Source organism: Haliaeetus leucocephalus, unplaced genomic scaffold, assembly GCF_000737465.1.
Source record: "Haliaeetus leucocephalus isolate CR32 unplaced genomic scaffold, Haliaeetus_leucocephalus-4.0 Scaffold229, whole genome shotgun sequence".
Taxonomy (NCBI): domain Eukaryota; kingdom Metazoa; phylum Chordata; class Aves; order Accipitriformes; family Accipitridae; genus Haliaeetus; species Haliaeetus leucocephalus.
Window position 1 is genome coordinate 6,512,949 of NW_010972665.1, and position 72,089 is coordinate 6,585,037.

General features: G+C 38.4%; 1 protein-coding gene across 1 annotated transcript; it reads left to right on the forward strand.

Annotated features, from left to right (window-relative positions):
- The first annotated feature begins 13,784 nt into the window (after window positions 1–13,784).
- Window positions 13,785–55,397, forward strand: RET (ret proto-oncogene). The gene is made up of 20 exons (XM_010567927.1): window positions 13,785–13,794; window positions 14,572–14,694; window positions 17,886–18,137; window positions 19,832–20,125; window positions 20,597–20,838; window positions 22,557–22,758; window positions 23,227–23,426; window positions 27,599–27,857; window positions 29,033–29,158; window positions 30,051–30,161; window positions 33,959–34,078; window positions 35,667–35,923; window positions 37,691–37,838; window positions 41,101–41,208; window positions 42,761–42,975; window positions 43,084–43,206; window positions 46,143–46,213; window positions 50,264–50,401; window positions 52,354–52,453; window positions 54,101–55,397. Exons 1-20 carry the CDS (start codon window positions 13,785–13,787, stop codon window positions 54,278–54,280), a joined length of 3,279 nt encoding a protein of 1,092 aa, XP_010566229.1. The 3' UTR covers window positions 54,281–55,397.
- The last annotated feature ends 16,692 nt before the right edge of the window (window positions 55,398–72,089 follow it).

Below are 72,089 nucleotides of genomic sequence, written 5' to 3' on the forward strand. Positions count from 1 at the left end.
GCGGTGGTGCGGGAGGGGAGAAGCTGAAATGTGGGTGAGAACTGCTTTTGCTGGTGTTGCCAATAACGCAAAGGTCTGCGGAGAGCATACCAGTAACTTCCTTCGCTTCAGGGGAGCCTCTCCTGTGCTTGTATTTAGCCACATGAACCATGTTTCCAGGACTGGAAACTTAGTTGCCGTGCATTATTTTAGGAAACAATCCAGTTTCACTCACTTTTATCTGTCGATAACTAGAAGCCCAGTTCAGATGGAGACAGAAGGATTTCCGTTTGCCTGAGCTCTGGGCCAATCTTGTGACAATTCAAAGAAAACTTGGGAAATAAAGCTGCACAGGAGGTTACGAGGGGTGTGAAACTATAAGAAAAATAAAGCTTCTATGAAGTTAACATTGGAAAAATTAATTATGATTTTATAAGATCCACTGGATGTAGTCATGTATTCAGATATAAAATCTGTACCTACTAACTGAATAAGCTATCTAGAAAAAAGCATATGAGCAGTTATGCTAAACAGTTCTTGACTGCAGCTAAAAGATTAGGGTTCGAAGTCTGTGTGTATCTGTATTACTACTTTTGTTTGATTTTCCCAGATGTGTATTCATGCTTATGAATGAGCATGTACTAGTACGTAGTCTAGTCTGTGGGTAACTAATAAGAATTTTAAGTGTTGAGATGTAAATTGTTTAAATCAGAATACAAATATGAGGAGTATTATTCTTATCTTTGCTTTGTTTCCGTATTTTAAACATTGGACTCGATTGACATGCTGAATGTTAGCTAGCAACTTCACTTACGAGCTTTCCAGGGTAAATTAATTGTTTTAGAAAACAGGGTTTTCTGCATACTTAAGAAGAGACAGATTTCATCCAAATTGCTCCAGAAGAAACATGATTACAGTTAAAGAAGCAATCTAATTTTTTTTTTCTGATTCTAATTAGGATCTATACAGTTCTGTTTGTTTTAGCATATATACTTACGTCTGGATTTTATTTATATATGTTTGCTTTTATAAATACCAAATCCACAGCTGCATTAAAAAGTTGCCACTTTTAATGTTTTAGCATGATGCTACATCTTTGGCAGATGTTTCTCATTTTGTAAAATGAAACATTTCTAGGAAGGTCATCTTTCACTTGCGCATAAATTTTTAAGTTTCTTGAATCAAAGGTAGAATATAGGAAATAACATTGGGACTGTAAATGTCTCTGTGTAATCAAAATGTCTTTTTGGCTAGCATTCTTTTGGGCTCAGCATAAAAGAGGTTACCTTAAATAATAAGGCAAGTGGCTCTAGGTGGCCTTGCTTGAGTAGGGGTGTTGACTAGATGATCTCCAGAGGTCCCTGCCAACCTTAAGCATTCTGTGATTCTGCGATGTGCTGTTTTTTAAAAAAAATCTGTGGCACAAGACAATGATTTCTGAACAAGTGCCATCTGTTTGCGCCTTTCCAATTTTCCTTTAAAACTGGAAAATATATTGCTAACTAGATGGACAAGGTGTCTCAAAAAGGAACCAACCTACCAGGTCTAGGGTAATGCTGAGGAAACAGAAATATATTCTGCAGGTGAGCGAGCCACTTACTCCAGATTCAAGCCATATGGGCATGGAGGTTGCCCATTCTATTCTGGACCTCAGCCTTATGACCATGGAGGTCTGCTCTATAACTCTACTCTCTGTCTCTTGCTTCAGAAGAGAGTTATATTTTACTCATATAGCTGTGTAAGTTGATTTACTCTGCCTTTATTCAGAGAAAAGTGAATTAAACCTGTAATGAATAAATCTAATTTAAAAATTACATTGTTGATCATCACTGCAGCAACATTCAAGATCCTTTCTGAGGTTTGCCAATCAAATGTATGAAGTACAATACAAAATAAAATGTATGCAGCTAGGCATTCCCGTTTTGAGAGTCAAAGCAATGTGATCTTTGTAAAAAGCGGAATTTTGGCAAAATAGGGTCAGCCAAAGAGCTTTGAGTTGAGTAGGTCCACAAAGTCCTTATGGCATCCAATAAAAAATAGTGGGTTTAATGATATGTAGACTGACTGACTCCACTGGGCTTTTTGGTAAAGTAGCATTCATTCAAATGGATGGGGATCATTGAAGAATTACAGTTGATGTATTACATTAATTTTGGTTTAAAAGGAAATATTGTCCAACCTTAAAAACAAAATATTGCTGAATTATACCCACAGAGAAACATATTAAACACATTAAACTCTTCTAAGAGTGCTAATAGTGCAAATACCATTTTGCACCTAAATTCTGGACAAAGTAGTTTTAAACAACATACATCATTACCCAGGGTGTTGTTAGGAACTGAGACTTTCAAATATGTTTTCCTTAGCGTAAGTTCTTAAAACATAGCACTTTCTCATTCTTTTTGACTAAACATTTTTGTGCAACAGTCCCCAAGCATACATCTTTCTCTCCTTAGGTGTAACCCATACTCACGCATTTATGTCATTGTGGATATGCTAAAATTTGTCATCTTACCCTGTCTGCAAGTATTTGCAAAGTGTTGCCTGTAGTCTCAAACCTGGTGAAGTCTCTAGGGTTCTTGACCTCAGCAAGTTTAGATGAGGCCAGCGACTGCATTAAAAATAGATATTTTCGTCAGGTGTGCCTGCACTGCCAGTTGATCTGAGTCTATAGTCTGGTACAGGCTCAGCATTATTCACACAGTAGCATGAACTCACATGCATTTTTAACCTGTGGTCTCTGAGGAGGAGAGCTGAAGTGCTGGACGTCCAGGCTCTCCTTTGTGAAGGCTGGACAGGCTTGGCACAGCAGTGCCAACTGTGATATCTCCCAGCCAGTTAGCCTATACCTTCCACCCAGCTCTTCTCAAACTGTTTCCAATCTAAGAGCCAAGACTGCTGATGAAAAATACCTGATCCTTAAACCTTGAAGCATTTAAGGAAACTTTTGAGCCCACTGTGCATCCTTTAATGAGACATAGTCGTCACTCTGTGGTTTCAAGGTTCTCCTCTTCCAGTGAGACGGGTGAGATGCTGAGCTTGAAAATTACCCCAAAGTGTTGGCAAATAGTAGGTCCACGCCTATGAATCTTACCCTCATATATTGCTACCCGAATTTCCATCCTCAGTTCAGTGCTAACTATAGTCCATGTAACTAAGCATCTGATGCCTATTCGTTGTTTTCCATCTTTCCGAAGCACTCAGTGTTACGTGCAAGTAGATAAGTGTGTGTGGAAGGCCATGCAGTCAGTAAGGGAGGTATATTGTGTTTGCATCACCAGAAATGGGGCTACAGGCTGAGTGCTTCCAGTGCTCTTGACGGTTTTTTTTTAAGTTTTGTTTAATGTAGTGTAAAAATGTTGTATGTGTGATGCTATCCCTAAAAATGTTAGTGAGGAGGACACCTTTGGAGCAGATCAGGTAGCCTTCATCTAAATTGCTTCCCACAACTGTCTCGTCTCTCAGTGGACTGCTGTATTTGCAGCATTAAATGGAACTGGTACGCTGAAGGACTTGGAGGCAGATGTATGCAGAGTACCTCTGGAGGACTGGGCACAGCGGCATGAGGGTGCCAGGCTTCACTGGCAGTGTCTTTGTACCAAAAGCCAAGAGGCTTTTTTTAGCTCTACATTGTGTTCCCAATGCACAAGTCCGTGGGGTTAGCTAGCTGAGCAAAGTCGTCTCCAGTGCATGGAAAAATATGGGAGGTCAGACCCCTTTCTAATAACATCTAAAAACTAGGGAATAGTCACTGGAAACAGCAGTGCCTTTGGACTGATTCATGCAAGCCTAAAGCCAGAATCTTATCTCTTTCCTTGAAATCAATGTTTATTAAATTGGTAATTGCTTTAAAAGGGGAGAAATATGCAATGGACTGACACTTACTTGTTTTCCCTCTGACCGCTTTCATCTTTGCCAGCCGGTGTGTGGGAACTCCCAGCGAGTGCCAGCAGAACTTGTCAATGTTCATTCTAGAGCAGAGCAACAGGAAAGCCACAAAATACTTTTAAGCAGCTCTGCCATCACTTTTCTCACACTGAAGCCTCCTTAGAAAAGTGAGCAGTTGTCCAGTATATTTTGCTGTCCTTCACTCAGAAGAATATTAGCGCATCAGCAAAAGAAATGCGCACCAAATACACATAAAAACTGACACCTGTGGTTGGTTAATGCTCTGGGAAATAGCCTTAGTGCTCATCAGTGAACCTCTGAGACATGAAGATTGATTTATACACTGGACCTTTTATTCTGCAGCCTGAAACTAGGAGAATGTTACTCGAGAATGTTCCTGGGTACCTGGCTTAGTCGATTGTCGTATGCATTTTGCATCATACACGTAGCAGCAGTGTTTACAGTCAGTGCAGATCCACGTTGAAACTGAAACAGAGTTTCTTATTTTCGGTAAGACCCAGGTTACTAAACAGTGCCTTAGGGCACTTTTTTTTTTCCAGAATAATCATCTCTGGAGTTCTGCTCAGGTTTTGAATACAAAGATACACAGATAACATTTGTTATGGATATTTCATTATGTGGCAGAGATCATGTTGTATTTTCTCCTTCTTCCCTTTTTCAATTTTTTTTTTTTTTTAAATTGAAACTGCAAATTGGAACTTTGATCTGAAATTTCCTAATCCAGCATTTTTTGATCCTGTGTAGCATGAGATCTCAGGAGTTTAGTCCAGCAGGTTGTTTTTTTCTATTTCTTTTCTTTCTGTCACACTGACTTCACAAATTCTAGGAAAGTTCAGCTTCAGTCTTGAGCCCTGAGCCTGTCAGCGGAGATTTATGAAAGGAAGAGTATACCCTACTGCCAGCGTTTTATTGTTAGGTGTAGCATAGAAAGAAATCTGAAAGTTATAAAGGTTTGTATGTTGTGGTCTCTCTTTGGCATGAAATGTAACAGCTATCCTTAATGATAAAATGGGAATAAATAAGTGTATGTCTTGAGTTTAGGCTTTGTTAAGTTTTTACAACAAAAAGCAGCAAGCCAGGCAGCTGTTTATTCCTGATCCATGGAAACTCTATTTCATGAAAAAGCATTCATGGAAAAGTCAATGCACTTGAGTCTTAGCCATGACACAAACCCCTGCTTGGTTTGTTGATGCAAATGTGTTTTGGGGCGGGGGGTTTAAGGCACAGGTAAGAGTTTCTGAGCAGAGAGACTAAACCTGCAATTTTGAATTTACATTTCTGTCGTATTCATTTGAAATATGAACTTCTATTTTCATTGTGCATTTTAGTCTTTTAGCCTGTGAATATTGCTGCCTCGAGAAGCAAATAGGGGAAGCAGAAGAAATAAGGCTTTTGATGACACTTAAATTTAAAACATGAGCTCTTGATGAAACGGTGCAGCAAGCACCTTTGCAGAGGAGTTGAAAAATCAAAATGTCTTGATAAAATGTTCATGGAGATACTGTGCTGGAGCAAGACGTGATTACTTCTTTGCCACTGGAAATGCCACTGGAGGTGTTCTCAGCTCATAAACAGAGCAGAAAGCATTGATTTCACGATCTGAGAAAAATGTAAATGTATAAACTTTGGGCTTCAATATTCTTTTTGGGTCGGGTTGCCCAGGGGCTAGTCGGTGAAAGACAACAGCATTTCCTTTGACTCTGGGACTGTCACTTACACTTTGTTTATGCATTAAAAAAAATGTGATCAGAATGACTGCTCTGGTAGTCTTACAGTTCAGAATAAATGTCAATATCAAGGACTATTTGTGTGCATCAGTGCAACCCAAGACTCGGTACAGACCTTAATGTAGAAATTGCTAATAATTAAAGACAGTAAGTGATCAGAAGTTACCCAACAGAAATGCTGCTGCTTTCTGATTAGTGAAACCTTTATCAAAAGTGACTGTGTGAGAGAAATAATGGAATTGCCTTCTCTTCTACTGGCAGTGGAGGATACAAAATGGGACAAAGATTTAACTTTATAGTAAAGACATTTTTAAAGTAAAAAAGGCATTGAAATAGCTATGAAATACGTTAAGCAAATCCAGTCTTTAATACTCCGAGGAGTATTGTTTTCTATCTGATTGTTTGGCAGTGTGTGATTGTTTGGCGTGCCCTGTAGCAAGGAACTGGGCTAGAACCCAGAAGTTCACCTAAAGGAAAATAAAGCTTTTGTAAACTCCTGTAAAGGCCCCTGCTATTCCAGTTTTTATTAGTGCTTTTATTACAGTTTCTTTTAGGCTTCTCTAGTTCATTCCTATAACTTGTCAGGCATACAATGTAGTTCATGTCTGTCTTAAAGCTAGCTGAGAAGAGCTGTCTACAAAAGCCATCAGTGTCAAACGTGTATCATTAGTGTTATGTCAGCCCGTTTCCAAGCCTTGTCAATACAATTTCTGCCCTTTTGCTGACAACATTTATGCTTTAAGACAACAGCATAATGACTAGCTACTGTGTGGTAATGACTAAAAGTCCCCAAAGGAAAAGTTCCTCTGCTTTATTAAACATGACGTTCACAGCTGGGATAGGGGGGTTTCTTGGGTTTGGGGTTTTTTTTTTTGGTTTGGGTTTTTAATGATGGTGGGTGTAATAGGGATTTTCATGAAACTATTTTAAAAGCAGGTCTGTATTGTAAGAGCATTTAAGAAAATGTCTTGTCTGCCAGGGTGTCCTGAGGAATTAAAGGTTCAAATGCAGATGTGTCATACCAGTATTTTAGGTCTTCTCATATATTTTTGTTTGAAGCATATATGTATATTTCTTAGAAGAAGATTATATAAATTAAAAATTAAAAAATAACAAAATGACAAGATCCTACCTTCTGCATTTCATAGATCACCTAAATTATAATAATCTGCACCTAAAATATAATAATCTAAACCAAAATGCTCTGTTAATTCATGACAAAACTTTAAATAAATAAATAAATAAATAAGCTCACAATTACACTGAGATTTCACTTCCTGGATTGAAAAATTGAATTGCAGGCTCATAGCTCCCTTGAGTGTTTGGAAAGAGAATAGCAGCTCTTAATAACAGTGCACTTTCCTGTGAGAGGTGGATGTTCATATCATTACCATTTTTCTGGCAAATTTTCAACCACCAGCAGCAAAAGTTTTCATTGATTGCCTCCTGCTGTAAGGCAGTAATGATACCGCTGTCTCTTTCTTTCATGAACTGTGGGAATTGGAGAAAATGAGGGAAGCTAGAGCTATTAGATATGGATAAAACACAACTCAGGCAGAGCTATTTCCGATGTCACTACATAAGGTCTAGCAGACTAATTCTTACACAGCTGCACTAAATATAGAAAATAGGTTTTCCAATGCAACAGTGGAGAATCCAAAGTAAAAATCGATCAAGATGCTGTAAAGTCAGCCACTCCCTAGAAAATGAGAAGGTGTCGCGTGCACCTTTTCTCTGAAAATCAGATCCCTCTTGCCATGACTAGCGTAGAGGAACCACTGTTGTTGATCAAGAAGAATAAAACATTGTGCAATTATCCCAAACCAATACTGTTACCATTTGGTCAAGGGTTACCATTTTCTTAATTGTTACAATCCAGTGATGGTAAGGGGGAAAAAAGCTATTTGTGAGAAATATTGGTACATATTTCACTTGAGTGTGTTTGCCTTGTGAAGATGGCTTAGGCATAGGAAATAGATGGAGGCGTTTGTGGTTATTAGCATCAGAATTGCACTGAGCTGTCAGAAAGTGATCCCTGATGTCTGACTCTGTCTATTTATAATTGACAGGAAAACTTGCGTTCATTTTGATGATGCAGAATCAAGTGCAGCTGGAGGAAGGGAAATGGGGAAACTTGAGCTAATGTAGTAATGGAATGCAGGAGTTTGTGCATATACAAATCTTTGTCATAAATCTACAGTTAATTGTTTTTCATTCATTTTCATGACTTGGGATTGTGAAAATTTAGTACCTCATTAAGGCAGCAGCACAGTGATCTAAATCTGTATCTTAATGTAGGAAATGCTTCGTAATACTGATGTCCTTTTGACTAAGATACTGAATTTAAGCTTATTTGTCTTTACCATTAAGGAACCTTTCATCTATCAAGTATGATGAACAATTTCCTCAGATGAAAGTGCCTTGTGATTGATTTTTATTTTTTTTGTGAAACAAATATATTTAGTTGTCAGTACCTTGTTCTCCAAATCACTGCTGTAATGTTTACCTTGCATGTGAGCTCAGCGCTGTTGGAGTAAATATATGTGAAAGCTAATTAAAGTATAACAAGAGTTCAGAGCACTTGTGTGTTGCTAAATTATTAATTGAGGATTTTATGGTTTTGAGATTTACAACTAGTGTATCAGTTTTAGCACAAGACAGTGATACATACATCGCTGGTCTTCTCTAGCTTCTCATTATCACAATCTCTGCATATACATAATGCATAAACACATCTAGAAGGCACATAGAGAGCGTGCATAGAGGGTGAATAGAACAACAGGTCTTTATTTAAAAAATTAGAAATAAAACAGCAGACTGAGACCACCTTCTTGTCTTGGCATCTCTCGTCATATAATGCAGAATAATGCCGCTTGCCAGAAATACAAGCAACGTGAATGAACCTTGAATGTGTTGGGTTGTTGGGGTTCATTGAAATTAGTGAAAGCAAAAGAAAATTACTAAAAAAGCAGTGGGAGATTAGGGTGACACAGTGGTTGCAGAGCCTGTCTACAACAGAGCTGGGAGCTGTATAAGGATGGTATTGCAACACTTACACTCAGGTTTGCCTTTCTTCTTGATAATCTCATACCCTTTCTACAAACCTGCATAATGCAGAAAAGACAGGACCATTTAAAATGTAAAATGAACCCTTGATGACTTGAATCTCTTGCTTGTATGTCTTCAGCAGTGCTAGGTTAGCCCCTAGTCCTATCCAGTTCCTGCTGGGGGGGAATACGTTGAGAGAATGCATGCTATGAGCCATTATTATTCCAATTTACCTTTAAAAAATGACAAAGAAGGTACATGGGATTGTACAAGATGTTTCCAGTGATAGGGAAGTACTTAGAGCAATCGCAGTAGAGATGCTTCCTGGTTTCTGATGCTGAAACGGCTGAAACCTTTGTCTATCTCCAAAGATTGAGCTACTATTTTTTAAAATTAATTTCTCTTGGGTTTAGTGTTCCTTTTGCTTTAGGCAGATTCACGCTGAATAAGGTGCTATTTAGTTACAGAAAAGTGATTTGCATTATCTCATGCAAAAATGAAAACCCATTGTTTAAAATATTTCCAATTAACCTTCCATATTGAAGTTGGAAAAGGCTACGTAGTTTATGCATGGGGCACAGTCTGAATCTATCGTTAATCCTGTTTCTTTTATTGTTTGTATAATTATTAGACACTTATATAGATGCTACTTCCGGATCAGGTAATAGAAGAAATAATGTCTTGACATTATGGATTTGTGGATCGATATTTCTCTTATGTTTACAACCATGGGCTTTATGATCCTGCATATGACTGTTGAGCTGAGATGTAGGGAAAGCCTTTCACAGGGACATTGTAGTGTAAGCGTTTCCTTTTGTTTCTGTATAAACAGACTAAGTCACTTCCAGGTAGTCCTGATGGTTGTTCTAGCTGAACTATTTAAAGAAAAGAAATGGTTGAAAATACAGCTCTGTGTGCGTATGCATGTATATTTTCACAAATGCTTAATCCAACTAATGTTTTTTTAGGATCTTATTTTAATCTTGATACATACGTAAATATGTATGTACACACATGCACTCTACCTGCACAAGTTTCAAGTGAAGATTTTTACCTGTCATCTACTGTAAGCAAGCCCAAACAAACCCTCAAGCTTCGCAGCTTTTAGCAAGGGCTCTCTTTGTGAGATCATTTCTCTGATGCTTATAAACTCAGGATTAGTTGTCAAAGCAAAATACAGAGAGGTCATTGGAAATACAAAAGTACGGAATATGATAAATTGCGTCTGTACAGAGCTGAATTGGAGTGGTATAAAAATGAAGCATTATGTCATCTTAATTTTTTTATGCTGCCTTGTAAACACCCTAAATTTGACCCAGATGTAAATAAATTACATTAAATATTTATTAATGTAATTTGTGCTGCATTACAATAGTCAGTCAGTTTCCTTGTCTTGCATTTCAGCTCTGTACTCCTACAAAGAAAAATTATATCCAGTTGCTCTCAAGCAATTAAACCATACTTTAAAACAGGAGTATTTAATCACACAAATAAGGAGGAGTGACAGAATCAGGATCTGAAGAATTTTCAGGAACCCCTGCAGTCTCTTACAGAAACTTTCCATGCACATTCATTACTATGAGGGATGGTTTAAGTTTTAGTAACACTGGTATTTAGAACAATGAAGCATCAAAACCTTGCCTTTTTGCTAAAGTAAACAAACAAACAAACCAAAAACCATAAGCAAGCAAGAGAAAGGAAGCTTCTAGCCTTTTTTGCACTTACAGAAGTTCAAAAGGGAGTTTCTAAAACTTACCTAGAAGTACAGGCTCTGAAAGGAAAGCGTAGGCACAGGTTTGACCTTGGTCTGAACTGGGCATCAGTGAACTAGCAGAAGCATTGTCCCATTCTCTGGTAGATAGTGTGCTGCGCAGATTTTCCGTTCTTGAATAGAGGCAAAAATGAAAATCTTGACAGCTCTCACAAATCTGATTGAAATACTTTCTTTTTGACAAATTTAGGGTTTGTCTTTGATGTTGACATTTTGAAAATTTATGTTCAGTATGCCTGATACAGGAAGCAAACTTTCTTTTTGTCTGATCTATCTTTTGGCTTTACCAGGTCTATCTCATTAGCGTCTTGAAGAATTCATTCTCATTTTCCTTACTAACAGGTTAATACAGATGGTCAACTGAGCTTTTTTATCTAATATTTTATCTACTTAATTTCTATGTTTTCAGTCTAAAATTCAGGGCTGTTTTCAATACGAGCATGGGAATCTGGTGAGGAAAATCACAAGAGAGGCAATTAACTTAAAGCAAACCAGTTTAATAGGTCTGGAATATATTCTAGTTAAGTATTGTTTCTGCTTACCATTACTTTGCAAGGACCTCTTCCCTCTGGAAGTATCATGTTCTGTAAAACACATGTATTTCACTGATACTGCTGCTCTTGAAATTCATTCTATCATTCTTTTAACAATTGTGCTGCATTTAAATGTACGCAACAGGTGAAACTCCGCAATTACCCAGCTCCATAAATTCTGAGCACACTTTCAGAAAATTCTGGTATGAAGCTCTACAGTGATCTTTCCCCAATCCACTCTAACGTAGAGTCCAGATGAGCAGCTTTATAAAGAAGGAATTAATTTCATTTTCACTTTAGCACATTTTCTTATGTTCTCTGGTTCATATCACATCTGTTACAATTTCTGTAATGAGCAGCTTAAAAATAACACACCTAAAAATAAGTAACGTCATGCCGCTGAGCCGCGTTAATGGCTTGCTAGCTAATGAAGTGTATGCCAGTTGCTGTGTGTGTCATTGTTCTAGTGCATTTGAGAGTCACTAGGAGTTATACGTGGGCACTAATGCTGCAGCCTGAACTCAATGAGCCGGTGGCAGAATTTGACTCTAAAAACCCAGGAGGAATCTTTAATAACTGCATTTGTGCAAGAAACGGTCCCCCCTGAGCGGTGGCCGTACCCCTCGGAGGGTCGGGGAGGCTGGCTTACCCTGGCACGGAGAGGGGAGTGTGGCAGACCCGGGGTCCCGCCACCGCCGGGGCCGTGTCCCCGTCCGGCACGGGCTGCCTCGTGCCGTGACGCCGTGGTCAGCCAAGGACCCGCGGTCAGGCGACGGGTGAGCGGTGCTGCGGGGCACGAGCTCTTCCCCGGCCTGCGGTCGCTGACACGGGAACTCTCACCCTGGCTTAGAGAAGGGAACCGTCAGCTTGTGCTCTGCCGGGAGCTGCAGGTGGGAGCCGGGCTCCAGAGCCGGTCCTTGTTGACGGGTCCCTCTCGGAGGTGTTCAAATAGCTTCTCAGGGTGCTTCGTTTAAACCATGGTTATGTTTTGCCCTGGTGAGTATTAGTTCTCCGAGTGGTTATCTCGGGTGATGTGCAGCCAGGTCCACTGGAAATAGTTCTTCTGTGATTACCTTGTAAAGGAGTCCCAGTGCAGTGAGGAGTTCCTCATTTTAAATCCTGCTGCTGAACCGAAGGAAAGGTTGGAGCGATTCCCTATGTGATGTGGAGATTGTTCTCTCTGTTAAACTGTCTCTGACTGAAGGAACATTCATCAAAATGCTGGCAAACCCACTTGTATTCTTACGGGATGGATCAGCCTGTGTTAAATGGTGGATATTGTCTTGAATACCTTGCAGGGTGTCCAATCCCTGTAGCGTTGTTTCCAGCTATGCTGTTTCGTGCTACCTTTCCATTAAGTGACAGTGTTTTTTCTAAATTACTGGCTTTTTGGTTTATGAGGGTGAGTTTATTTCTTAATTCTGTAAGGGCTAGTAAGGGTATTAAGTGGGCAAGCCCTTTAATTAAAATATACAAGTGCATTGCTGCTCTTGTTCTCTGATGAATCGAACACTGAGTATATTAATACTAGTAATGGAACATAATGGCTCCTTTTCAAAAGTAAAGAAAATTATTTCACGAACACAAAACTAACCTTGCTAGATAATTGCTTATTGAAATCTGATGCTGTGCAACAAATGGGGGATTATTAACAGCAGACTCCCATGTTCATCTGTTATATCATTAAATCCTGTATGTTACAATGATAGGGCTATCATTGCATTAAAAGCATACCCCTTTTCTTGGAGATGCATGTAAATTCTTGATTAAGGATTTTGATTGCATTAAATTGTTGTGTTGTCCTCCAAATGCTGGGGACCTCTGTGTAAATTTTGTCAGATGTGGGTTATATAGGTGTGTATTACTTGCTGAATGAAAAACAACCTTTACTCCATTTCCATTTTGCTGATTTTTTTTTTTTTCTTGTGTTTTCTTAAAACCACAAACCAGTCCTTGTGTTTTTAAATGCATGTTCATCCAGCAGGCACCATGAGATCTGTGGAGATTTTAATCTGCTGGAAAAAAGTGTAACTTATAACATGAACTGGTGAAAAGAAGGTGGAAGGTAGCAAACTCTCAGGCTAGAGAGACCATTTTCAGATTACATGAGTAATGAAACCCAAAATAACTTTAAAGAGATATATTAGATTTCAGTCATTTGAAGTCTTTAAATCAAGAGTGAGCCTTTTGTTCAAATACATGGTGTAACTTAAACCAAGCAGCGGTCATTTAAGCTTTGAATTTTCTCTATGAGCTACATAAGACACCTGCTTACTTAGCTTGAGGCATATGGTTTGGCTCAGTGGAGAGCCTTGAATTTGAACAGTGCACTGCTTCACTGCTTTGGCTCTTAGGTTCTCAATCCCAGGTTCAAGAGCAAGCTAGCTGCTGCATTTTACTGACTGGCAGTTCACTGGCTGCTACAACCTGCACCGGCTTCCCTTCAGAAGAGGATGTTTTGGATGGGTCTTCCGCCTTGTGGACCAGGGTGACGGGATGCTCCTGACAACTGGCCCTGCCATGTGCTGGTTGTCCTCTCTTCTCACCATCTCCAGTGTGCTTTGAGATTCTGCAAGTGATCCACACAGACCTGAGATGGTTTTCAGGTTATCTAAGCGTGTCCTTTCCAGAGCAAATCTTGTGGCAAGGATTATTGGCTTCAAAACAGGTTTTCTGAAGTCTGCAATGGTACCTTGTAAGATGGTTACAGACATTGTTTGGGACAATGTCTTACAGTGAAATCTTCCTCTACACTAATAAAAAATTTCATGCCACTTCATTTTGTGACTAAGAAGTTAAATTATGTTTTTCATCATCATGGTTGATGGTAAGAGTTTAACCTTGCTATAGTCAGTTTAACAGTTTTCATCGAGAGTAGTCCACCAACGCTACTCAAGACTATAGTGGCAAGCATAAAAAGCACTAAAAACATGTAAAGATTTCTACAACAAATGTTGTACAAAAAAATCAATTTGTATCAAAAAGGCATTATTTACCTAATCATTCATGACTGAAAAAAGCCACGTGAAAAATTGCCTTATTTCAAAAGGCAATCATGAAGGCTTCAAAGTATATATAATCTCATTTCTCCACTCTCATTTTATCTGCTTTCTCTCCGTGAACTGGAAAACTGCTGTCATAACTGTATCTATTTCCTGTAGGAGCTATTAGTCAGTAGCATTACATCCGCTTAAATGTGATCACTTTTCTGTATGTTACTGATATGCTATTATCATGTAATATTGCTCATCCATCAGAGCTTGCTGTGTTTTCTGTGCTGATTATAGAATAGGGGAGAGCTGAAGTGTCCTCTAAAAAAAAGTTCAGATTCCAAAACATTTCAATAACACTCTCTCTCTCTCTCTTTCATGTTACTCATCTATGTTACAGTGCACAGCCTTCTTGTGGTGTATTTCAAGGTTGTAACATGAAATGTTTCTCTGCTTTTAATTCCTAAGCAATAGCACTTTAACCATCAGTTTTGAGTGTAACCATCTCAATTCTTCTTTATTTAAATGGCAGATTCAATAAAAACTCCATCTGGCTTCCATAGGAGCTTGCACAAGTCCTTGGAAATTGATTTTATTTTATTTTTTTTTTTAAGGACACAAGGAACTGTGGCCAGGATTAGAACCTCTTCCTCCTGCAGAATACTTGCCAGATGGCAAGTTTATTGAATCTGGTTTTAACTTACTAGGGCTTAAAGGAATGAACGCAGCTCGGAGAAGTGGGTGCTACGTTTCTACTTCAAAGGTCTCCTTCAAAATCAACCTCCAAAGATTTATATGCGGAGTGTAGTTGTGACCTGGGCAGTCTGTTGCATACCTCTCATCTCTTTCAGTGCTTGAAATGGAGTTAGAGAGTGACACAAACCACTTTACAAAATCCCAGTAATTTTGTGATCAGCAGCACTGGGTGAATCTTGTTACGTGGCTAAATCAAATTTATATTTTTTTATTTTATTTTATTTTACATTCTAAGTTTCTACAGTGTTGTAAAGTCTCTTCACTTGAAATACTGGTTTTCTAAGTAAAACATGGAAGTATGTCATATCTACTGGTGTCACTTAAAACTATCCTTAGGTGTTGTCCTTAATGCAGAAGTATGCTCTGTACTAAAAACTAACACTTTTTATGGTCAGAATTTAGTTTCATCAGCTTTTCGGTTTGAATCAGGATGAAAAAGATCATGCTTCTACTTAAATTTCTTACAGCGGCTTTTCCTAATTTCTTGAAGTGGCTTTTATATTTGTCAAAAACATCTCGGATTAATTAGTGATGCAAATTCTAAATTATTTTATGAAGGAATCCTCCTCTCTCTTCAAAATACAAAGCATTGGTTTGCATTTCTGTTATCTACAGAGAAATCAAATTTTTATATTACAGGATTTTTTCCCCTTTTTTTCCTGAGAACAGAGACGACTGCTCCTGTCAACTGATGCCAAAGAATTTCAGAGAGTCTGCAGCATAAATACTAACTTTTTCTTTCCAATGCAGAGCAGTCAGGATGCTGACCTCTGCTGAGGTGTAGTTGCATGCAGAGTTTCAGATGTTTAAGTGGCAATGTCTGTCTTAATTATTCATGTGATTTGTTAAACACGACTGCGTACATACTAGCGTGCAGTGTGGGCCCAGATTTGTAGAGCAAAGCATGTAAAGTTTAACATACTTTTTTAAGACAAGGAAATAAATAATTACAACTCAAAGTATCCCATTTTTCCCTTTTCTTTTCCAATTTCACACTTACACATCCATACTGTTTATATATATATTCTACTTTCTCTATGCTCCTTTTACTGGAGGTGATTTCATGTCTCTTGCTGTGGTGCCAGTTCTTGCACTGTGTGATGTGTTTGTGATGCTGAGCACACAGCATCACTTGCGTTAGAACTGCTGACGCCAGTCTTAGAAATAAGGGAAAAAGCAAATATCCCTCTGTCCTGTAGCTAATGTTGTATAAGCCTCATTTGTATACATCAGTGGGTTAAAAGCAATTTTTTAGTCTTGAGCAGTGAATTTTCAGTGTTGAATTTCTTGTGAGGAAGTTTTCATAATTCTAGAACCAAGATTTTATAGAAAATACCTCAAAGATATCTATTTGCTTGCACTGGGACTGGGCTTACTATGTGGGTATCACCTTATCCCTCTTGTTAATGAACTGGTTTGTTAGGCCTTCTAGCAGTGCGTATTCACCAAGTTTTCCTGCACTTCAAAAAAGACAGACAGACTGGAAAAACATTTGAAATTTATTATGAATGTTCAGGAATCTACTTACAAAAAAGATGGTGATAGCACCAGAACCAGAAGTAATAGTCTTCTTCCAGACAAGGGACGTCAGGAGTTAATGATTTTCTCAAACTCTCCAAAAGATTGTTATTGGCTTCCCTTTGAATTAATTACTTTGGAGTGAATTCACCTACCATATTACTACTTTACCACTTTATTCATACATTGCAGAGTATATGTAGGGAAAAAAAAAAGAGCCTCTGTAAATCCAGGGATACTGGTGATGTCAGGAATCATTGCAAGGTACAGTGGTTTCTGTGGTATTTCCAAATGAAATTAGAGGTCTCTTGTTTACAGTTTGTTTGCGGTCCTCTCTGTTCAGTAGAACAGTTTATGGATCCAATAATAATAAAAAATAAATACGTGCTACAGCCTGATACTATTTTGAAGATGTTTTGGCATTATGTCCCTAATTTTACTGCTGTATTACCATCGTTTCCAGTTTTATCTGGCTTGATTTAAGCTAAGATAGTCTTGTATCAGTAACATATGGAAACTGTTATTATTTTCATTTGTTCAGCAGATGTGTGAGCCTTTTATATGCCTTACTCCTTATCAAATCAGATTAAATGATGCAAAATTCTGCAGTATGCAAGTATTCTTTTGTATGGGAGCAAGTATTGACTATGAGTGCAGGTGAAGTACAAGAGTGACAGTTCCAGTGTTTCAGTGCACACAAATGCAATGAGCATCCCTTTGTACCTTCCTTGCTTATCAAGCGTTCCACTGTCATCATATCTGCAAGCAGTAGAATTGGAAGGAAAGCATTGGAAAGGCATAGAGAGGCCATTGCAAGGTGACCTAGTAAGATGAGATCAGCTGAAGAAACAGGTATCAGGGGGCAGTTGAGCCCTACTAAATGTAAATGCCTGCAGTGTCAGAGGGGTGAAAAATCAGAGAAGAACAATGGGCCAGTCACAGTCATGGTATTAAAAATAAATGTACGTTTCCCTCCCCATTTCAGGAAAGTCAGTTCTCAGCTTTCCCATCTGTCATTTTTTAAATACTTGTAAGACTTTCATATCAATTTTATTTAAACAACTCCCATTTTCTGTACCAGAAGTCTCGTGCTGGCCTGTTTAGAAAGGGAGGGAGCCACGAAAGGACTCCTATGTAAGAGAAGCTTTATGTAATCCAAGGAAAAGTGTGCAGGCCATCGATACATTTCTGTGTTTTCTCTCAACAGAGAGCGTGTTTAGGCTTTTAAAGTGTGTGATTTCATCAAAGGTTTTCTCCTTCTTTGAATATCATCTGTGAGAGAATGGAATGACAGCTGAGCGCTCCAGATACGAGCCTAAGTAAAATTTGGCAAGCAAAGCTTCATTAAGTGTTCTGCTTAAACTGGGCCATGTTTACAGCAAAGCATTTTTGCTTTCAAAAAGCAGATGATTTTGTAACTTGAACATAAACTATAGGCCAAATTTTTGGTGGCTACGTCCCTGGCTTGAGAGCGGTGAAACTGTACTTATTTACACCAGATGAGGATCTACCTTTTTCCACATCTTTTTTTAATGCTTCATTAAGCTCTAGAGAATGAAGCCTTGGTTCTTTGGAAATGCATCTCTTAAGAAAATACTAGTGCAAAAATCATTTAACTTGGAGCACCTCTCCTCTTGTGTGCCTTTCTTTGCAGCTGCCTTTGGTCTCTACTTCCCCAGGAAAGAGTACTCGGAGAATGTTTACATTGATCAGCCAGCAGGTACGCCACTCCTGCGCATCCATGCCTTGAGGGATTCACATGGGGAAGTGGCCCACTTTCATCTGTGCCAGAATCTTGTCATTTCTCGAGCAAGATCCCATGAAAATCATTGGTTTCAAATCAGAGAAAAAACAGGACTTCTCTACCTCAGTAAAAGCCTGGATAGAGAAGACTTTAACATGCTGTGTAAGTATGAGAAGACTAGCTTTTCTTGTTGAAGTATCTGTTGTTAAAGCAAAGTATGTTCAGATCATGGGATTTATCTATCAGCATATGAGTGTCAAATTTGGAAAAAACACGTCTGCCCTTTTAAAATGAGGAACCAGACCCAACGAAACCCACAACAAATGCAGGGAACCATATGCCAAAGCAAACACTGACCTGGGACAGATCCAGTTGCTCATACTGTGGACTACAGTACAGTGGGAAAGTTGCATTACTCAAAATACTTTTTTCTGCATTTCACAGCTGTATAAATCACAGCTTTACATTGAGATTTGCAGTTTGTTCATCTACTCATGCAAATTAAGCCAATTCTACTGTGTTAATGCTAGGTGCTTAATGCCCAGACCAATGCAGTTAGATCAGTTCAGACTCTTATATAAAGCAGTCCTTGAACTCTGGTAACATGGATTCACAAAGTACATTTGCATGCAACGACAAACAGCTCTTGGAAGAAATGGTTAAGTGTACCTCTCTCCCTCACTTGAGATTTGGCTTTGTTAGAGAAGCTTACTGTTGAACGACAGAAATGAATTATCTCAGTTTTTTCCCCTTCTTTTTTATGCTCTAGCACTAAATTGGTTTTGGTGATTTTGATCTATGAGGAAATTAGGTATCATTAGATGGTGGAGAAGGAAATGGGTGAGGAGTTAATGGCATACTGCTGTGATCAGTTGCAGAAATTCTGCTGTTGGAGAGAGTCTGTAGTAACTGTCTTGAGTCTGTAAGAGCCATGTATCAACACTACCCTTTGACTTAGGTGCCTTGATGTTGAAATGTTCAACTTCAGATGCTTACAGCTTTATTTTTTAAGTGCTGAGTGCTTCGTATCTCACCCATTTTCGCTGCATTTTTGGTACTCGGTCTTCATGAATATCAGATAGCTATTTGTAACTGAACAAAGAAAGAACAGCTATCCAGAACTTGAGAGTCTTGTTTTGTTCATATGGATCAAAGTGACCTAGAGCATCTTTTCAAGTTAATTAGATCTGTTACAGAGATACTATCATTCTGACTGTAGTCAAAGCAAGGTAGTCAAAATAATTAAGGCTTGAGGGTGTATTAGTAAATGCCACAGGTTGGTTTTAACTTCTATGTTATCTTTTGACCAGCTCTTTATATTTCAAAACGACGAAGCAATTTGTCGTCTAAACGTAAACGGTTTGGCCCGTATCCTTGGCTGGTATAAACTGTCAGAACGCTGTGACTTAAATGATAGTAGTTATGGATCTGTCCTGAATATCTGTTGCCATTTCAGGCACTTTTTTTTCCCTGCTGCCACCCCACTCTGTCCTAGTGCCTCCAGAAACCAGTCCCATCAAAAAGCTGATTACTAACAGTGGCCTGGTTTATATCAGTGTCTTACAGACAGAATGCTGATATTGTTCTGTAAGGTTCTACAACATAAAATTGGTGCTAACGCCTATAGTTTTTTGGCTAGTGGAGTTACTAAGATTAAGGTTTACGGTCTTCCCACCAGCAGGTTACGTATTGAAGAATTGGTTTATTACATAATAGGACTATATGGTTGTTTGTGGAATAATGGACTAGAGTACAAAATGAGTAAAAGAAATGTTGGCTTGTCTTCTGTAAAATATTTCTGGTGGTTTGTTTTGTTTTGGGTTTTTTGTTTGTTTGGTTTGGTTTTTTTTCTGAAGCTGTAGGAAACTGGATGCCGTTATCAAAGGTGATGCTGTATGTCTTCCTTTCATCCCACCCTTTCCAAGAGAAGGAATGCGATTCTGCTACGCGCACCACGGTTTTCCTCTCCTTGATCAATGCTACTGCACCAGCTTGCAGTTCCCTGACCGCAAGGCAGCTTTGCTTCACAGAAATGGATCTCTCCTTTCACATCAAGGAGAATAAACCACCTGGCACATTTCATCAGCTCCAGTTACCCTCAGTTCATCATCTGTGTCAGAATCTCAGCATTTCCTACAAACTGCTGGCAGGTAAAACTAGAACTGAGCCACTCGCGTACCAGCAATAGATGTAAACAGGTGCACTGTTAAGATCTCTTTTGTAGTAGGTCCTCTAGATTGACTCTATAAAGGAAATTCCGTTGCAAACATGAACTGAGCCTGAAGATTTTGCCTTTGATATATACAGAGGGGATGGCAAGGAGGACTGTCCCCTTCTGTAAGGAAAAGATTGGTTTTAGAAGTTTGCACCTGCAAAGAGCAGACTGGGAATATCCTGAGCTTTAAATTGTGCTGCTTGTAGACCGTAGGATCTTTCCATCTCTTCCATGTTTTCTGCCTACTCTAATATAACCCCACAACTCCCTTCTGTTTTACTTCCAAGTTTGCCTTTTATCATGCAGTCCAAATGGATTTACTGTATTGGAAAAGAGTATTAAAGAAGGAAACTATCAGAGTCCTATAGCGGGAAGTGATTGTCCCTATTCATACTGTGTGTTTCAGCTGAAGGTATGCCCTTTCGATACAATGAGAACACCACCGGCGTGAGTGTGACACAGCGCCTAGATCGAGAAGAGAGAGAAAGATATGAGCTGATTGCCAAATGTACCGTGAGAGAGGGCTTCAGGGAAATGCAGGTTGAGGTGCCCTTCCTGGTGAATGTGTTAGATGAAGATGACTCTCCTCCCTTCCTTCCCAATGGCACTGATTCTGCAGATGCTGTCGTGGAGTTCAACAGGAAAGAGGTAATGTTCTCCTGTATCTAGTCCCTGAAGTAGGAGTGCAGCGGTGGGGGCAGGACTACTGGGAAACACCGTGCTCTGGGTAATGGATCTCAGCAACGAGCACATCACCACACCATACTCTACAGACCTGTGATTGTAAAATGCTGGGTTTGTAGGATTCCTCTCCCCCGAGTTATATCTTATGCAGACCCCAAAGAATGAAGAGTTTGGGTTAGGAATTAAACAGTGTAAAGAAATGTGAGCATTCCTGAGGTCAGGATGGACCATTGCTGAGACTGTGGTCAAGATCACCATATCTCCCCATACTGGGCTCTGCTCTGTATTTGTTACGGGGTTGCTTCCCCTAGGTGGCTAAAATTGCGTGTTGTTAGAGCAAGTGTATGTGTGTATCTTCCCATATATGCAAATCTATGTAAGATATTGGGACTACATTCAGAACATATATTAGGATGCTGTACCAGTAACAGAAAGCTAAAAGAAGCGGTTGCCTTCTGCAGACAAACATTGTGCCTGCAAAGGTGTTAAAGTTTCCAGTGTCAGGCTGTTAAGGGAGAGCTCCAGGGTCTTGCTTTGATGGTGTCCTCCCACTTTTCCCTTACCGTGCCAAGGTGATCTTTCAGGAGGTCTGAACCCATGGGTGGCTTTGTGTGTGCCCCCTGCACGCATACACCCCTTGCTTCGGTAGAGAAGTATACAGGTTGGCTCTTTGGCTCTTCTACCGGAGCAACAACCCTTTAAAAATCAATGGTATAAAGAAGGTGCTTCTTTTAGGGCCTAAATGATGCATTTTTTGTGAGAGAACTTCTGTTCCATAACAACAACATCTTTTTTTTTGTAGTCAAATTTCCCTTCAAAGTACATTTTCCTCTTTGTGTCTGGAAGGGAAAATAATGATTTTGGGAGTTTGCTGCCACCTCCCGACTAGAACAAGTGTTGACAAGACACCTATGAACACATTATATTTGCCTGGGCATAAAGTAATTACTTTTTACTTTTGGTAATTTTCAGATTTGGGAGTTTCATTTAGCTCTGTATGATAGAAAGTGAAGGTCTCATAAAACTGTTTTCTAAAATAAAATATCCTCTTTGAAGTTACATGCCTGCAAAGTGTTCAGAACGTAGTGAATTTCACTGCCATTTTGCAGTGAGGAAAAAAAATCATTATATTTGCAAACTAGACGAACTTGAAACAACAGAATTGCTAATAAAAATCTTAAAGGCCTTGTGGCTTCAGTGTCCAGGTAGACAACAGCAATCTAGTAGACTAAGCAGAAGACAAGACAACCCAGGCCACTTCTGTCATTTGGGTAACGAGTTTGACCTGTCTGAATGTATTTCATGTCTTTTAAATGCACATATTACTCACCTGCCTTTTTTTAGTAGTATTGTAGAATAACATTGATTTTAAAAAATGACAAAATCAAGAGCTGTGCTCGTGCACTCATTTCCGACCTCAAAAGTTTAGCACTGTATTTAGACATAGACTCAAATGATTATATGACAAATTCTTTTTCACTGCCATCTTCTTTTGACCTTTCAACTCAGATTCAAATAGGTGTGAAATAGTGGTAACCTGAAGCTTAAAATGAATTTGAATGAAAGTGGGCTTGAGTGAAAATTGTAAGGTTTTATTTGACCAATATTTCAATCTCTTAAACACATATCAGAGGAAGAAAGCTTCAGGTCATTCAGCAATGTCATTTATTATTTCCTTCTAGGGAACTGTTCTTGCAACACTAACTGTATACGATGCAGACACCACACCTATTTATCCCCTTGAAAGCAGCAGAAAGAAATACACAGGAACCATCATTACCGATGATCCCTGGATAAGTGAAACATTTCGGGTAGAGCACATCTTCGATGAAATCCACTTCAGCCCAAATGGCAGCCAAGTGAGGGGAACTCAACATGAGTACAGTAAGGTCTCTTTCTTCAGATAAAGGAGAAGTTGCTTGTTAGTAATTGACCAATAAGCTCTTGAACTTTTTCAAGCATTTTGTAAATATTGAGCCAAAGAAAGCTGAGAAATTTCAAGTTAAGCAAATGCTGAGTTTTAAACATGTACTGGAAAAAATGGAGTTTGTGCATCTCTGGGATAGGGAGCGTATGGGATAATGTTGTGTATACCGATAACCAAGAGGTTCTGATTGCAGGGTTCTCAGCATGGTAGGTTAGAAGGGAAGGGGACCTCTCCAAACATCTTGCATGGCACAGAGTATAACTCTATAGGAGCATATTTTCATATTTAACTCACCTTCTGTTTCCTGTTAGGAATAACTCTGATATGTATAATTTTGATATGTATAATTTTGTTGGGATTGCAGTATCAAAATACACATTTGCAGATAATGTGGGTCGGTAATGGACTAATCTTCTCCTTTGCAGAACTGGTACTGAATAAAAGTATTTCAGTCACAGAGCATCGTTCCTTCCAGTTGGATGTTTTGGTGAATGACACAGAATTTCATGGCCCAGAAAGATCAGTGATTCTTCATTTCAATGTCTCCATCCTCCCTGTCAGCATTCAGTTTCCAAACATGACTTACCAGTTCACAGTGAATAGAAATGCTGAACGCTTTGCACAGGTAAGAACTGTGTTAATTATACTTACACGCTCTTAGAGGCAGAGCTTAATAGATAGATTACTGGGGCGAGATGCGTTAAAGCATTGGTTTTAGCTGTTTTAAGTAGAATTAATGAAAAATGTAGTATCAGTGATTGTTGCTGGATGCAGTGGATAGCAGGTAGACTGGACACTAGCTCTCCTGTCACACAATAACAGAGGAGGGACCACACATGGAAGTATTAATAGAGAAAAATAACATGTGTTATAGACAGGAAGACTTGCAGCCATGAGTGGCTTAGGCATGAATAACTGGAAGAATGTCAAGGGCAAAAAAAGAAACTTGTCCCAGCTATTGGAGTCCCAGCTGTACATATTCCAGTATCTTAATGGCTTTTCTCTAGATAACGGCTAGTTAGTAATTAATGTGTTTCCTAATCTAACCGTCCTTTTAGCTTAATCACTACCGTTGCCATTAATAATGCCTTCCAGAAACACTTTCTAACAGGTTGACATTAATCAGGTGAAAATTACAATGTAATTCCTATGGAACATGTACATTAATAAAGAACTAGTTCAATATAATTAATGTTATGAAAGTGAATATTAAAAACATCAGTGATGAGCCATTTTGGGAGATCTGCTGGAAAGCATGCCTCATAACTAAATAAAGCTATAAAACCGCCTCTGTATTTGTAGCAGAGAGGAGGACTGAGACTAAAATATGGTGATCCCAATTGCAGAGAAAACCAATTCATTAGAAGACTTCTAAAGAAGAATTCAGTTTTATTAATATTTAAGCTTCTGGCTAATTGTAAAAAGAAACAAAAAGGAAAGTTAGATATATTAGGTGTTCTTATATTTAATCTGATGAAATGCACTATGGCTTGATAGCTCTTCAGAGTACGGAACAGGTCTTACATGACCAATAAAAATGCTACTGCTTCATCAAGAGACATTTTACCTGTAGTCTGCACTGAATATCCTAAATAAGAGAAAGATACCAAGTTTGCCCACATAGTGGGCTACCTACAAAAAGCTACTTCTTTATGACATTTTGTGATGCCTTGTGGCTGCAACTTTTAAATTTGCAGTCTATTAGAAACTTCAGAGCATATTCTGTGTTTTTTGTGCAGAACACAATATTTTTTTATGTTAGGTTTGGGGTTTTTTGTAGCACCAGATTGTGAAAGCTTTATTCTCAGCAGTGTAAAAAAACTCTTGCCTGGAGATAGGGTGAAAACAGTGGGTTTCCCCTAGAAGAAATAATAGCATAGGTGCGTAAGATACTTGTGGTCTAGCTCTTAGCGTCTAGAAATGGGCTGCAACTGTATGTATGTCACAGCATGACTGTAACTGTAACAAGTGTGGAAACTTAACTTAGGTATGTATGAATATAGATGAATTAATTCATTTTTGGGGTGTGTGCATGTGTGTGTGTGTATATGTATGTATAAATATACACATATACACACAGATTTTATATATAGGTGTATGCATACAATAATATTATGAATGAATGAGTTCCAGATTAAATTTAGTTAAACCATATTTATCTGTGCATACCGTAGATTGCTTGAACAGATTCGTTTGGAGTCTGGGAGCATATAGTTTTCTAGGTCCAGAATGCAAAACAAAACAAACAAACAAAAAAAACCCAGAACAAAACCTGGTTAACTTTTAAAGCTGCTGGTTTTGCATGTTGTCAGGACAGTCAAACATCTGAAAGGGAATTTTAGGGCTTCTGGAAACCATGGTGCTTCCCACTAACTGTGCAGTTTCACTGGGTGGCAGTAGTAGCAGGGAAAACTGTTCCTGGCAAGAACTCCAAGTCTGTGGGAAGAGATGTTTCTTTGTGCTGCCCAAACACAAATTCACAAAGAGATTTTGTTCTGATTCTCAACCAGCAAAGTGCAAAATTCATCCTAGCTCTGGAGGTGGTGTTCTCAATCAGTTAAAGTGTCATCCGCTTACTTCCGAGACGGGGTTTGAATTTACAGTGTGCTTGGCTTGGAGCACAAGTCAATGTAAGCAGCTTAGTCCCCAGCACTTCACATTATTAAAGTCGTCTGCATAATTAGCCGTGATGTGCCAGAGCAGTGAGGAAAAGTACTGGGCCAAATCAATATGAAGGCTGAACTGTCTCTTGCCCTAAGGAAAACACAAGAGCGTGAAGAAATGATTAACTGCTGGGCTGATGCCATTTGTCTATTTGAGCAGCTAAATGAATTGAATAACAGAAGCATGGCCTGACGGTACAGGCTTGCCCAGTGGCATTTAACTTATCAAAGGACTTAAAGCTCTATTGACATTTACCGAGACAAATGACGAATAACATTGGCTGAGATTTTTAGAGAGGTTATATGTCCAAATGTCCCTGGAATTCAGTGAAGAGGAACATTATCATTATCCAGACTTTATTAAACTCTGGAGCTCAAAAGATGGATTTTTCTGTTCCTATTTCTGATAATGGTATTTCTGTGTTAACTATTGAGACTCTTGCAAAATGCACCTTTGTGGGTTACTCCCCTGTATGTTGATGTTAGTTCCAATTACCAGGCTATTTTTCACCCTCCTCATGAGAAAGAGGAGCTGCCTGCTTCCACCTCCTTCCCCTGGGGCTGTACTGAGAGCTGTGCTGACTCCAGAACCTGCGGTGCAGAGCGAAGTTACAAACTTGGGCTTTCCCACATGGAATCAGGCAAAAAAAGAAAGCCTATCTTTCTTGTAGAAATTTTGGGCGGGGGGGGGGACACGACGGACAGACATTTTTAGCTTCCCCTGAAATTATACAGAGAAAGCAAAACTGGCCCATGTGCTACTCTAAGGATAATCTGCTCTTCAGGGACCCCGAATTTATGGGGTCTTCTCCATCCCCTTGCAGGAAATTTCTGTTCATAAAAAGGTGCCTAGAAAAAGCAGTTATGACAGAGTAGGCAGAAAGGACAGTTTTAGCTAGTCTATATAAAGGTTAATGCCATGGAACATCATTATGTTCTCCTACTGCCTCAGAGAAACACCATCTAAGCAGTTGCAAAACTCAGCCAGCTGCAATGTAGCACCAAAGCTAAGATGACGTGGTTCTGGAAGGGACTTGTCTAGACCTTGTGTCTAGACAGAGTTTATGAACAGTTGAAGTCTTGTCTTTACTTCCTTTTCTTCTTGCCAGCCCCAGCATGCTGTGGAGAGGAGACGGCATGGAAGAAATGGCCTAGCTTCTGATTGCTTTAATAGTCTTTGTATGTTATCCTGCCACAAAAAAGCCAACAAAAGTGGTGCCAAATGACCGGTCAGTGATGTGAATGGGAATAATTTTTCAATAAGAATGCTAAAACCAAGATGTACAGATACACTTTTACCCACAGTGGTCTTACTTGAAAAGACATCTTAACTGCAGCATTTGAAAAGAATCCATCACCAGGTTCCCTTCAGTAACACCCCACCCTTCACATTGTGGTTTTCCCTGCAAGGAAAGCCAATGCCTCTGGGCCTGATCCGAATACCACTCTTGTAAATGGAAAAACCAAAGTGAGCTTTGGATCAGTTCCTATAGGAGCTGGACAGGAGACAGGGCTTTACATTCCTGTGCTTCTTAGATAAATTGTTTCAGACTGAAGAGACCTCTAGCATAGATATTCTGGCAGGCAGAAGGTCAAATATGGCAAACCAGTGTATTTTCATTTTTAGATGAAAATGTTTTAAAAATTGCAAATGGGAAACAATGAGGTTCTCACTCCTTTTAAGGCTTTCAGAGAACTCTGCTGGCGAGAAACTTTTTGACTGTAATATTATGAAAATTATGTATTGGCGATTTCTATCTGATTTGAAAAGAGTCTCAGCTTTGATCTCGCTGAGCTCTTTGCTTTCTCAAGCAAGACCAAAGTTTTTCTCACTGATCGGCCTAGGACAGAGCAGGGACTGAACTTAGACTTTCCCAAATCACAGAGTCTTGTTCGCCCTGAACACTGATGACCATCAGCAGTAGGCACCAAATATCACTGAGTCTCTGGGTTAAGGCTTTTTGCATTTCCGCTGCTAGCCTGAAAACAATGGTAATGCTTTACCTTTCATTTTTACTGAGAATAAATCACATTTGAAGCATTCACATACTGCATTGGTAGTAAAATATCAGATATTTTTGGGTATAGTTTTGTTTCTGTTGTCTGTGATTTCTTTGTTGGTGTTTGAGCCTAGATAGGAAAAATCTGCATTGAAAACTGTATGAAATTCCGTGGTGTGAACATCACCTACAAGTTACTGTCCCCCAGCGTAAGCTGTTATCCTGTCAGCATACTTCAAGGCCGAGAAGACAAATATGGAAGCCTTTATGTGAATGATTCCTCTGTGCTACACAGACCTGAGTGCAAGGAAATACAATACACTATTCAAGCTACAGACAAGCAGAGCAGGAAACATACCAAAACCCTCCTCACTATTGTATTGGAAGGAACTCGTAAGTACCTGAGTCAATTAAAATTATTTACTTATTTACCAATGTTACTGGTCTTAGGTGGTGTATTAGTAGGGTGATCCATAAACTAATGGCATTAGCAATGAAAATGAGTCTGAGCTACAAGATACAGATTGCAAAATTTCCATTTTGAGTTCCGATTCAGACGTGCCTGTAGCAGATACTTGTTTGCAGAACAAATGCACAGAAAGGTGGTGTATCATATGCAATTCCTAATATTCATGATGACATTTGATTTAGTAGAATCTCTTTTGTGTGTCTGTGTGACCTTTATTTTGTATTTCACATATTCCTATGGAAGAAAAAAAAAGTGTGCGTGTGTGGATATATATATCAAACCACAAATCTCTGGCCTAAGTATATTTATTCAATCATCTTTCTCCCCGCTTCTCTCTCCAATTTTTCTTTTTTTAAAAACATTTTTGCTTAACATTCATGTAGTAATCGCACTGGCTTTATTTTACTGAAAAGTTCATAAGGGCAGTATGTTAGAAGTATTCTGTAACAGCCACAGCAGAGGAGGGTTACACTGGATACGCTGGAAACATAATAATTTCTCTCCAAACCATATCACGCTTTATGCAAAACCTTACAGTTCTACCTGATAATTGCCTCTGTTCCCTTCTATCATAGCAGAACACCTATGGCAAAAGCGAATGGGTTGAGGAAGAAGAAACAAAAGCCTGCAGTGGGCTTTTCTTTTTGCAGGAGCCTTGGGCTGTCTGAAATTGCACATTTCTAGCTGGTGCTCTTTGGGCTACTGCTCATTAGCCCAAGTACTAAGTGTTTTCCCTTAATTAAAAGTATTGTATGAAGCTGTAAGTACTTGTAGTCTCCATTTTTCTGTTATCAGTATGTTAGCACATTTCTACAGTTCTAGGCATTGACAGTGTAGTATCAAGCAAAGATAACCATGCCATCTTGATCTTGCTGTTTATCTTTTATTTCACAGAAGAGAAACACCTAGACTTTTCTTTAATTGTTATCTAAGTTTACTGGTAGTTTGATCAGTCAGTGTTCAGTCTTTCACTCCTTTCTTCATCTTTCTTTCCTTCCTATCTACCCCTAAGAATGGAGTTTTCCCTCTGATTTGAGCTGACTTGCTTGTGTATTCATCTCCTTTGTCCCAAACTGACAGCAAACACTTTTCCCAACAGTTTTAAAAAAAGAAGAGGACTGCCCTGACTCTTGTGCTGTGAGTAAGCACCATGCTGAATGTGAAGAGTGTGGTGGCCTGGGAGTGCTCACAGGAAGATGCCAGTGGAGACAGGGGAGTGGAAAAGGTACATTTCTGTTGTGTGAAATCGAGCTTCTCTTTAGTTGTAACTGTGCATTTGACTTCCAGAGATATTAACTGATTTATTGTGGCTGAACAACATGGTACAGTAAACTACACAGAAGCAGGGGCTAAAGAAATTCATCATAATAACTAAAAGAAACATGCACTAGGAAGGAAAATGAGGTTGAGTTGGAATGGTCATTCTTGATCTTGCCCCTGGTGATGTTGAACACGATACGTAAAACACCAGGTAGTGAATTGGGTTTGCAGCAGTGGAACCGGAACGGGTGACTTTGGCTTGCGAGATAATCGCTGTGACCACGAGTTGAGTGTGGAACATGCCAGTGAGCCCCTGAGGAGGTATGCCCCAGCAGGCAGTTAGCGAGCGCAGAAGCAGTGTCTCTGTTGTCTGTTTTCTGTGGTCTGTAGCACAGATCTGATGGGTAACAGTACTCGACTCTTCCAGAACAATGCTTCTGTGCCGATGCTTTATCCCTTCAAACTGCCTGAGTATCACAAATTCTCTTCGACTGCTTGTAACCTTCATATTCAAGTATGTGTGAAATTGTGTAGAGACATCCTTAGTTGTGAAAGCCACTCTTCAGTCTCAGAGTGGTCAGCTAGCTCTTTTTCAAGTAGTACTCACTGTAACTGCAAGTGACATGCCCAAAGGGCTGTCAAAAGCAGAAAACACAGTGAAAAATATATTTCTTCCAGTTGCTTTTAGCTGTTGTCTTGCCTGTTACTTTAGCAGATGATGTTTATATTCATAGATGTTTATTTTAAAAAGAACGGTAACCTGTGCTTTGGTGTGTCAGTGTGCACCGAGAAGATGCAATAAGCTGTCCTTCAAAGCCTGGTGGTATTTGTGCAGCTGCCTGTTTCTGTGTTAACAGGGATCACCACAAACTATTCCACGTGCACCCCGAGTATCAAGACTTGTCCAGATGGCACCTGTGATGTGGTTGAGAGCAAAGATCCGGCTGTGTGCCCCCAAGACTGCACAAGTACGGAAACGTTTTAGGATGGGCTTTTCTGTGTCACTGCTGATCGCGGTTCAAATTCCGCTTTCTTGATCCCAGATACCTTTACAAGCTCAACATATTTAGCATCTCTGCATTGTCATACCTGCATTTGAATCATACGGGAGAGTTAAGGTTATGGGGACTAATCTTACTCTTGTTTAAGCCAGTCAGCCAATACCTATTGGCTGACAATGATGGAAAGATAAGGTTTTCTCAGTAATTCTCATTCTGCTCCCTCTGTTAATTCACAGGTAGTGTTTTTCAGTGGGGGTATTTGCTCAAACAGGTATAGGGTTTAGGCAAGTAAACGCCCTATTTCCAAACTCTAGCACAATATGATGGAAACCATGCCTATTTGAAATCCAATTTAAATAAGTAAGAAGAAACAAATTTCAATTTAAAATAAACTTGCTTACAGAGGATCATTTGGGGAAATGCACCTGGCCTTATTTGACAGGTGACCATCAAAATGATCCAATGCCTTATCTGTTTGAAGATACAGGCAGAGATTTACATGAACAGTTTCTGAAGGAAGAACTGAAATGCATTTGTGTTTTTTCTTGAATACATCTTTCTACATTCTGCTCATATGCCTGCTCATACCTGCAAGTTCACAAATCACCCTGAAGATAAAAAGGTTAGAAAAACAGTGTATTGCACTTGAGCAATTTCAGTCTTTTATAAGATGATAATTTTTAAGTGGATCTTTTTATCTATCAGTATCTAAGTCAGGTATAAAGACATAGATGTTTCTTGAATAATTCTTCTGGCTCTGACATTGTATACTCCAAGTTTACATTTTGAAATGGAGTCTTAGAGGAACTAGCATTTTCTTACAGGCTAGGACTTACATTCTTTTATAAAATGAATGAATAAAGAGGCATCTTTGTATTTTTTATATGCAAGAATGGGATTGTGTATTGTAAATTACTTTTATCACAAAGATAATTATTTCATTAGAGTGCATAAAAACAATCCTTAAAGTGGCAGAAATGCTTGAAGTGAATGCAAGTAACTTCTCTAATGATCTGAAAAGAATTCTGTATTGGTAATAACCACAGTCAGTTGTCATTCTAAAAGTGGAAATATTTGTGCCAGAGGCTGCAATGCTAAAACATGTAATGTGCAACATATGCAGCATCAGATGTTTTGCTCAAAAGAAGCCTGAAAAAAATACTGTCTTATTAGATAATAGAAGCAGGCAAGTAAGACAAGCTTTCAAGATGTTATGTATGCCTTTCTAATGCTTGAGTTGGATAATTTTAAACATGATTTGATGCAATTCAGAACCTGAGCTGGTGCCCGAAATCAGTGTATTTACAGACAAAGAAATGAGTGTGTTTTGGGAGCTCAGACATGCAGGAGTACCATTATACCAACTTTTACTGGAAGGGAACATTTCTTTGAGAATGGCAAGCAATAAATAGAAAGCCCAGATGCGTTAAGGTCAAGGATATTCTTTAAGTACAGACAGTTGCTAAAATACTTATTTTTGTAATTCATCTATCATTATGATGGCTATGTACTGGAGTCCCAAAATTGCTTTCTTACACTAACACTATTACATTCAAGGGCACTCAGCTGAAACAACTGGTGCTGTGGCTGTGCCTATCAAATAGAGGCAACCTAATTGCATTTTAAGCAAAAGACTTTCTTGTAGTAAGTAACTGCTTCGGGGCTGGTTGCAGTGTGTGAATCTGGCTGAACATTTGTAAGTGACTCATCTTTGTAGGTTCCTCTGAACTTTGGCTTTCTGATCAGGGAAAAAAAAAGTACAGTGCTTAGGCTTCTACCTTGCTTTGTATGTCTTTGTTTGTAGTGTTAGTTGGTCGTCTTTGGTTTTGTCCAACAACCAGTGTTTTTACTTTCTGAATTTCTTGAGTTTCTACGTGGTGTGGGATAGGGTCACGGTTTTCCCTTTTTCCAAGTGACCTTGAAGCAGGGAAAGCTCTTTCTCACCACAGGGCAATGGAAACAGCTAATGGTTTAAAACAGGAGCATGTGAAACACAACGCAATTCAAAACAATACTGATAACTCTTGGAATTTCCCCACCAGCAACGCATTGGTGAAAAATACATTTTTGGGTCTCTGGATTGCTTATAGAAAGCTGTATGTTTCCAATGTACATCTGCAGTGACAAGGTACTCCTTTCCCTGCTGTGTAAAACCCCCTTATCTTCAGATCCCTCGCTCAAGACCAGTTTAGATAGGACCTGCTCATCCCCTGCTTCCTGCTTCTTCCGGGTCCTCAGACGTAGGCAGATCTAGATAAATACATATGAATTTTCTGAGGCTAATGGAAACTTTATTTCATCACCTCTCCACAATAAAGTTGGCTGGTGGGGGAATAATCAAGAATTTTTTGGAACACCAACGCTTCTTCAAACAAGTGTCAGCTCAGAGAGCAGGGACTCAGGACAGTCTCTTCCAAAATGAACCAGCTGAGCTGCATACAATTTAGTAGGTGTGGCCTCTCTAGAAAAATGGTCAAAATCTATTTTGCTTAAATACTCAAGTCCCTGTTTCCCTTTTTCTAAGAAAGGATGTTTGCCTTTACGTTGCCAAAAAATATCCTCTTTCTCAATTTGTGTTACACATCCAAAGAAATGTAAAAGAAACAGTCATTCATTCTACTGTCGACTTAGATGGGATAGAGGAAAATGAGTTGAAATAAAAAGATGACTACATTGAAAAAAACTTGTTCATCTTTTGAATCCCTTTGTGGTTTAGGCGATTTTTCTGAGAGGTGGCTAAACTTGCAGAACTTGATTGGTTTCTGTCTATACAATGCTGTTTGTGATTAAGGCAGTTTATAGATGAAAAATGTCACAACTAATGGTCATTTTTATAATATATGCAGGAAGAAAGTTATTTACTTGGAAATACAGTTGCAATTACTTTGCCTGAAGAATGCCTCCTTGAAATCAAGAGTAGCTCTGTATGAGTTTCTGCACTTTTTTCCTAAGATTAAACAATGAATTTTTAGATAAGGAAAGATGCATTTTTTTATCACTTACGCTTGGCACTTACTCTTAGTGCTTTCACTGGAGTATCCCATGGCATTTTACAGACGTGATTAAGTATTGTTACCTCCATTTGACAATGGAACAAATGATATGTAGAACAGTACACTGACTTTTCTAAGGTAAGAGGAAACTGTCATCAGAACCAGGAATGGAACTCAAGTCTGCAGACCACTGGTCTATACCACTGGACTGTACATCAACTCATGAGTTAAAAAATACGTAAGACAATGGTGGAGAGAAACTAAACTAAGTAGGCTAGAGAAGATATTTTAGGGAGAATTTTAAAATGTAAGATGACCTCACTGATACAGAACCATAATGCTTTATGAGGAAACTGAGTCAGGACAGCCATGAGATGAACATTTGAGGCAGATGTTTGGCATGAAGTAATGGGATTCTGTATAAGGTTTTAAGGGGTACATGAAATTGGGAAGTATCTCAACTATGCAATGCAAAGAGTACTATTATATTTTTATTATAGATAAATTTTAATCCAGTCTTCCATAATGGGAATAACTGCTAATCAGGGCTAATGTTCAAGCAGTCCAAGGTCCCCTCATTTCAGGATCTCAGAAATTTCAGAATTTAGACTCTCCCCTAATTCTCAGGAATCCCTGTCATTATTGCTGCACTGTGCTGCCCTGTCAAATTTCAAATGCATACTAGGATACACCCATGGAAAACTTTGAGCCTTATTTTTTTTTTCCTTTAACTACATGTGAGAATCTTAGCTTGTGTCTGTATTTGATTAGGTGGAAACATTATTGGTGGTCATGGGAAAGGCATTGGAAATCTTGGAATTAAGTCAGGACACGGGATTTGTTACTGCTTCCCGAGACAGAACTGTTACTGTGAGAAAGATGATATCAAGGGTAAGTCTAAACATTATCTGCTGTGTCATATTAATCTTTTTCTCTCTCTGTACCTACCATCTGTATATATACAATGATCTAAACTCGTCAGCATGTTAATAAGCAATATCTTTGGTCAGAGACTGCTAATATAAAATTAAGAACTGGCACCTTGACTTCCACTATGGAGCCTGAAAATTTCCAGAGGGGGTTATTTCTAGCCTTGGCTAAAGATTTGTTTTTATCCATTACTACAGGACAAACAGGTTGGTCGTCCTTTGATTTCTAGCAGCATTTGCATTTCAGTGAGACTCACCTGATATTTGCAAAGACAGCTAGGAGACATAGAATAATGACTTCTATTACTTTCAAGTAATTCCAGCTTCCTAATCATTTCTGAAAATCTCGGCTTCAAAATGTCAGAGATATCCAGCACCCATTGTGTTAGGAGGAGTGGATTACTTTTGAAATTGACCTTTGTTTAAACTGAAAAGCTCTCCACAGTTGTTTGAAACAGATTGATGGGGGTTAAATAATGTGTTTTTTAAATAGTTTTTATTATTGCTAATAACAAACATAACACGAAATATTTTGCATCTCTAAAACCGAATTGTTTAGAATATATCTCAGTTTGCTCTTTTGAGTAAATTTTCTATAGGCATAGGAAAAAGAGGAAGCATTAAAGCTTCTTGGTTATTTTTTTTCTTTTGCTTTTGTTTTCTTTTTTTTTTCCTCCCCATTCTATAAAGGTATTGTGCTGTTTCCACTTAGCTACATCCGCAAGCCCTACCTCAGAAATAAGTTAACTGTGTATCTGAAGTCAGGATTATCTGATGAACAACAGCACAAAGGACAGTATTTTGGATCTCACAGTGTCTTTGGGAAGCTACCCCCCTCAGGGATGCTGTCTAGGGGCACTTAGACTTAAAGAAACTTAGCTTCCAAAGAAAGATATTAAAAGTGCTTCTGCAAAAGGGGAAGTAGTAAATGGGGAGGAAAAAAATGCATATTACCTGAGAAGCAGTTGCAGCATTGGGCAATGTTTTCAGAAACAATTATTTTGCTAAATACAAGGCAGAAATATTCTGTCTCCTTATAATCTAAAAAGATGAAGAGAAATATTCTTTAATATCTAACAATTGACATAATGAATTAAATTCATATTTGAACAAAATTTTATTTGATGGGTTGAACAGCTCTAACATAAATGGTTGTCCACAAGCAAAATTCAGTTGTAGGTCTCCAGAGAGATAAGTGGTATCAGAAGATCAATATATGGTAGGTTGGGTCTTAAAGAAGAGTGTCAGAAGTAGCCTACATCTATAAAGATAAGGAACACGGGGTCAAGCTAGCTATCCTTACATTTACACAGGCAGTTAGGCAAACAATTACCTGCTGGTGTCCAAAATAATAAAAAAAGAATTGGTAGGGGCAGTGGGCGTATTTGCAAGTTCTCAAATTTCATTGAGAATTAGCTATTAAGTTTTCCTCTAGGTTGTTAAATTATTTTGAGTTCTGTTTCTGTCACACCTGTGTATGTTATATGCACTGCCAAATCAGAAGTAGGGGACAACAAGCAAAGTTCTAAGAAGCTCTTCTTGGTCCACAGAGCAACTATGTGATGACGTGTGCAAGACTGTGATAGCAGGGGCGGTGCTGCTGTCCTTCATCATCTCTGTGCTGCTTTCTTCCTACTTCATCCATCGCTACCACAAGAATTCTCCAAAGCCACCTATTGCCTCCGCAGAAATGACGTTCCGGCGCCCAGCCCAGTCCTACCCCATCAGTTATTCTTCCACTAACGTCCGCCGGCCTTCTTTAGATTCCATGGAGAACCAGGTGTCTGTAGACACCTTTAAAATACCAGTAAGCCTGATGTCATTTTGCATGCTCTTTTTTGATGTCTGTCTTGTTCCTAAAGAATGTTGTTTATGCATGCAGAAAATGTTATAGAAATGCAATCTATTCATAGAAATACCCAACTAAAATGAGTAAATCAGAAATCACGTGTACAGGCAGGGAACTGAAGATACTTAATGAGTAATTGGATAAACGATATAATTTACTCTATAAGGCCAATATATTCTTCCATTAATTTGAGCCGATGTTTTTTTTCTAAATGTAACTCTGCATTTGACAGTAATGTGGTTTTACTTTAACATTGTCCAATTAAATGCTAATAATCAGTGGGTTTGTAGCCTCTGTGATGAGCCATAGTACTACAAGGGTAAGCTTAAAACAAAACAAAAAACCCCACTGAGATCCGTTCCTGATTTCCGATACACAGACTGCAGGTGTCAGTTGGAGCGGCAGTTTTACCCACATTTAAAGGATTTTTGCCAAGTCATACCATCATATCTTTAAGCTAGTTTCTTCTGTGTTGAATCACATACTACCAAGGATCCCTGCCAGCTGGTGCATTTTAATGGACCAACACGGTAGAGAAACACTGCCGCTTTCTATGACATATATGGCAGCATCATATCTATTTGAATGTTATATATTGAGGTCTTCACAGACCTTGTGCTCTAGTTTACTTTAATTTCTTGTCTGGTTTGTACATCTGTGTCCTGGTTTCAGCTGGGATAGAGTTAATTGTCTTCCTAGTAGCTGGTACAGTGCCATGGTTTGAGTTCAGTATCTGAAGAATGCTGATAACACACTGATGTTTTCAGTTGTTGCTCAGTAATGTTTAGACTAAAGTCAAGGAATTTTCAGCTTCTCATGCCCAGCCAGCGAGAAAGCTGGAGGGGCACAAGAAGTTGGCACGGGACAGAGCCAGGGCACCTGACCCAAAGTGGCCAACGATGTATTCCATACCATGGGACGTCCCATCTAGTTTAGGAACTGGGAAGGGGGGGTGGGGAATCGCCGCTCGGGGACTGGCTGGGTGTCAGTCGGCGGGTGGTGAGCAATTGCCCTGCGCATCATTTGGACATTCCAATCCTTTTATCATTACTGCTGTCGCTTTATTAATGTTGTTATTATCATTATTAGTTTCTTCTTTTCTGTTCTATTAAACCGTTCTTATCTCAACCCATGAGTTTTACTTCTTTTCCTGATTTTCTCCCCCATCCCACTGGGTGGCAGGGGGAAGTGAGTGAGTGGCTGCGTGGTGCTTAGTTGCTGGCTGGGGTTAAACCATGACAATCTGTCATTGTTTTGCAACCTTAAGGCTTAATAATGCTAATTTTGTAAAAGGAGGATTGTTGTCTCTGATGAATTCTTAAGGGAAAGCCTTATTCTGTGAGTAAAACTGATTTACTTCTCCGTGAAGTCCAAGGTCACATATTCAGTTATTCTCAAAGCAAGCACTTATCCTGTATTACTTTATTTTTCCTTCGTACCCAGTTTCCCAGACCTGTAAATATAATCCATTATCCATAGACTACACGTACAGCCTGTTTTGAAGGAGGTGTTTTCAAGGTAATGGAAAAAACACTTGCAAAATACCTAGAGATTCAGAAGCTTTTATAGGAATACACTGATATTGATAAAAAGAGCAACCAAACATTATACACTAAAGTGTACCTATTCTGGAAGAATGGTCTCCTATTGAACATTAATGCTTCGGGTGTAGCTAGCCAGTCCTTTTCTTGCTTCATCTTATAGGGTTCCTTTTCTCTCCTGCAGGAAGATCCAAAGTGGGAATTCCCTCGGAAAAACCTAGTTCTGGGCAAGACTCTTGGAGAAGGAGAATTTGGAAAGGTTGTCAAGGCAACAGCATTCCGACTCAAGGGAAGAGCTGGCTATACCACTGTAGCGGTGAAAATGTTAAAAGGTACATTCCCATCTGGGTCTGAAATGATTTGAAAATTATTTGTTGTAACCTCTGAACAGATTTTATGAGGGGCTAGCATGAAAGTAAAAGGTCAGCTAAAAACAACCAGTGTCACAGCCTCTGTTTCTTCCAGCATTCTGTTATATTCTGAAAGATTTCTGACTTTAGGGAGCTAGCATCACATTGATCCAAGGGAGTAATTTCCACAAGTAATTCTAATTAATGATGTGCAAGGAGCCTCTGTCTTAACATAGCAAATGTATTTAATTTTGTTTGGCATTGATGGAAATATTGCAAGGGTTTGTTAAAGCTTTCTGATTTTTTTTTTCCTCTACCCACTTTTCTTTGACAGAGCTTTAAAATAAATCATGTTATAATCATGTCAAGAGATAGAACAGACCTATTAAGTTACTCTTCTGATTGAGAATTCCATGTACTTTCATACTTTCTGATCTGCTTTTACGAGGAGCTCTGCCAAACTGGCTTGAGTAGTCCAGTGCCGTCTCATGGTGTCTTCAATTTTCGCTAAGACTTTAAAGCTGGGGAAGACAAAGTATGCCTAGATAATGTTAAGATGATAATGTGAGACCTTGAGCTCAACCATTCACTGCTGCTTCTAAGTAAAAACATGTCCTTATAGGAAAATGTTATACTTCTCATTACCATTTCTATTATATGCAAGTTTTTTTTTAAAAAAAAACCCTACATCTGCTGCTGCTTGAGAGCGAAGATGCTGCATATCCCATCACTTTACCAAAGAAATAAATGAATTATGAAGTGCATGCCTGCATTGCAAGAGGTTCAATGGAGAATAGGTCACATGGAGAAAGTCTAGGAACTAAGTTTTTTCAGAAGTGTAGTTAACCATTATAATACTCAAGTAATGACCTCTATATCATTATCAATAGAACAGTCTTAGTCATTATTTTATTTCATATTTATTCGTGCGCTTAGTGTCACTGCTTTTTCTAGCACATTTTCATCAACAATGTGTGACTGACTTAAGATTCCAAGACATAGTAGTAAGAATGTTGCTTTTACTTGCAGATAATTTAACATTCAGCTTTCCCTCGCTATTATGAAGGAAAGAACTGACAGAATTGATAATGCGAAGGAGTAACCCTTTTTTTAAAGCACCTTAATTTAATAAATTGATCTGACGTTTACAGTAATACTTCAGGCTCTAATGAATCCCTTTGTAATGTAAATTACATTGCAGATAGTCACCTGAAATTCCATTTTCCAACTTGACTGTGGAGAACATTTGTCATTCTGCAAATATTTATCTGTTGTTACCGGTTTGACTTTACTGTTAACGCATGACAACTCAAGTATAAGAAACACTGCGTTAGTTGACAGTGGTCTTTATTAATACTGTCAGGAAATATAAAGGATGGTTATTTTGGATCAGGCCAACATCACCCATTCTTTCCCTGTAACAGATGCAAAGTGGGTAATTTGTCCAAGTAGTAAGGACTCTACGCTGCCTGATCTTTAAAAGGGAACAGTATGCATACCAGTATGTTAATGGAGAAAGCCTCTTGCTTATTGCGTAAAAGGTATCTCCTGCCTGAGCTGAGTAGATGGGCACAATCTGTGGTTAAGAACAGATCAGGGTAGGACTCTCCCTACTTTGTCAGCTTGGCGTTATCTACTGGGGAGGGAAGAAGGAGCAGTAAGTAATTAGCTGAGCCAAAATAGTCTTGGAGCTATGGATGGAGGTTTAAAGGAACAGAGGGATAATTTTTTTCAGCCCATTATTTCCACTTTTCTCATATGAATTAAATCTGACCTCCTGCATGATACAAATGCCCTCATTACAATAAAATTAAAGGGGCAAACACCAACCAATACCTAAATAGACATTATTCACAATTCGTAGAAACAAGGGGCATAAAGCTTCAGAGCTAGTTGTCTCCATTTGTGCACTATCAAAGTTACTTTTTCCAGCAGACAAACAGGCATGGTACGCGGGGAACTTTGTTCTGTTCTTGCATATGCTACACAGTTCCAGAGCTGGAAAAATAGGACTTTCTCACAGGTTTTAAGTTGATATTGTTCATTTTTGTTTTACATAAATGCATATTTTTGTAGTCCCTATCAGTAGTGAGAGACCATCTGATATTGTACTCCCTGGAGTAGAAGACTGAAGTCTGAGTGCAGGCTCAGACTATAAGATAATATATAGCAGATACAAACATATAGTACCAATGCAAACGTATAGTACAACAGCATAAAAAATTATCATGACCAGGGCAAACTATTAGCACACATATTTTAAATGGATATGTAAATAAATCCTTTGGTGCTTACAGCCTTTATGGAAAAACATCCAGTACAGTACCAAAGAGCAGAAGCTGAGCTTGGTTTTTATTAGCGTTAAGTAAAGGTGACCACATACTTGTCAACTCCCCAGTAATGACACTCTGTAGGAACTATTCCAGGGAGGCTCTGTGTGTCAGAGAGATTAAGAACGAGGTAGAAAAAGGGTTATCTCTGACCTATGGTGTCTTCATGACTAGGGATCTCCTTCAAGTCCCAGTGCATTCAAAGAGGAAGTTTGTTAGAATAATTCTGCAAAAACAAAATTATTGAAAGGCTAAGAAAGCCTCTAGGGGCTATATATTGTCATATGATTCCCACTGACATCAGCGAAGTCTGCATACAAGTCTCCCAGTAAAATCAATCTGAACTGTAGGTTTAGCTTCTGAACTCTAAACTTGGATGTGTGCTACAAGTGTAAGCCAATAGATTAGTGGATTTTTACTCCATCAGAAAATGTATTTAGGAGTAGGAGGGCTATATCATGGGAGTTTACTGAGTGAGTCTTTTTTTGTTTGATCAACATAAAATCTTGGCTTTCCTATGCTTCTGAAGCTTCGATTGCACCGATTCACCCTCAAAAATTGCTTCAGAACACTAGAAAAGGTCTGTAATAATTTCACGGCATCTGCAAGACATTACAGACTCTGGTCCTGATTCTTGGCTGACCTACTCTTTCTGTAGTCATTTGTATCAGGGTAGAGTGATGATTAGAGCGGGTTACCACGCCAGAACAGCAGCAGTCCCGTTCACTTGGTTGATACGAATGACTGCAGGACAGTGGAGATGGTGAAGTTTCTCCCCTGTGGGAAAGTACACAGTTTTCCAACCTCTTGCTAATTCCAGGAGAAATGGTTGATCTCATACTTCAGACAGTACATAGAGAACTCTTGAGTAACGCTTTCCTAACCACAACTGTGTGTTTGGACACTTTCTGCAGAAAATGCTTCCCAGAGTGAGCTGCGAGATCTACTTTCAGAGTTCAACCTTTTGAAACAGGTGAACCATCCTCATGTCATCAAACTTTATGGAGCCTGCAGTCAAGATGGTAAATATTAGAAACTTGTTATTAAGATGAAAATGTCAAGCAAGGAAATAAAGAGCAGTTCATTGATGGGTTTGGACCGCTGCTTAATAATTGCTGAGCACTTTTAAAATTTGCTGCTCGCTGAAAAAATGAGGGACATATAAGAAAAGCAATTTTTGAGGGGAAGGGGAAATGCTAATTCAGTGTAACTAAGCATTCTTCCTGTGGTTTTCTTCAATACACATTTTGATTCTGAAGCGATTTTAAATTTAACCAATCTACTACCAATTCTCTTCCAATCAATATATATTTTTATATTAAGCTGATGCTCAGTAAGTGGTTTTGAATATGGGTTATATTTAAAGTTTAATGGACTTTTCAGTATTGTTATTCATACTAAAACAATGCTTTAAGACTTGAGCCAAGGAATGAGATCTCCCTTTGAAAAAAAACCCCAAAAACCCAAACCAAAAACAAACCCCTACAGATCCTTTTGTTAAACTATAGCTGGATAGTTAGATTGATACTCAGTTTTCCTCCTCTGTCATAAAACTATCGTCTTCCTCTTGTTGTGAAATAGTTGCTAAAAGCCACAGTCATTGAAAGGTATATTTCAAGGGGAAAATTTTCAGACATATGTATTATAAATAGCCAGTGAAGCAAATTTTCATTGTTGTGCACAGGAACTGATCTGAATGATTGCTGTTCATTTTAAATGAAGTTACATGGCAACATCCTCTTCCTTTTGCATCTGTAGTTACACAGCCTAAGAGCACAGTATGCATGTTGCAACCTTGGGCAAAGGCCTGCCTTCTGTGCCCACCCAGTTCTGTTGCAAGTGGCACTTTTAGTTGTAGACAGAGAATATAATTCAGGACTGAGTCATCTCTGAGTCTTAGTAAGGTAATGGACCAGTGGGGTGGGATGTTTTGGTTTTTTCTTTTCAGTACAATGTATTTTTTCATCCCAAAGGAAATGAATTGTTTCTGAGTCACAGGCTTTTAATAAATATCAAGCTAATTCATTAGCGTATGAGGTGGGAGGGCTTTGATACAGCAGACAAATGTATCTAGCATTAAAGCACTGAGTGGGTATTATTCATGTGGGTAATGGGGAGGAGAAACTAATGGATTGAAATGTCAGAATGTTTCTAAGTGCTCTGAAAAGGCACCTTAAATACAGCACTGGAATTAGCAGATGATTTGTGAGCTTAGTATCACACACTCCAGAATTTTTTTTTTTATTTTTTTTTTTAGATTTCTCCAAGTTAGGCTGTTTTACAGATCTGATTTCTAAGAAGTTTGTCTCTTTTTAGTCTCAGATGATCTAGATGAGGGAATATAGGCAAGAGCCTGAATTCTGCTTTGATTTAGGCTGAAACTCACTCCCTTTGCATAGAGGATGTAAGCTAAAAGTATTCCGTGGCTGATTCAGTGCCTTTTACATAAAGGCCAGAGGTATCTGGAGCCTCTGGTTGTTCAAAACAATGTGTTGATTAGAAGAGACTTTTTTGAAAAAAATTAAAATTATTATCTATTAATTGTTTACTTATCAGTGTGTTTGTTTATTTCAGGCCCACTATATTTAATTGTGGAATACGCTAAATACGGCTCCTTGCGCAGTTTTCTCAGGGAAAGTCGAAAAGTAGGACCAAGCTACGTGGGTAGTGATGGCAACAGAAACTCAAGTTATTTGGATAACCCTGATGAGAGAGCCTTAACAATGGGAGATCTGATATCGTTTGCATGGCAAATATCACGAGGAATGCAGTATCTTGCAGAAATGAAGGTAGGGCAGCGTAATAGTGATCTGAGCATGTCCTTGTGATAGACGGACATGTCAGCAGTCGATTCCTCCACAAGAAGCATAAACACTCTTGTTGATTTCTTCCTAAAGCTCGTCCATCGTGATTTAGCAGCCAGAAATGTACTGGTGGCAGAAGGGCGCAAAATGAAGATTTCTGATTTTGGCCTCTCCCGTGACGTATATGAAGAAGATTCATATGTCAAGAGGAGCAAGGTACAGTGCATATTAAAAGCAGTACTGGGAATTATTACCTAATAGTGAGAATGAATTTATACTGTAGACTTGAGCACAGAAGAAAAAAATAATAGCTATTTTTTATTAAGTTAGAATAATTCTCTATTTTAAAGAAATAAAAATGAAGATGAAGATGAAGCAAAATTATGACTTTAATCGGTGGGACAGTAATATATATATATTAATATATATATATCATATATATATATATAATATATATATGTATGTAAAAGATATATCATATTTAAGTCACCATTACCACCTCCACCTCTTTTTTTTTTTACTCATCAACAAAACCGATTTATTTCTAATAAGTAAAAGTTAATAAAAGTCAAAAAAGGGTCACTATGATGGTTAAGGCCTTGGAGCATCTGACGTGCGAGGAGAGGCTGATAGAGCTGGGTTTGTTTAGCCTGGAGAAAAGAGGGCTCAGGGGATCTTATTGACATGTATAAATACCTGATGGGAGGGAATACAGCCAACAGAGCCAGGCTCTTCTCGTTGTGGCCCAGTGACAGAACAAGAGGCAATGGGAGCTATTTTAAATATGAGAAATTCCATTTAAAGAAAAGAAAAAGCTTCTTTACCGTAACAGTGAGTGAACACTGGAACAGGCTGGCCAGAGAATCTCTGTCCCTGGAGATACTCAATACCTGGCTGGAAACAGTCTCAGGAAACCTGCTGTGGCTGACCATGCTCTGAGCAGAGGGGTGAGGTCCCTGCCCACGTCAGCGGTTCTGTGATCCTGAGAAAAATTGAAAGACAATACGTAAAAACAAGATGAGATCTGCTGTTTTTTAAAAGCAATGTGCCAAATAGACTGTAATAAATTATTTCTTTTTCTTAAGGCTAGAGAGTTCACACAGGATGCTTAAAAATAGCATGTTTTGTTAATGTAAATACAGAAGAATGACACCTTTTTTTTTTCATTGCAGGAACTTTGAAGTAGTAACCTTTTTTACAGGTAGAGGGCAGCCCATTTTTAAATGAGGTGGGCCCTCTCATTTATCCAGTTCCTCATCACACTCCTTGAAAACACAAACAAAAAACCCCATCATTTTTCTCTCTTTTCCTATTCATAATTAAAAATATAAACAAAAAAATCCCAAGGGGTTGAAAAAAATGCAGACAATTTCTACAAAGATCCTAATTTCAGCAATGATCACATCTATGTAGAAGACTTGAAGCAAAGCCCTCCTACAAATAAATACCTCCAAATGTTTGAAAGATACTAAATCTTAATCAAAATGGTACATCATAGGTCAGGGTAGATTAGGAGCTAATGCTACCTGCCAGAGGTTATTTAAAGCAGTTCTATTTTGCCTGCCACAGTGAATTATTGTCAGGTGCCCAGATACAGTTCTGTCTGCTCGCAGTGCTCCTGGCAGGATTCAGCATATGGTAACGTTTCACCTGCAGGACTGTGCAAAGGAAATTTGATGGAAAGACAAGTTGTTGAGTCACATCACGACTTTCCTGAAAAGAAACTCTTGAGCATAATAACTTTGAGACCAAGAAGATAAGTTAAGGCTTGTCATTTATTTATTCTTGTAAAAAATACTGTCAAATACAGCAAGCCAAATTCTGCTTTCTGCCTGTTTGCATCCACGTGGCACCGACATCAGCAGAACTTTTACAAGTCAATCCCAAGCTAGACTGTGACATTCACTAACACTACTTTTTATTGACTCTTTCCAAGATGAGTAGTGTTGGTTCAGTTCCCTCTTTGACTTAATACGAAAGAGTTGCCAACAGAATTTTTTGTGTGTGAAAATTTTAGCATTGAAATGAAAAGATTTCCATAAATACTGTGAATTTTCAGTTTAGCTTTCCCTGTTTTTTCAGGCCAGTTTGTGTGAATGTTTCTTAAGTCAAAATAAGTTGCAAAGAAAAAAAACCTTTTGGAAGACATGATCATACGTAAAAGGGCTTTGCACATTCATTTAGCTATCTTCTGCTGTATGCGGTTTACTTTGATCTATACCAGTTGCTCTGTATTTTAAAAATGATGCATTTACATAAAAGCAGTCTCATTTTATTTGGCGGGGTGTTGATGTACTGAATAGATATTTTCTCTTTACTTCTGAGACATGTGTCAACAGAGTATTACTTGGAACCTAACAAGCATCTGTCTGCTTGCATAGGGAAACAGGGAAAAGAAAAAATTGAGAGGAAGAAGGATAACTTCAAATCCTACTGAAACAGTTGTTGCATATATATATATATATATGATTTTCATGAGAACAAGTATGCTAGCGATATTGTGAAGGTTATGAAACATCTTGAAAATTTTGCAAAGCTAGTTTTTCATGAATATCTGGGGCAGATTTCTCAGATTTCATCAGTGAATTTCTGCCAGTGGAAAGTAGCAATTTGTAGATTCAATTTAGTAACCAGTAACCAAATATGACTGTCCAGGTACAGTTCTGAAACCAAAGGTATCTTAACATCTAGGTGCTTCCATTTATGCATCATCCCTGATATAAACAAGATAGCTCTTTCTCTTTAATCATCTTTCCCCATCATTTTTGCATTTGCACATTTCCCAAAAGCAATGGGAAGACAGATGTTCACGTCTGAAGAATATAACTCTTTGGATGAAAGTGTTTGTTAAAAGGAGAGTTGAGTTTATCTGACTTTAACTGGTGGCCATCTGGAAAAAACCCACACCACCTTGCTGTATGTAATTAGATTACTGAAGTGTGTGGAAGGAAACGAATGAGTGATTTCAAAAGCTCTTACAATTGTTCTCCTCACTGTTTTTCTTATGAAATGCCAAATCATTCAGTCCACTGGAACATATTAGAGTATGGATAGAGTATCTGTTACAGTTTTGAAAATAAAAACCTTGGTTTTCCACTTGGAAACTTAATTGTCTGACCAGTAATTGCACTGTTGCTTTTTTTTCCTCCTAGGGTCGGATACCTGTTAAATGGATGGCCATAGAGTCCCTATTTGATCATATCTATACAACACAAAGTGATGTGTAAGTGTAAATTCTTGCATTCTTTATGGTGTATGTACTTATTTAAGGAGATGAGGGAGGAAGCACAACAAGGTACATAGTAGCCAAAGCTGCTACTCTTACAAGGAGACGTGAAGAGCACAGCCTAGATGGCACCGTCCGCTGGCAATGATACGTAAGATTTTTGCTGTTGAATTAAATCTGAAGAAAAAGATTATCAGAGGTATTTAGGTACATAATTCCTGTTGAAATCAACAAGGGTTGGGTCTGTTCATGTGACATGGTTGCCTTTGAATATATAGACACAAATTATTAGTCTTTGCTAAAGATAATGGTCATACCCAAACTTCCCAGTTCCTGTTCATTACTTGTCTGTAACACTTGCTGGCAGGTGAGGGATGGGGTAGGAAGAAAGGAAGAAGAATTTAACTCCTGGCCTAACTCCTATTGAAATCAATGACAAAACTCCAATTAATTTTAATGACAGCCAGCTCAGACCTTAGGGGAATACTCTGGTTCCAGTGCAAAGATGCAAGTTCATTTGCATGATTAGGAAAACAGAGATCCTGAAGATGGATATGCTCTTATCTCCACCTGTGATGATTAGGTGGTAAAGCAACCACAGCTAAGCTGTCTTCATGTCTGATAGGCAAGGAGACAGGCAGAGGAATTTTTGTATACGTTTAACTCAGGATCAGATACTTTAATTTCTTTCTTTCTGGGATGAATGATGCTTGTGACTAGTCACCAGGCAGACACTGTAAAACTACATACTATTTATTTAGGGGAAAAACCTCTAAGGGACTGTAAAAGCAGCTATACTTATATGCCTGATTTTCTGCTAGGTAGCATTTTCATACCTTCCAAGTTTCCCCTGAAAGAGGATCTGACTAAAGTAATGTTTTCATTAAAATCAAATGAAGTAAAACCTACCAATCTCAATGATGTTTCACTTTGGGGGAAAACACTTCGATAACAGCAGTATGTGCAAATAGAAACCTTTTGAGTTGTACTTCTAAAATTATTTGCATTCACTTTTTACTCTTCTCTCTGTAGGTCAGAGCAGTTTTAGTGAAGTAAAATATTTTGCTTGCCTTGGAAGTTCTTTACAAAATGAATTTCCAAAATATTTTCGTTTACTTTGTTTCACTTGGAGTAAGAAAAGAAAAAACATTGGGGTAATTCTCAGGAGAATGTTGCTTTTACTTAGGTCTGCTTACAGGTTTTTCTGGGTCTCTTTTTATCCTCCTCAGAGCATCTGTTGTGCTGACCTGCTTCTTTGCAATGACTTTTCCCAGAGAACTGTTAAATTAAAAACTTCTTAGCGTATTTTTAATTTCTTAATTTTCTGCAAAACAGATTTGTCACTATGGTTTGGGGCCAGAACAGATTGTGTTGTCATGTAAGTGCCTCTTCTTTGATTGTTGATTGATCTTCTGGATCCAATGCCATTCGTCCCTGTTTGTTTTCCTGATGGGCTGCTATTAAGGCCAGGAGCCCACCTCTTGTACATGTGATATAACGCCATGCAGAGATTGCCCAGCGGGCGTCAAGCAAGCTAGCTCAGAGCCCTGGGCAGCATGCTGGTGCTGTGTAGCTTTACTGCTTCCCAGATCTGGATTAGTATCTCCATGTAAAGCTGTGCTGATTTACCAGCTTTCTTGGAGATGCATTAGGTGTTCTTAACAGAGCACTGCATTGTTCTTTGTAGGTCTGCTTCAATACAGTGGTGTAAAAGGTCTAAATATCTGCCATGCTTACACAGTGCCTTTGACTCACTGGTGAGGTCACCTTCACTATTCATGTTATTATACATGAAGTAATCGAAGAGTGTTATATAGCAACTCCTAATTTAGCCAAGTCCCTACAAAACAGTACCGAGACATGCATAGTGTTGCAAGGCAAATCCTCTCCAGCGCTAGGTTCTATGAATGCCATTCCAACAGCAGCAAACTGATAAATGAAGTACTTTTTTGCAGCATTGATTGTTATTTTAGATAATTACACTCACTGAAAATACTATTTTATGAATATTCTTTGTTGTTCATGGTGATGCAATTATATTTTAGGTGAACATATATATTAATATACTCAACAACCATTCCAATATGCTCTTTTTTCTGATACTCCGTGTTTCTGTTTTCCAGCCTCTTCCTTCTAAAGCCTTTCTGTGTAGTTAGTGGTTAGCCGTGCTTAATAGCAGTATCACTTGCCAGCATTCACAAAATCCCATTTTTGCTTCAGAAGTCGATGACATCAGTGGAAAGCTAGCCTACTGTCTTCCTCTTCACATATTTTTCTTTCTTGGCTTTTTCTGATCACATTTTTATTCAGCAATAAACATATGACAATTGGAAATTTTTCATCTCCCATTTCTCCTCCCATAGTACTTAATTTGTATAATGATTTGAAAGCATTGCAGCATTCTACAGCATTCTATTCTAATATGCCCATTTACTAAACAACTTTAATTGAGAAATTATTCATCTGATTCCTCCTTCCATATTCTGTAAAATTCCTCTTATGCAGTAGAGGTGGATTTTAAAAATAAAACCTGCCACGCTACAAAGTTTATTTGAATTAATCATGGACAGAATTATAACCTGATGGCAGAGCATAATTGGCTTCAAAAAGGGTATGAGGACGTATATTAATAAAGTATATGAAAATGCTGTAAATATTCATTAGCTTTCAAGAATGTGCAGAGTGATTAAAAATTAATTCCATGAATGGCATTAGGGAGAAAAATGGCAGCATACCACTGAGGACTGTGTAAGACTCACTTTGGCTTCTCTGCCCATTTTGGAAGTTTTACTGGTGTACTTTTAGGGTTACCATTGTTCTTTAAAATGTGAGAAGCACAGGTAGAATGTAGTCAGACAGGAGGTGAGGCTTGTGGCTAACATTTTGAGATGGAATTTTCAAAGGGAATTAGACACTGCTCTTTGGCATTAGGTGTGTAACACGTCCTAAAATCTTCTTAAAAGTGGAGTTTTCACAGAAATGACCCAATGATGAGAGCACAAAAGCTAACAGTTGTCATAAATTGTATGTAACTTTGTTTCCAGATGCATCCCATTGGGTATCCCCTTTGAATGAAACAGCGTTGGCTGGTTTCCCTCATTTTGAACATCCAAATTTTGGCAGTTCTGTCAGTTGAGCAGGTTCAGAGTAAATTTGTAGCTTCTTTGTGTCTCAAAAAAGCCTTCCGCTAAGGAAAGAAAAACATTTTTGCCTCTCTTCTCCTGGCCTGCCCTCCAAAAATGAATGAAGTTAATCTGTCTAAATATTTCCAACCCATTGAGCAAGGTCTTTCTGTTTGAGCTCATCAATAAAGTAGGTTAAAAAAGTTGCCATTTCTTCTCTTCATTTCAGAAGAGTTTCTTCTGTCTTCTGTTCTATGTTAAACTATATTTTAGGCATTTGGTGTTTCCCAGATAAATTCCTTCCTCTTCTTTCATCAACTCTTAAGAAGAAAATTAAGTCCTGAATCACTGAAATGGCCCAACAGACCAGCTGAAATCAAAGGGTGCTGCTTATGATTGAAATAAACACATTGTGCATATAAAGAAACACCATCTCACAGTCAAGACAGCAAACCAATCTGTCGGTAACTGGTTGAGCCAGCCTGTGTAATTTAGACAATTATTTCTGAATAGGACTATAAGGGCTAATTAGGAAGGTTAGACTCCCTCTGTAGCCAAAGGAAAAAGAGAGGCACCTCCAGGAGCACTGTACAAAAGAGGAACAAGCCTTTGGGCTGGGCCACCATGGGAAAGACTTTATCTTTCTGCTGTCTAGAGAAGATGGGCCTTCCCAGGATACAGTTAGCTTTTGTCAATGAATAAAAGAGGGGTATCGCTTATCTCTATTGTCTTGGTTGCTAATCTTTTAATGAAGGTATTTGGGAACAAGGATGGCCCTGTATGCATCTGTACGGCCCCTCTGGCTCAGCAATGTCTTGAATTCAGTTGGGTTCTCAAAACACTAGAAAGAGATATGTTAGGTGAAAGCCACACTAAGCTCTTGAAACCTACCACTCTAAATAAAAACTCATTTTCTCTTTTTCAGGTGGTCATTTGGAGTTCTGCTATGGGAGATTGTAACTTTGGGAGGCAATCCCTACCCAGGTATTGCTCCTGAAAGACTTTTTAACCTCCTAAAAACAGGCTATAGAATGGAGAGACCAGAAAACTGCAGTGAAGAAATGTAAGTAGCTCTTGATCTGATTAGACTCATAAAACATCTCTTGAATAAATACATTTAAAAAAAAGGTTTAAATAAATACCACATAAATACTATTCTGTATATTTCGGAGGTATAATCAAAATATGTAGTGCTCAAAAGAATGTAATGAAACTAGTGAACAGTTAAGTGCAGGAAAACAATTGCCAAAATATGTGTAGGATACCAAATAACACACTTGCCAAACAATTAAAAGAGTTTGAATATTCAAAACTTTTGAGGGTGGAGGGAGAAGGAGAATTTCATAAAACAGTGGTAGCTGAAATAGTCAAGAAAATGTTTCAGTACTTTTCCTCAAATGAGATAGATGTTCCATCCACAGTCATTGTCTATTAGTTGTCCTGGCATTACATAGGAGAAATGATACCTTGACCCAGAAATCTATACCCTAGAAGACACAAATTTTCTGTGACTTGATAAGCCCATGGCATTTTCTTTTCTGTTTGGAGACAGTTCATATTTTATTGGCTGATTTATTAAAACACTCTCAACGTGAAATATCTTCTCTCTGTGGTTCTTCCATGGCATTTGGAGATGAGGCATGATTATATGTTCAGCCTGCAAATCTGGTCATGGTCAGTTGTTTTTTTTTTTTTTTAGAAGGTTACCACGCTATAATCACTCTGACATCTCTTTTGACTAATTTTCAATGTGAAGCATGCTTTGCCCACATCTGGGGTGAGAAAATACAGTATAAATACTATAACTTTATTTTTTTTAATACCATATACAGAGAAAAAACATTAAGCGTTTCTGAATTTAGGGCAGGGTAGAAGTTTACAAGTGTCACTGGCAAATATCCTCTAGCAAATACTTAATATTGAATTTTTTTTGTTTGTTTCATCTCAACAGGGAATAAGACTTCATTCCTCAAACATATGTTATTTCATTGATAATTATTAGGTTAGGCAAGCTGACCACATCTGCGTTTCTTTTTTTTATTCAAGCCACATCATGTTTTTCCTGACTGGTTCAGATTTTTTCTGGATTATTCAGAAATTTTTCTGACAGCCTTTGAGAGCCCAGTTCAAGGACTGTTTTTCTTAAATTGCATTCTCTGCTTTACCCAGTTAAGTAAGAGAGAGATCACAGATGAGGGCAAAAAATGCAATGCTTTTCAATAGCTTGCTATAGTTCTTGTAGGCAACTATTTCCACAATTAGAGTACTTTTGTGACTAGATCACTTAGTCCTGAAAACACTTGAGTTAGAAAAAAATAACGTGAACGGTACAGGTTGGAGAGTTACACATCCAGAACTTGGCCATTGTCTGTCTGATAGTCACTCAACTATAAAACTTTAATTCTGCTCCCTTTTGTTTCCGTGCTGTATGCTATAGAAGGCAGTTAAAGACAGAATAAGAATAGATATAATCAAAATAACAATAATAGAAGTAATCAAAAGAATGTTAGTTTGTGCAAATGGTCTTAGGTTAGGCTTCACTGAAGAAAAGTTTACAGAAACTTTTCAGAATGTAAACAAATGAAGAACAAAATTCTACTTTCTGATATAGCAGCAGAGTTTTTCAGGTTGAGATATGCACATCCGTGATGATATGCAAATTTCTTCAGTGTCATATGCAAACAAAATCAATTAGAAATCTGGTATGCTGCCTAGACATGAGGTGGTCCTTTGATAAAGTGAAAATAATGAAAGAAAGCTAAGACTACAGTCCTTCAAGGACAGCCAAGTGCATCATCATTTAAGCTCATAAAGACTGATGAAAGTAAAAGCCCATTCTTCTGAATGTCAGTTGTTGATTCAAGGGAATGTTTAACAGAACACACAACAAAGATTGATGTACTTGTGGATGGCCTTCATGCCACAGTTCAACTTCAATACTATAAATTATTTCCACAGAAGCATGACCCACTTCTAACAATTTGGGTTTTTTTTTCACTTTGCGGCGGGTCACAGGTACAACCTGATGTTGCGCTGTTGGAAGCAAGAACCCGATAAAAGACCAACGTTTGCTGAGATCAGCAAGGAACTAGAGAAAATGATGGTGAAGAGTAGGGTAAGTGTGGGAAAGCATGAGTTTTAGAAAGTTTTTGTGATCCTCTGAGTTTGAATATAGAGAACTATGCTTTTTTTTTTTTTTAAAAAGTAATTTACTTTTCATCAAATTTTGAAGCATTTACATATCTAGTTTCTTCCAAATGCATCCAGTTTTTTGAAAGCAGTGCTACTTCATATAGTGGCTTTGGTGACTTCAACACTAAATGCAGATGAGTTATCCTTAATCTGTCTGGTTTCTTTAATTTAAAAACAAAAATTAAAAATTACTGTGAAAAGTTACTCCTAAATTGCACTCCTGAATATATAACCCTAGGAAGCCTAGAACTAGAAGAATGCAGTATTTCCTTGAATCTGATTTAGTTACATGATGATAGCAACAGAGATACAAAAGCTGTATGATTCCACCATTCTGAATTACTTTAAAACTGTTATAATCCTGTATAGACTTTCTTTGAATGAATGGATGCTGAGGTCTAAAAATAAGTCCAAGTTGCATATATTTAAAAAATGTATATGTTCCTACTTGTCCATAAACACGTAATTTAAAAAAAAAAAATATCTACTAGTTATGGGAAGGGAGGCAGTTACAAATGAAAAACAGAGGAAATACTGTGACCGTTATCAGATTTGAGAATGGGATGGAATTTACATTGGGTGCAAAAGGGACTAATAAACAAATGTGAACAATTTCGTTCAGAATGTGAAAGTAAAATAAGTTCTAAATTAAAACTGGCAAAGTGAAAGGTATAGGCTGTACATTAAATCACTCTGACTTGTCAGCCACTAACTTAAAGCTGCTGAGAACTGGTAGGCAAACAATCTACATGTCCAGTGACAGACTTGTAATACAGAGGCTGGCATGTTTTCTGAAATTTTCATCATTAAAACCAAAGACAATCCAAAATAGCGCTCGACAAATTAGTCATTTTTCTCCTTGCCTTCCTGAATGAAAAATTCTGAAGATTTTTCAATTTATAAAATTGGGCAGCTTTACCTTTTTAAAGTTTAATTTCAGTAAATTTGCAAAGGAAAGTCCATTTTGAAAGGAAAAAGTATATTTTAGATAGTTGAAAATGCTTCACCTTTTTTTTTTGCATCAAAGCAATTCAGCAGCATAGATGAAAACCTATCAATTCTTATGGTTGACCTAAATATTTAGTTTTAGAACAGCAGCAGCAAAAGCTTTACTTGGCAATATTTACACAACTAATTTTATACATGATTATGTAATAGCTTTTGTAAAATGATTAAAGATCTGAGTACCTTCTCCTTTAAGTGCGTATAGGTATCTATCTATCTATCTATATTTCAGGCATACGTGTCTATCGGGCATAACAGAAACTGAAGGTCAAACGAATCAGCTAGCACAGCCCTTTAACCTCTTGGTTATTTTACTGAATTAAGTAAGGGAAGTATTTGTGTGTCTCTAGCATGTCTAGTGTTCTGGCAAATCAGGTACTTCCAGAGATGCTATGGTTGCAGAAAGGGAGACCCTATGCGGGTGCCAGAGGTACTATCAAAAGACAAATGCAGTGGGGTCTGTAGCTACTTGTTTTAAAGAAACCGGATGCACATTTAGCCTTTATACGCAACCAGCAACACTGCCACATACGTTAACCCAGCTTTTTCTGTGTTCACTTCTTAGGACTACTTAGATCTTGCGGCTTCCACACCTTCTGATTCCTTACTTTATGATGATGGGCTCTCAGAAGAGGAGACACCACTCGTGGACTGTAATAATGCTCCCCTCCCTCGAACCCTCCCTTCCACATGGATTGAAAACAAACTCTATGGTAGAATTTCACATGCATTTACTAGATTCTAGCAACACAAAAAAATGATTTTTCTTCTGCACTGTTCTCAGACTCTGTAACCCCATTACAGTGTTTCTTGTCTGAATGAAGCCAATCAAAATTTGCTTGGAAGCTTCTTTTCGGTTTTTTTGTTTGTTTGTTTTTTCTTTTGGTAAATGTCAAAGTTTGCATCAGGATCATCCTTTAGTCATTTTGCAGCGGTGTTTAAAATAAACGTTTTTAAAAGGATGTGAAAATAAGTAAAATGACTAGATATCATACAGTAAAAGAAAAAAAGATCAGGGAAGTATTCTCAGGGGAAATATAAAATGCTAATGAGTATCTAATTCAACTATCCTGTTGGGGGAGGCTAGGAACATTTATGTTAGATTCTGCACCTCTAATTTAAGCAATAGACTTTTTTTCTTTTCCAATGCTGTTTTTTGCCATAGCTCAAGGATAGCACCCATCTGCAACATTTTTCGTTTTATCAATATGGATTTCTAAATTTCAGCTGCTGTTAATGCATTCTGGATCCATAAGCTGAAATGTCTATTTAATGTATCATAGAATGAAACCAGAGTATTATATACAGAAGGTAGAAATACTGTATATAAGTATTATATACAGACTAAATCAACATGTAAAGTCCTTTGAAAATTGAATTAATGGTGGGCATTTTGAAAATACACTCAGCTGTTTTCACGTCCTTTGATTTATTATGAAAATGTCAGTACTAAACCTTGATTGAATGATGTAGCAAGTGTTTTTAAAAAGAACATATGCTTTCATATTGTGATGGTGAGATGGACAGTAAAAATGGTTCTTGCCAAAACTCCTACATTTTGTCTCCTGATTAAATATTCTACATGTTTTTAGATATTTACTAACAACAGATTTTTTTTTCATTCTTCAAGCAGTATGACTTTTGAAAAGTTGGATCTTTTAGCTTAGAAGTTGCCATTAATACATGGCTTTGGGTCTATTTTTGATCTATACCCTAGCTATAATTTTCTTTAATAGGTTCCCCCAACTCACGTTCACTTTGTGGCACTTAGTGGCCAGATTGTTAAAAGAATGCAGTAACAGAAAGAGTTGCCACCGAGGTTGATGGCAGATGCCGAATGCTTAATAAGCAACAAAATCCGATTTCTGTTTTTGAAAATCTTGGCCCTGGTATGGTTCTCTGCTTGTACAGCTAGATCAACATGGTGCTAAGCACTCTGCTTCCATTTTGATCACTTGTGCCTAAACTGAGAAGCAGTTACTGGACTCAATGCAAATAATTACATGCCTGAAATACACGTTTAAATGCGGAATCAAGACAGGAGTGCTCAGGATACTCAGTTGTGCTCCTGGGATTTCCTAAAATTAAGCAGGGGATCCCTGGTGAGGGTGTGAGAGTGTCCCCAAAACCTCACTGAAGCCAACGGAAAGGCGCCCATTTAAGTAAATGGAAATACTCTCAGTCATTGGAATGGACTTTGGATCCTGTCCCAAATAGGTTTATTAATTCTTGGAGCACTTCCTGTACAGCAAGAACTTCCTCTTGCAAAGCAATATATTGCTACATGATTGTTAAAAAAGAAAATTATGGAAAGTTGGAGGCTCATCAGAAGAAAAATTATTAGCTTTTTATTATGCACATGTGCGTGCATGCATATAATTTTTTATCAAGTAAGCACTTTATTTTTTCAGGGTTTTTGCCTACATCTGAATTTGTGCTTCAGGGATTTTGAAACATCATTTATATGAATTGATTTGGGACAAAATCCAGTGGACTGGCTTAAAATATTGAAGGGAGTTTTGCCAAGGGCCTTACTGTCTGCACATGAAGTTATGGTTCTTCAGTGCAGAAAAAATTATCTGTTTTCATTTTTAGGCATGTCATACCCGAACTGGCCTGAGGAGAGCCCCGTTCCACTCACAAGATTCGATGGCACTAACTCTGTGTTTTCAAGATATGCAAATGATAGTGTATATGCTAACTGGATGGTTTCACACTCAGCGGCAAAATTTATGGACAAGTTTGATAGCTAAAATTTTCTTTGTGAAAGGTAATGGACTCCTGAGGGGAACAAAGATGCAAAGAATGGAAAGTCCATTGGCTCGTTCTTTGTACAATCAACAACTAACTTTTAAATTGGCAAACCCTTTTATTGGTAGTTTCTAAAGTGTGTTATTCATGCTGAAGACTATAATTGGTGATTTCCCCTTTCAGAAAACATATCAAGCTGGATAAGAGTTGTAGTTCCAGTACTTCTTTCTAGATTGCCATTTTGCATATGGTTCCATTTGGCAACTTCTTACTGCAAATGGCCTCGCACTTCATTCTCGCTGTTTTTTAGACTAACCATCCTGTGTTAAGCTTTCTTGGATGTGAAAATGTACTTGAACTGCTACTTTTATAGTGGCTGTTAGCATACGACCACTTGATCTAAGCAGGAAGCACAAACAATATATGGAAGGGAGGGGGGAAGTAGGCTCCCAAATTACTGAGCTTGCTATCAAATGAGAAGTGTTACGATGATGTTGGCACTAACGAAGCCTGTATCTTGGTTTGGAAGCAAACATTAAGTAACTCAATAGAGGACTTGAGATTCAACATTTGAAGTCTTGTAAAATGTATTGTCTGTCTTAATGAGAAGAGAGTTTGTTTTATTAGTCTTAACTTCTCTTACCTTTAGCACAATGGAGATAAATTTGATACAAGATAAGCTGTATAGACTGATGGCAATCAAGAGTGTTCATCTGACACAATTTACTTTCTATCACCTACGTCTTACTAATGTTAAAAAGTACAATCTTGTACAATCATAATTCCTCTTACGAGTTCAAAATAGACTGTACAGGATTTTTAGATTGAATTCAAGTAAAGAGATTTCGGTTGCAGTCATGTTCAGTGGGTTGGAGTCCTCCTCTCAGCTCCAAATTGGATACACTGCCATGCACAGAACACTGACAATGACGTAACTCCAAATAAACCTATTACCTTGAAAGTCATGAGTAAACAACACTTGCACAGCAAAATTGGTCTAAAACTCTACTGTTAATGAAACTATCCAAGGAAAATGTCATCGGAATTTGTTAAGGTGAAATATAAAAATGTTGTGCTTACAACACTGACTTGATATTTGGGAGAACAATCAGACTGTGGGTCGTGTTCGATGTGGAAGAGTAAATGATCAGCACTACTTTTGTCTTTATTTGTAATCTAATATGGTTAAAGATAACTTTTTGTTTGCTACAAATGTTGGGACGTAAATCCCGAGTGACTTGTTGTTAGCATTGTGATGGTTATTCTAAATAATCCAATTCTACCAAAGCTTGCTCCTGTCACTTACAATCCAGTTTAGCTGTTTTCAGATGTTGTTTTGTGTATCAACTTTATGTTTCCATTAAAGTCTGTGATTTCAGAAACAAGAGAGTCAGACTGCCAAAACCCGAACACAGATTTTCATTTTACAAAAAGTGGGATATAAAGTGCCGTGTTGGAATTTAAGCTACTTCACTGTTGGATATCATACTTGATCCTGTCCTGGTTTCGGACAAGCACTAAGCAGAGTGACTTTTTCTTTGTACAAACATTTGCCATGTTCCATAATGCTTATGTACGATAAACAGATGTAGCTATTTATACAGAAGGGGTTCAGTTGTGATATATCGGTGATCTTCACTGGCATGACACAACTGTCAGCATGCATACTTTTAAAATAAATGGCACTGAAAATTAAGCCCATTATATGGGCTTTTTTTTCTGTTTGGAGATCTATGAAAAATGGAGAGAAAAATGGCACTTGTGGTAACTTTTTGCTTTGTCCAGTCCTTTTCCTTTATTTGATGTCTGTAAATGGGAATTCTTTATTTCCTATGAGCAATCAAGGCATTAAGACTTTTGTGTTTTGTTTTTTTTTTTTAATTCCTCCTTAAATTAAGAATTTCTTTTTATCAGCTATCTCAGCAAGTGTTCAGCTGGGAGATGTGAAGCACTCAGTTTCTAACCTGAAAAGCCCTGCAACAACATTGCTGTACAGTAGGTGAGTGGGATAGTAAGTGATGCTGAAATAACCAGTGGATGCAGAAAGTACTGTGTATTTTAGACTTCCAGCATGAGTCAATGTTGTTTCAACCATTAATTGCTGTGAAAAATTTCACTAATAGTTATTGTCACCTATGTTACCGGACATAGATTCTGCATATAAAATACATACACTGTTCATAATTATAGTTGCCATACTCAGTTACCTGCATTAAGTGCAGCTTAATGAAAAATTCTTTACAAGTGTTTCATAATCCAGCTAATTTTGACTCCCTTTCTGCTCATGAATGTCGGTAAGGAATAGATTATTATTTTCAAGTATTCACTCATGATTGGAAAGCTTCTTATGTCCTCTGTGTAGGCTATTTTTGTAAATATTTCCCTTGAAGTGCTTCCTATTTGTTCTGTGTTGCCATTAGTCATAATGGTGACAATCTTGTTTCAGTTCCCCATGAGAGAGTACACGTACTCCCCATGTGGGGAAAAAAGTGATACTGCAGATGATTATTTCCACTGGTGCCAGAAATACTTACGCACTTGGCTGCCCTGAGGAAAGTGAATTCGAAGGGAACAAATGACTCACCTAAATGCACAGGTTGGAGGGAATAACTTTCTAAAAATTTCTGCCAGCCTTTTCTAAATATCTGCAGAGATGACATGGTTTACCTGGTCTGTGCTTTCAGTTGTGACAGATGGGGGAGAGGGTGAATCTCGTGTGTCCTTCCAGTCATTACAGCAGCACAAGGAAGTTATTGTAACGTTCGTTTTTACAAACTTTTCCAGAGGTATGATACTCAGAAAATCTACTGTGAGGTTGCAGATTTTAATCTGCAGATGTTAACCTGTTTCATATAATAGAAATTTTTAAAAATCTTGTCCTGTGAATATGAGGTACATAGGATTTAAATCATGTGGTTTTATCTACAATTTGTCATGCAAAATGTGCATTAATCTCTATGGTACACTCAACTGGACCTAAGTAAACCTCAGATACGTACAGTAAAAGCAAGTTTCTATTCCTTGATGTTTTATAATCAATCTTATATGAATAATACAAGCCTCAAAGTATATTTAAAAAGGATATTTCTACTGTAACTTTTAAAGGTTCAAAGAAATTACTTATAATTTTGAAATGCTTTATGTCAAAACTCAGCCCACCTAAAAGCCCTCTCTCTCACTGCAGCTACAGTGGTAAATTTGTAAAAAAATACTAAAGATGACGTTCAGCAGCACCAGCTCCTAGGTAGCACCAGGCAATGTTCCCTATAAACAAGGTGCAGATTGTCCACGGTGAGATGAATGGTTTGACTTTTTCAGCCTAAGCTATCTTTCTGAAAAAGAACCATATGATTCCCTAAAGATATATAAAAGTATGTAAAATCTTAATTAGAAAACCTAAGCTGTTCAGGTCTGCTGCATCTAACTTCATATAATTTAAGTAGCCCCTCTGAAGTTGGTGGGATCATTCATGAATAAATTATTCATAAATATTTACTGGTCTAAAATCAAATATCCCAATAGTCTGCTAGCAAAAGTACAAAAGATATTATCAAAATATGGACAAAGTAGCAATAGCTCAGGTCTACTCATCCCTAACATAATATTGTAACTTGTCTATCTAGAAGCAGTATTTAGAAGTAGGTACTAGACACTGGAAGACAGGTAAGCACAAATATATCTTTAATGTATATCTAGAAGAGACAGTGAATGAAATATTTTTCAGTATTTATCAAGTACTTCAGTAAAGATGAGTTATTCATGTAAGCTGCGTTTCATGTTTGTTTCTCATTTCCAATTCTTTGGGACAGCAACCTGCGTCTTCCAATTACAACAGAGATACACATACTCTTAATGCATTTTGAGAAGATGAATAGTTCCTCTCTTTTCAGGGTCTGTTTTTTTGGTTTTACCTGGTTTTATAAAGGGTTGCATAGTATGTCAACACAACAAATTTCTTGCGAACAGTGTATTTCTTTGAGCTGTTATGGAAGTTCATTTTGCTGGTAACGTTCTGAAATTAAGTAAAAAGGTTTTGCCTACCTAAGTACAGACAAGTACACCTCCCCTTAAGCTCATCTGAAATAATTAGCTTCTTTCTTTGGGCTAATGAGGTACATTTCATAAAAATCCAACTTCATCGTTCATATGGATTACAGGCCAATCCAAAATGGTATGAACAATTTAAGAGCATTGCAGCTGTACTTTATATGTCAAGAAATAACTTTCTAAGTTTCTCTATTAGAAAAGAGAATGAAAGAAAAGCGTGTTCATCTCCAAGGTAGTTAAAAAAATTAGTAACTTTTTAAATCAGTGACAATGTAATGATTGTTGTCATTGGGTATCAGACCGAGAGTTTGATTCTATCCTTGCTGATATAAGCAAATGTGTATTAACATATAAGATAACTGGTTTAAGTGCATTTTTACCTTGCCACGAGAAAAGCTTTCCATTTAATCAGCTAAGCACAGAAGTTTGTAGAGGTTCACACCATTACACTGATAGCAAGTAATGTGCATATTTTGAATAAATAGTAATATTTACAGTAGGTGTTTCTGTTTGGTTTGGGTTTTTTTTATTGGCTCCCAAATATAAAAATGGATTGGGTTTTCACAAAGCACTCAGCTTTGACCTAGGTCATCTCCCATTACGTCCCTGATAAACCTTTGCTGATTTTAATGGAAAGTATAGCCAATGGGCAAATCTTGACTCAAAACTTCAGTATAAAAAGATGCTTATTTTATCACAATATTGATGTAGTGGAAGAATCACTAGTTGCATAGTTAGAATTACTGAATATGTCTGTGCATAGACACAGATTTTTAAAATGTGAGTAGGCTATGAAGGTAAAACCAGTCACTGTGCCTGCCTAGTCTGTAGTTAAGGGGTAAGTGCAGTCAGCCTGGTACCTGCAGAAGTCCCCATGGGAACTTAGGTTAGCCCAGCATTTTGTGTAAATTTCCTCTGGTGTTTACAAGATGATATACAAATAAAGCATAAAGTTAGAGACTTGAGGGGGGGAAAAAGCCTGCTGTATCAGCTTCATTTTTCTCACCCTCTCTGCAAGAGATTGTTATTAACAGAAGCAGGTATTATGATTATTTCCTAACTTCAGAAATGCGTTGGCATGTCCCAAAAGAGAAATAGAGGTCCCTTGCTGGAAAGCATGTCCGTTGTACCAGGACTAGGTTTTTCTGTATTTCATAATCTCTAAGGGGAGAACAGAAGAGAATGTAAGCCAACACATCTAGGGCCTTAAGTTTTAGAATTATGTTTGCGAAATAGTTTATTATCAAATAGTGCAGGGACATATGATTTTAATCTTTCCACAACACTGGTGCCAAAAGTAGTTGTGGAGTTACTACATAGCACACTAGCACTACCTCTGTTGGACAAGGAGTCAACAGATGACTGCAAGGAGCAGATGTGTGGTCGTCTTCTTCTCTGCTACCACCCCGCTATTCCCTTACTCCCCATTTGATCTGATCTGGGTAGGAACACGGATTTGCCCACAGGAGGCTTTTCCATATGCTGAAGTCTGCAGGGACAGAAGGATTTGAGATGGTGAGGAGATGGGGACCCCTTCTTCTATTCATATGCTGCAGGAAGGGGTTCCCTACCTTCTCGCTCTTGAAGCTTATGAACGGACAAGCTACTGAGTGGACAGAACTGGTGAAGACATATGTCCTGTCTCCCAGGCACAGGCCACGCAGAAGACACCATGGGAGGGCTCACAGGGAGGCTCGCCGGGAAGCGCAGGTGTAGTCTCACACTCACGTTCATAAACCTGCATCATAACAAAAGCAATCTGAAGTTAAAGAATGGAGGTTCACCTTAAAAGTGTAGTCCTGATCCGAACTGAGAAGGTAATGTACCTGTACTCTCTGACGTTAAGAGAGGCTTGGTACCTAATAAACACAGCATGGTTTGTGATTGTATATGCCCAGAGCGCCGACGTTGTTACGAAAAGAGAAAGTTACCCTTACATAGAATCGTTCCAGTTAGAAAAGGCCTTTAAGATCACCCTGTGGGGTTGTAGCTAACACATCTCCTCCCACAGAAAGCTGTAGCTGTTAAAACCCCTTGGCACTTCTAACACTGGGTTCTCATTGTTAAGCAATCTGTTTATATGATTCTTTTTAAACATGCAATTATCACTAGCCAAAAATGTTCAGATTTTTAATTTCAACAAATTCCCAGCAACAAAAGGAAGGTTTAGAAGCACTAAAATAAACCTTCTGCATCTTTAGGGGCTTCAGAGTTGTGAAACAGATCCAGTCTGTGTTCAGATGCAAACGAAGCAAGTTTGGTTGGAACACATATGCATTTCCTTAAGTTTTTGCCTTATGCTGGTAGACATCTCATTTAGAACAACTCAAGAAACTTTGGACTGCCAAACTTAAATTTTTTAGCTCGTGATATAGCCACAGATTTGAATTCTTGTAGAAACTCAGCCTAGATCTGGATATCAATCAAACATTGCAGTTTCCAGTCTGATTTTTCTGCATTCTGCAGGTCACATAAATACTTGTTAAAGCCCTTATATAATTTTTCAGCTGTTCAGGGCTTTCCCTCCTGACATGATTGTAGCTGAAAGAGTTTGATGTGAGCACTGATTTTCATTTGCAACATGTGCTATTTTCATAGCTCCCTGCCAATGCGATTTCCTGTCTGAATTTACTATGCTTAAGAATTGAAGTATTTTAAAATTTTTAATAAAACTAAATCAAATGAGCCTGTATTATAAGCATTTGGTTTGCTAAGACTCTTGCTTGCCTATATTTAGGTAAATTTTAAGTTTATTTTGAGAAAAAAAAAACAATTCCACTTCCTCTTCCAGATTTAGTGAAGAAGTAAGCTCCAATCAATAAAACTGTAGGATATACTGATCCTACTTGTTTACCAAATTGCTACCAATAACAAGAATAGTATCCATTTATTCAAGAGTATTTTGCAAAAATGGAAGAGATTTGGAGTAACTTCATTACAACCTTACATCTGTTGGGAAAGAAAATGTCAAAGGGGTGGGATCCCGTGTAAGTGGTGGCTGATATGACAGATGAGGAGGCTGCTCTTGCTCCTTGAAAAAGCTGGAAAAGGGTTCATCTTCTTTAGATGACTGAAAAGTTTGGAAGAGCATTGTAAGGACTGAGATGTGGGAAAAGCCTATGGAAATATCCAGGAGATAAATACCAGATTTATAGTATACTTTTAAAAATGTGTATGCAGCTTCAAGAATCAGCCAGCAAGAAGCAAGCGGAGTTCACTGTTCTCCAAGACAGTTTTTGTCTGGTCAGGACTGTCGGTAATTGATTTGACAGCAGAAGACAAGAATGATTCTTTCTGCTACAGGGTATAAATAATTGAGAGAGATTTTAGCCTTGAGTCAGGAAATCATTCAAACGCTTACTTAACTGTTTTCCTGTGCAGAGAGGCTTTCTGAGCAGTGGCCTGGTCCAGACATAGCAAATAGAAAGGCATTAAGTTTATGCTCATTTTAAAGATTTTTATTTTAAAACATGACAGTTTGAAGCTTCACCCAGTGTTGCTCTTCCAGGATCATTTGTTAAAATCAGCTGTGACAATTCGTTAAACAGTGAGCAGAAACAGATGATGTGGGTTTTTCTACAAACACTACTGAGAATATTTTAATTTATACTGAAAGATATTCATCACCATTTTTACATGCACAAAGATAAAGTAAGCAATCAAATTAGATTGCAACAAGTTGTCATCAGAGACAACTTTTTAACCAAGCAGAAATAATGTTTATTGAATCATTTTGACTTGCTTAACTGAGACTCCATTATGGTTTACTATGTTACAAAATGTGAAATAAATGTTTTGAAATGCTAGGCCTTAAACTAGAGCTTACTTATAATAGTTACCATTTCAAATGATAATCATATACTTATTAGGCAACACAGAACAGAACTATTTATTCATGGTATTAGACCTTGAACTGCAGCAATACGGATAGCACGTGTTATCTTTATTGCTATAAAAGGCATCGAACATACAGTAAAGACGTTGTCATACAAGATTTGAACGTAGCTCAGGGGAGTAGATGGCGAAGGTACAGTACTGTACCTTGCATATTGACCCTATAATTACATTACAACCCAAAGTGCACAAAAATATCACATCCCCCTCAGCAGCTAGGCAGCACCTCCTCACGTGTCACAGGTAAACAAGAGTCCCTAGTTAACCTGCATACTGGAGTTAGGTTTATAAATGAAGATTAGAGCTTTTATCCTACTCGCTTATTCCACCCCGTCCCCCGTGTGAGGTTGGCGGTGCCCTGGCCCCCCCCGCAGCAGGCAGGTCGCTGCTGGCCTGGGAAGCTGGGCCAGAAAGTTGTGCCGGGCCGCTGCTGGCAGTTGCCCATCTCAGGGAAGGGATGCCCAAGGACCCCCTCCTTCTGGCACCGCCTCATCTTCCCAGAACCCCAGCCCTGCTGGGTTTTCCCCGCCTAAATAGCCTATGTGCAGAAGCACGAGCAAGCACCGGCCTAATCGCCAGTTCTGCCTCGCGTCTCGTTATCAGCTGGAAGATTCGGGACATGCTGCTTGCGTTTAGCCCAGGTCTTGCCAAATCTTACGGCCAGCCTGTACCAGTTGCAGCCATCAGGCAGCAGGCTTGTGGCTGAGATCAAAACTGTAGACATTTGCCCCACACAAACACACACAAAATAACCAGCAGCCTGTTAGCAGTCGCAGGTTAAGCTATTTTTTTTCACCTGCTATATGCGGCCAAATTTTATAAACCATTCTCCATTTGTAATGAACAGCCTCCCGTTTTGAGTACGCTTCAGTAACTTTACTGCAGCCTGCATGCAATTTCTAACATGCTTGCATTGCAGAAACAGTAAATTTAAAAAACTTTTTATCTCTGTCCTTATCCTGTCATGGATAAGATTTGGTTTTTTAAAATACTACAAATCGTTGCTTGTCTAGCACAGCCGAACTGGTAACTGACATTCTTGAAATCTAAAGAGAAAAAAAAAAATTGAATAGAAATATCATAACCGTTCAATTCCTTCTAGTAAATACTTCTGAACCTGATATTCCTTAATTTAAATGGGGCGCAGGCTGCCAGATCAGGTCTTTGTCATTCTAGTTCTAAAAATAGGAGCAGGAAAGGAGAAGCAGGAACAAATTTTCCTTGCTCTTGAGAAGTGGGAACAAATGCAAGTGAATTTTAAAGAGTCTTGCTATTCAGCTGTCCTATGATTGCATTCCTAATGTAAAACCTTGCTTTGAATTAATTTGATTTGGAGATCTATTTTACTGACAGATGCGAGCCATTCCAAGATTCTTGTTAGCAAAGCTTTTTCTTAAGAAAGATAAAACAATTGTTACAAGGCAAAAATTAAAGAGGAGCTTGTGAGACCACTACTAAAGTAGTGCAGTGACACTTGATCCTGACTTTGCAAATCAGTTCATCTTTACCAGTTGGTTTTATAATGATAACAGTGAAACCTCAACAGTGTGCTTTAACATGTTTCTCAAAATCAGCCGCTGTTCTTATGCACCACAGGAACAGATGCCGATTTCCATGAAAAATCTAAACAGAGTGTTTTCAACTGCTCAGTTGAGGTATGGTATTTTTTTCTGGTTGTCTGTTGATATTCTGTGGTACCCAGGAGGGGTCCCTCTTGACGAGGGAACGGCATATATACCATCTTCCTTTAGCCCTTTCTTAACACTATTTCAACACTGCAAGAATTTTTCAGTCCTTGATAGCAAAGTACTACTAATAAAATCAAAGTCATCATGTGATTATTTCCATGTCATTTTATGGGAGGAATAGTTTACAAATATGGAAAATATTGCACTTAAAAACATTTTAATGATGTTTATGCAACAACGAGTGGTACCAGAAAAAAGAGAAACAAACCTAACTTATTTTATGAACCAACTGACTGGAGTTTGGACTCAAAGGGAGGGTAACCTTTTGGAGGCAGTTAGAGACAGGCCTGTAGCTAACACTGTGTCGTGGTTTAACCCCAGCCAGCAACTATGCACCACGCAGCCGCTTACTCACTCCCCCCCCATCCAGTGGGATGGGGGAGAAAATCGGGAAAAGAAGTAAAACTCCTGGGTTGAGATAAGAACAGTTTAATAGAACAGAAAAGAAGAAACTAATAATGATAATGATAACACTAATAAAATGGCAACAGTAGTAATAAAAGGATCGGAATGTACAAATGATGCGCAGGGCAATTGCTCACCACCCGCCGACCGACACCCAGCCAGTCCCCGAGCGGCGAATCCCTCCCCCCCCCCCCTTCCCAGTTCCTAAACAAGATGGGACGCCACATGGTATGGAATACACTGTTGGCCAGTTTGGGTCAGGTGCCCTGGCTGGGCATGAGAAGCTGAAAAATCCTTGACTGTAGTCTAAACACTACTGAGCAACAACTGAAAACATCAGTGTTATCAACATTCTTCACATACTGAACTCAAAACACAGCACTGTACCAGCTACTGGGAAGACAGTTAACTATATCCCAGCTGAAACCAGGACACACTGTGTGCTCGTTTTGGCTGGGATAGAGTTAATTTTCTTCATAGTAGCTGGTATGGGGCTATGCTTTGGATTTGTGCTGGAAGCAGTGTTGATAACACAGAGGGATGTTTCAGTTACTGCTGAGCAGCCCTTACCCAGAGCCAAGGCCTTTTCTGCTCCTCACCCCACCCCACCAGCGAGGAGGCCGGGGGGGCACAAGGAGTTGGGAGGGGACACAGCCGGGACAGCTGACCCCAGCTGACCAGAGGGACATTCCAGACTGTATGACATCATGCTTTTCATATAAGCTCAGGGATGTTCAGACTGATGGCATTTGTCTTCCCAAGTAACGGTTACACGTGATGGAGCCCTGCTTTCCTGGAGATGGCTGAACACCTGCCTGTCGATGGGAAGTGGTGAATGAATTCCTTGTTTTGCTTTGCTTGTGTGCATGGCATTAGATTTATTTATTAAACTGTCTTTATCTCAACCCATGAGTTTTCTCACTTTTCCCCTTCCGATTCTCTCACCCATACCACCGGGGGGGAAGCGAGTGAGCAGCCCTGTAGTGCTTAGTTGCCAGCTGGGGTTAAACCACAACACACTGGCAAAAAAAAAAACCCCAATAGTGGATTGGAGTAGATATTGCCAAAAATGGGCCAGCACAGTACAGACAATGAACATGAGAAGTTTCTTTGTCTCCGGTCCTGTCTAGTGTACAAAGAAATGAACACCAGCTTTCTACTGTTTACTAATCTGTCAGCATGGATGATCATCTCTGTATTGTACCCCCTTACAGCTTTGTCTCTGTGTGGAAGGTGGTGGTGGTTTTTTTGACTGCTGGACAGGCCCAGTGGGTACAACAGATTATGCAGTAAGGCATATTAAATACTGATATACTGAATATTTTGTATAAAACAAGAAGCATCTCAGATTAAGGAAGCCCAAATATTTCCCTCTGTAAAGATACTGTATTTAATGTAGATAATTATCTGAATAACTTGAGATTTGGTGCATGAGGTTTTCAAGTACAAAAGGAACCCAACCAGATAACCAACCAAAAGACCTTGATAATTTATACTGTTATCTTCTCAGTCAAGGAGCGCTCATGAAAGACTGACTGGCTTAAATCTCACATATAGAATGATCTAGCTTGTTTCTCTTTCTGCATCCTAGACAGTGAAATCTCAGTTTAAAAAGTAATTTAGTAGGATTGATTTTAAATATATTACTTTATAGTTTTAACAGGTTACTGTTCTGCAATACTGGAGAAGGAAAAAAAAAGGAATGTGTAATTTTTGGTATGTTTTGCATAATATTGAGTCCTCTAGTCAAAGTCCTCCTAATTTGTTTTCCATTCTAGGTTCAGAATACGGCTGCTTGGACTTTGTTTCAGAGCTGCTTTATAGCCAACGCATTTGTGACAGAATTGTCCTCTCTTTTTAGAAAAATGCCTAAAGCACTTCCTGGTATTCTTACATGGAGGCTATATAGTAAAAGTGTCTTGGAATAGTCAGAAATAAATCAATATAGAATTCCAACGCTACATATGTGGATTACTTTCCATATGTCTTGTTACTGGTTAGTCTGGTGTGATACCCTGGTGCAGTTGCAAGTGAGTGGTGAAGCCCTGGGCATACGACCCATTGTGCCTGCCAGAAAAAATAAGGCCATGTGGCCAGGAAAAATGATCAGCTACCGCTGCAGAATATTGCCTGCTGCTCTTGGGTGGAGCAGGCAGCAGAGCCCAGGCACCTAATGCAGCTCCCTGCAATTCCCCTTCTGCGTTCCCGTTTCTCTGCAGCACAAACTAAAGTGACGCCGTACTTCTTCTACACTAATGTTTCTGGGATCTGCGTGATACCATCAAAGAGCTCAGCAAACACTTGTTGCTAACAGTGACTATATATTGATTTTAAAAAAGAAGTTATTTTAAGAGATTATATCCAAACAATTCTGATATATCCTTCCACATGCTTTTCTAGATGCTGATACCATTGATAAACTAAATTGTCACTATTCAAAGAAAAAACAAGTAGACTTTAATAAGCATTTTTGTCACCAGAAGAAAGCTTTTTCAGATAGTAGATAAAGTAATTAAATCTTATTTATGTTAACTTATAGCTGTGATATTGTATTTATGTTTTCCGATAAGGAATGTCTTCTATTTTCATGAAAGAGTACAAAAATTACTGACTCTGCTTTAATGTATGAAAGGACTCTATATGAATTTAAAGTTGGTTGATACAGTCTGTACAGACTGTTTTCTAATGAGAATTTCTGAAAGGAAGTAATTTAGCAACTGTGATCCCGAAACAGCAGGAAAAAACAATCTATAGCCGTTCATTTCCCAAACATTATATAAATTATATGCTTCTGGGTCCAAAATGGAGTACATTATAATACCAAAGAATTAGTATTTACTTGATACCAAACCACTACATAAATAAATGCAGCCCTTCAACATTCAAAGACATGGAGGCCAAAAGTCTAAGCATTGCAAAAATCAAAATGTCGCAACAATGCAAAATAAAGGGAAAAGTAACAATAAATACAGGAAGATTGCTGCACGGTAGAGTTGCTTTGGTGTGCTGGTACGAAGTAAGTTTACATATGTGCTGTCTCTCCCAAACCTATCACAAGTCAAGAGATGACTTCAGCCTCTAAAGCAGTGAAGTAAAACATCCAGATGTTCCAAGCACCTGTAATGCTCATCGCAGATGCCCAATGATAATGATAAGACAGTAATGGTGCCCTTTTTACTTTGGCAGGTACAAATAAAGCGAGCCCTAGGTTAGCCTTTCAGTGACCTGGCTGATGCTCACACTACAGCGTCGTTAGCAGAGCCCGAGGTAGAGGTTACCATTCCCCAAGCCAGACATAAGTTAATTCCACTGTAACCTCTCCTATGACCCCTTATTTCATAGCCTATAGCAACAAGATGTGTTTGGATAGGATCAGCGACAAAGGGTTATGGAATATAATTTGGAATAAAGACTCAAAATGAGGATTTTAAGGGAAGAAAATATAAATCAAGATGATTAATATAATGTAGGATGGTTTATTTCAGGCTATTAAAAATTCTTTATACTTTTGGTTGCGTTGTTCAGTATCTGTAAATGATTTGCAACAATTAAAACAAGGATAAAGAAAGTGCCTTCACATGGGATCGTGTTGGAATTGTGCCATTAGTAAGGCTGAGCTGTGGTATTTGACAAAAAGCCCTGTGTCAAGGCAAACTAATGACTATTGTTTGGCAATTAAAGCTCTGAATTTTCAGGCAAAATAACAGGCCATTTTTCTTATTCCACATACACATCTCTTTTCGGCTCGAGAGGATAAGAGAACAAAAATATCCACTGTTGAAGGATTGCTTTTCTTCCTTTTCTCCCTTAGTCTCATTTACATTACTCCTTCACTTCAGCATCATGTTCTCAGATGAGCTCCTCTCTCTTTTTTTGTATTGTTCCTTCCCCTCCAGCCCACACATATGCTTAAAAAAAAAAAAAGAAAAGGCAAGGAAAAAAAAGAAAATAAAAAACCCCCAAACCACTAGAGGCTGGAGCTAATGCTGTTCTGGAAAACTCTTCTTTTTGAATCAGCTATTGCCAGCCACTTCCTTTCCCCTAACTGCACCAATTTAAGAACACTGCTTACAGAAGTTTAGCAAAACATTTTTAAAGTCTGTCTCTACATCTCTAAAATAATCATCCTATCATAATATTTTAATACTATTCAAAGCTGTGTCACATATATATATATATGTATATATATATATACCTATTGCTTTCAGATGCTAGGAGGTCTGCAAATACCTCTCTAAGGAGGATCCCCAGGCTGAAATGAACTGTGTCTTAAAACACAGACATTTGCTAAATGTTTTATTGCCTGCTTTATTCACAAACAAACCAGGAATTCCTCTGTAGGCCTGTAAGACTAACACCAAATAGGAACTGTAACATCTGTCAGCATAAATATAGGTCTGAGTTATGAAGGAATGTCTAATCTTGGACTCGCTCATTCTGTTAGAAGAGTCAGGAAGTTATACACAACATCACTGCGAAAACATCATTTTTCCTGCCGTGGTAGACCGCTTATACAGAGATGGCTATGAATACCCAAGTTGTTATTACCAGAGTTTAAGAAACCCATTCTTCCTTCCTTCTCTCAATCTGAAAAAAATAAAATAGTATTTCTGGAAGTGAAGGGACTCTGGTAAACAGAGGAAACCAGCACTTAAAAGGAGAAGAAAAAATATTCTGTGTACGATCTCCCGTAATGCACTGTAGAGATCTCCCCACATAGTGGCAACTAGCTCTCGTGCAGGAAAGTGGTACCTGGGAAGCCTGAAGGACAATATTCAGAGTCTGGTTGCTCTCTGTAGACCAACCAGTGGGTGATGCAGGGTTGTCAGAGTTTGTTTGAGATCTACATTGTAGCGTTACTTAATGAAATCAGTAATTTCAGTTATTTCCATTCTGTTATCTTCTTGTACTTCCAAATAATATTATGTCTACAGAACACTGCGGTCTCCAGTATCAGTAAAATAACACTGGTGTCTGATAAACTCATACCCATTTACCGCAACCCAGAAGACAAGCAGGAGCTGAGGGGTACTCAACAGTCATCTGGAATACACAACACTGAAACTTTGCATGAGGTCAGGTTTAAGACAGTAGTGTATTTACATACTGTTTAAAAAAAGGAATGAACCCATGTTTACCTAGTTTCAGGAGTGCATACGTGAAAATCTAAAACCTTATGATAACTCTTTTCTCCATGAGCCTCTTCATATATGTATTTTGATGGATACCCAACTTTGACGATCCAGCCTCATGACAAGCTTCAAACGATAGGAAAGGGCCCGCACGGACAGCTGGTCACACCAGCCAAGTGCGCTTTCCCTATTAATGGACCAGAGCAGTGAAGTGGAGCCTGACAGCAAAGAGCAGTAAGAGGGTTCCCAGTCCATATGGAAAAACCCTATCTATTTATAATCACCGTTTTATTTAAGGTATTCCCTGGAAAGATCTTTGTTGTCCGACTCCTTGAGATCGAGACTGAACAGGCCAGGTCTGTGGACACCCAGCCCCCTCCTGAGCTGTGCGGTATAGCTGTTTATGAACGAACGGGTTTCCGTCTGCGTGAAGACAAAGGTCTGCTCTGTGCTAAATGGGGCGCAGACCTTGACAGAGCAACAGCGCGACAGAGGAGGCAACCTCTGCTGCCGAGACCATCGGGGGCTCCACTCTGGAAAGCACTTAGTGCCTACCTCTCAGGCGGGTGAGCAGTCA

Coding starts and splice junctions, on each gene's coding strand:
- RET (XM_010567927.1), top strand. Junction 22,759..23,226: donor GGGAACTCAACATGAGTACA/GTAAGGTCTCTT, acceptor TCTCCTTTGCAG/AACTGGTACTGAATAAAAGT. Junction 23,427..27,598: donor ATGCTGAACGCTTTGCACAG/GTAAGAACTGTG, acceptor GTTTGAGCCTAG/ATAGGAAAAATCTGCATTGA.